The 72,089-nt window shown below is 42.7% G+C and overlaps 1 protein-coding gene across 1 annotated transcript; it reads left to right on the plus strand.

Annotated features, from left to right (window-relative positions):
* The first annotated feature begins 7,783 nt into the window (after window positions 1-7,783).
* THBS2 (thrombospondin 2) lies at window positions 7,784-53,912 on the plus strand. The gene is made up of 22 exons (XM_038770274.1): window positions 7,784-8,072; window positions 9,953-10,027; window positions 11,080-11,636; window positions 14,132-14,216; window positions 26,925-27,121; window positions 31,548-31,688; window positions 32,463-32,559; window positions 35,873-36,043; window positions 36,516-36,692; window positions 37,572-37,745; window positions 37,922-38,049; window positions 38,164-38,316; window positions 39,503-39,721; window positions 40,573-40,680; window positions 41,990-42,149; window positions 43,503-43,621; window positions 45,339-45,573; window positions 47,649-47,876; window positions 49,056-49,327; window positions 51,734-51,831; window positions 52,847-52,986; window positions 53,665-53,912. Exons 2-22 carry the CDS (start codon window positions 9,958-9,960, stop codon window positions 53,670-53,672), a joined length of 3,537 nt encoding a protein of 1,178 aa, XP_038626202.1. The 5' UTR covers window positions 7,784-8,072; window positions 9,953-9,957; the 3' UTR covers window positions 53,673-53,912.
* The last annotated feature ends 18,177 nt before the right edge of the window (window positions 53,913-72,089 follow it).

Below are 72,089 nucleotides of genomic sequence, written 5' to 3' on the forward strand. Positions count from 1 at the left end.
TACTTTCTGAGCGCTTAGTACAGTGCTCTGCACACAGTAAGTGCTCAATAAATATGACTGAATGAATGAATGGATGTCTTCGGAACTCACTGAAAAGAAAAAAAAAAACTCAGTTCTAGATTATTATCTGTGTGTCTATGGCCAGGATCACAGGGAAGATATTACGGCAACACCCTTTCATCACAAATGTTACATTTACTCTTGATTGAAGGTACCAGCAGCCAGTTAATCAGTCATTTGATTTCATTCATCACATAATAAGGAGAAAAGACCTGGCTGCCTAGTCCTTCTCTCATTCTGCTGTCTTGCATCTTTCTGCTTCCTTGTTTATTTTGATTTCTTTCCATTGCTTTGGGTCAGTGACAGCAGTAGTTCTGAAGATGATAGACTGGCAGGGAACATGTCCACCAACTCTGAGTACTTAGTACAATCCCCTACACACAGTCAGCACTCAGTAAATACCATCCTTTGATTGACTGAAAATTACAAAATGCCTTAGACACACGTGTGACAAAGAGTATGTGTGAGATGCTGTAGTTGAGCAAGGTTGAATTTCTGGAAAGGTCAGTCCCTGTTATAAAAGTGCTTGCTTCCTTACAAATGTCTTCAGAGTGGTCAGGTGCTGGAGAAAGTTTCAGTATGTTCCTACAATGATAGGATGATACAAATCCTTGTTTCATAATGTTTCTGCCAGGCTCCATAGGAAGTGTGGCAGAACTACTTAAGCCAAAAGCTGCAGAAGGGGAAACTGATGCAAACTGCAAGCTAATTGAGTTTTCCAGACTGTAATCCAAATAGAAGTTGCCAATAAATATCCAGCTGTACCCAGGCCATTAACATAATTTAATGATAATGATGCACATATCTAAGCATGTGAACACATTCTTACACACATGCCCTCTCGCACACAGATGCAAAGTGAGTGTTGAGAAATCGTGCGGAATGCCTTCAGCGTTCTCCCACTCTGTTTTCATATTCAGATGCCTAATTGCAAAAATATTTTTTAAATGTCAGTCACATGCATTTTTATTTGTTGCAACCTCTCTGCCATGTGTGAGTTCTCCTAGGACACCCTAATAAACAGAATGAATCATCTTCAAGCATTTTTCCCCTAGAAAATGCATATTGAGTAATTCATCTTTGAAACAATTCAAAAGAAGGGAAAAACCCCCAAGAAACAGATTATTCTCTCAAATGTTCTTTCACTTAATCATTTGTGATGCTAACATGAATATGAGAACAGTAAATCTGATTTCATTTGAGAACCCATAAGTCCCCTTCCAGAAGCTGTACATTCTTGTGACCCCAGAATTTCTGTTCACTGAGAACATGTGAAAATAACTCTCACAAAATAGTAGAAAAGCATAGAAAACTCTAAATAGTTGTGATCTCAATTCCTTTCTATCCATTTTTCCCATCCAGTTTTCAGAAATGGAATATGTAAAATCTAGTTAAAACTCAGTCCTCTCTCTGGGGGCCATTTTTCCGCAGATTCAATAACAAATGAGACCACCCATCTCAGCATGGAACTGCGGAAATAACTTTGGCTGGTTCCAGTTTGTGACCCACGGGAACCAAGTGAACTGGAATATCTCCTGTGAGCCACCTCAGGTTCCTGACCGGACATCCCAGCCTCCTGTGGAAATGAGTAGCACATACCAATCAGGGTACATTGCTGCAAGTAGTAGACCTCAGATCATGACTGAGTCATGAGAGCCAGCGGGGCCTAGTGGATACAGCAGATCTGTGAGTCAGAGGACCTGGATTCTCATTCTGGCTCTTTCACTTGCCTGCTGGGTGACCTTGGACAAGTCACTTCACTCCTCTGAGCCTCAGTTTTCTCATCTGTAAAATGAGGATTCATTACCTGTTCTCCCTCCTTCTTAGACTGAGAGCATCATGTGGGACAGTGACTGTGTCTTATCTGATTGTACTGAATTGATCTGAGCACTTGGCATATAGTAAGCATTTAACAAATGCCACAATTATTATAATACAGTATCTTACAATAATACTGTAATAAGCACTGGGGGAGATAAAAGCAAAGCAGGTTGAACAGTCCCTGCCCCACATGGGGCTCACAGTCTTAATCCCCATTTTATATGTGAGGTAACTGAGACACAGAGAAGTGAAGGGACTTTCCCAAGGTCACACAGCAGACAAGTGGTGGAGCTGTGATTAGAACCCATGTCCTTCTAACTTCCAGGCCCATTCTCTATCCACTAGGCCATGCTGCTTGAACTTTCCCTCCAGAGGAGAATGCCATATGGTCGTGTCTTTGTAATGTTTTCTGTTCAGGCCATGTGAGTACATGTTCTGTGCCCCAGAAAGCAGATAGTCCTGTGTCCCCCCTTCTTCTGTTCGCTGGAGCTTCTATGTCCTCCAATTCCATCCCCATTAGAGCTGCCCGACTCTAACCCTCACCCACTGTAATGAGTAGCAGGTGGAGGTGATGGTTTTTCCCCTACAAATGACAGGACTATGGTGGGCACTGTATCCGTCGATCTACATGGGTGTCACAGAATTAAAGGTCATTGAGTGTTTACCGTTCTAGGGATGAATTGTGAGTTTAGGATTAATTGCAAGAGAAGCAGCATGGCTCAGTGGAAAGAGCACGGGCTTTGGAGTCAGAGGTCATGGGTTCAAATTCTGGCTCCATCAACTGTCAGCTGCGTGACTTTGGGCAAGTCACTTAACTTCTCTGTGCCTCAATTCCCTCATCTGTCAAATGGGGATTAAAACTGTGAGGCCCCCGTGGGACAACCTGATCACCTTGTATCCCCCCAGTGCTTAGAACAGTGCTTTGCACATAGTAAGTGCTTAACAAATACCATTATTATTATTATTATTATTTTTATTGAGTGAAAGAAGTCACAAAGTTGAAAGCCTTCCAGAGTTGCACCAGGAAGTTGAGGAGGAGAGGAGTCTAGGTTTAAGATTACTACTCTGTTATTTGTCTTAGAGTCCATCTTGTTTCAGAAGGGGGGTTTCTGCATCTTAGCCAAGTGTCGGGAATTCCCAGCAGATACACCAGCCTGCCTGCCCACCCTAGAAAACACATCCACCTCTGGCACCAACTCAGAAACTGACACCTCTTCTAGTGCTTTCTCCATGCCACCACTCCCAGTGTGGCGTAGGGTAGAGAAGAAGGGGACTACAACTCATGTCAAGTCAGACACCTTTAATCCCACTTATTCCCAGTAGGTCGTAGCAAGGGGCTGCTGGACCAGGCATTGAGCAGGGGCCACTTACTGGGGGAGGTTTTAACAAATCAGTGTATTTACATAAGCCCACCTCCAGCTGACAGAGTCAACTTTACATAATCCATTTATGTAAGAATGAGAATCCAGGCCCTCTGAATCCCAGGCCTGTGCTCTTTCCACTAGGTCAAGCTGTTTCTCATCTGCATAGCCTCAGAAATGGTGGCCAAATGAGTGAGGGAAATGATCCAGGACTACTATATCATCCCAGAAGGAATCCTGATGATGCCGGCAGTGGCCGGCCCCTGTCACTTTAAAGAAAGTGAGATCCCTATGTGGTAGAGGGACTGTGTCTGATCTGATTATCTTGTATTTATCCTGGTGCTTAGTATAGTGTTTGGCACATACTGACTGCTTAACACACACCACAACTAAACATCACTGACAAAGGAGCAAGATGCATGGAGGACTGGTTAGGCTCTCCCTTCCAACCACCTTCAGCACCATCTATGCCAGTTCCCATGAGAAGTTTCCAAAGTACTGGCCCATAGAGAAGCAGCGTGGCTCAGTGGAAAGAGCCTGGGCTTGGGAGTCAGAGGTCATGGGTTCTAATCCCCCCCCCGCCAATTGTCACTGTGTGATTTTGGGCAAGTCACTTCACTTCTCTGTGCCTCAGTTCCCTCATCTGTAAAATTGGGATTAAGACTGTGAGCTCCACGTGGGGCAACCTCATCACCTTGTATCCTCCCTGGCATTTAGAACAGTGTTTTGCACATAGTAAGCACTTAAAAATGCCGTTATTATTATTATTATATCAGGTTGCAGGCATGCTCAGAGGATTCCCAAATGCCTGCAAAATTTAGAAAATCAAATCATCAATGGTACGTATTAATTGCTGACTTCATGCAGAGCACTGTAGTAAGTGCTGGAGAGAATACTATACAATAGAGAAGGTAGACATGATCCCTGCCCACAGGGAGCTTACAGTCTAGAGGATACAGTGATAGCCAAGAAGTGGGTTTTGTAATGATTTTGAAAGAGGGAAAAAATATCTTGTCCAATTCTGAAAGGGTCCGCTTTGGGTTGATTTTCTTCCACCTCAGTAAGGCTCAGTGAATGGGCATCAGCTCTAGACTGGACTTCCTTTATTTTCTTCCTTCATTTGAAATTCATTCATTCATTCAATCATATTTATTGAACGTCTACTGTGTGCAGACTACTGTATGAGGTGCCTGGAAGAGTACAATATCACAATAAAAGCTTAGAATCTGTTGGGGGGAGACTGACATTTATATAAATAAATAAATTACAGATACATACATAGGTGCTGTGGAGCTGCGGGGGGATGAACAAAGGGAGCAAATCAGGGTGATGCAGAAGGGAGTGGGAGAAGAGGAAATGGGGGCTTAGTCAGGGAAGGCCTCCGGGAGGAGGTGTGCCTACAATAAGGCTTTGAAGTCGGGGACAGTAATTGATGGACTTGAGGAGGGAGGACATTCTAGGCCAGAAGCGGGATGTGGGTGAGGGGTTGGTGGTGAGATAGATGGGATCGATGCACAGTGAGAAATTTAGTATTGGAGGAATAACGTGGGTGGCCTGGTTTGTAGTAGGAGAGTAGTGAGGTCAGGTAGGAGGGGGCAAGGTGATTGAGTGCTTTAAAGCCAATCGTGAGGAGTTTTTGTATGATGCAGAGGTGGATGGGCAACTACTGGAGTTTCTTGAGGAGTGGGAAAATGTTCTGAATGTTTTTGTAGAAAAATGAACAGGACAGGAGAATGAAGTATGTACTGGAGTCAGGAGAGACAGGAGGCTGGGAGGCCAGCAGGGAGGCTGATGCAGTAATCCAGGCGGGATCGGATGAGTGATTGTATTAAAGTGGTAGCAGTTTGGATGGAAAGGAAATGGCAGCTTTTAGCAATGCTTTGAGGGTGGGACTGACAGGATTTAGTGATGGATTGAATATGTGGGTTGAATGAGAGGGAGGAGTCAAGGATAATGCCAAAGTTATGGGGTTGTGAGACAGGAGAGCCTGCCTGCAAAACAAGGCAAGCAGCCTGATGCATAGTATTAGAGACTTCAGATGGGTCTGTGACAAAATATAAGATTTACAGAAGAAAGGATCATTTTAGACACAGCTTCCAGCACCATGGAAGATGGTAACTTGAAGGCAGTGCGATCTGAGGGGCACACCATTTGAATCCTAGTCATTTTTTATTCCTCAGCCGGTCAGTAGAGTGTCCCCAAATTCTCTGCTGTGAACTTCTATATGTCCAGTGGAATTAAACCTACAGGATCTTCAGTGCTTAGAACAGTGCCTGGCACATAGTGAGCGCTTAAAAATACCATAATTGTACCATAAACCTATTGTAATGACCTCCTTAGGAAGTAGCATGCTAAGTCTGATGGGAGGATCTGGGAAGTGCTTTGCCTTTGAACCGGACATATGCGAACTCCGTTCATTGAGTCTTCTTGGGTTGTGTGATGTACACAAGCCCCAGGTCGCTACCCCCGGGGATGACTGTGGTCCGGGTCACAGTCCTGGTACAGAGTCTTGAACTGTCAAGAACGGAAAAGACCTATTAGCTCATCCAGCCCAATTACTGCCAACAGAATGCAGCCTTTGCTTTAGAAGACTCTCAGCTACTATCAGGCCTGGGCACACACTCAAAGGAATCACAGGCTGTTGTTTCCCTTCTGTTGTTAGTGACGATATTGCAAGTTCCAGTAACCCCACTCTACAGGGGAGGTGAGAGGGGCTCATTGATTACTCACCAGCCCACTGTGTTTATGAGCAGCCATGATTGCCTAAAGAGAAACAGATGATAGCGACCCCAGCATCATTGCCCTAGAAACTCTAGCTCCAGAGCCTCAGGGTTAGATGGGTTGGTGACCAGTTGCTCTTGCAGAGAGGCATGAACTTGGCTCTCTCTCTGCGTGGGACCATTTCCCCTATTTGTGCCCTGTGGATAACTTGGATTATCTGTGAAGAATAGCAACTGACAGTTTTTAAAAGGTATGATAATAATAATAAATGAGACATCCCCCTTTTCTTTCCCGCTCTCCTCCCACCCACCATTCTCCTTCTTTCCCTTTCCTCTCCTGCTTCCTGGAATGTACAAGGCTCTCCAGGAGGGAAACATTGATTGAAACATTCCTCTCTTCCAGCCTCCACCATTCCTAACTCATGACTTCTTCTTGAGAGTTAGGATAGGTTGAAAAAGCAGTTTCTGCCTCTGGAGCTCCTGTCTAGCTTCCGACCTTCGACTGATCTAGCTAATGAGTGCCAGGTTTATCCTGCTGCTTCCCACTGCCAGAGAAACCATTTCATTTCAAGTGATCCACATCAGAGATATCTTGCTTTTTCTCATTAAAGCCCCAAAGTCACACTTTATACATATATCTAATACATAGACGTGTACATGTCTAATCCTGTATTGAAATGCTCAGGATTCTACAACAACCCACATAACTAGTTAGACACTCATAAATCAAACTAATTAGTTGGAATATAGACAGCTCTGTATGGAGGATTGTCAAGCTAGAAATTATGACCTCAGAAAATAAGGAAAAAAGTATTCAACTTTTTCCATATGGGCTAGCAATGATCTTCTTGAAAAGACAAGGACATCACATTCCCTCTATATCAAATACTTCATCTCTGTTACTAGGATTACTGCCCAAACAGAAAAATTGGAGTTTCCAAGTTTGATGAGTTATTTTGTCAGGTTAATGCACACAACCCTCAGCCTGTATAGTTCAGCATTAAATGCTGAACCCTTTCAAACAGTGTAGTTACACAAAACTCTGTGTGTGTGTGTGTGTGAGTGAATGCTGGGGAATCTTGCTAGTTCTTAATGCCTCTTGATAGTCTGTAAAGTATGATATCATTTCAATGGACATATGCTGAATCTATTGCAGTTATAATATCATCTCCCATGGAATTTATTGAAGGCTTACCGTGTACAGAGCACTATATTAAGCACTTAATATACTCGGTCTTCTTTGAAATAGGCATTTCTGAGGAATCTAGATTGCTGGCTGAGGTAGGCTTAGTATGTAGAGGCAAAGGTTAAGTGAGAAAATAAAGAAGATTTAAAGCAAATTTTTCACTCTATGCTGCATTGTTTGGTCATGCTTAAATGCTATCCTGAAATAGAAACTCTGCTTTAGGATTATTTGATCAAACTCCAGTCACATACAGTTTCAATAGTCATTCTTAATTCTTCAGCTGATGTTTGGTTAGTTTTGTTTTAGACTTCTGACTGTGTCCCTTAATGTGACCCTTCTTAACCACATACAAAGGTCTCAGCAAAATAAAATTACAAATATTTTAAGCATTACAGTCCTCTCCTGAAGACAGGGAGGAGTTCTAGGCAGCCAGGCAGTTCTTTTCACTTTATTTATAGCATTTTATTTCCTGAGAGACGACAGAAAAAATAAGTCACTGACTTTCCCTTTCTTTTGCCCGACTCCTCCCTCATCCTAAGTCTGGGATTGCCTATTGTGGAAAAACCAGAGGGGGTGGGGGACCACCAGAGGGGCTGGACTTGGGATGCTTACCAGGTATCCACGAGCAAATTGTCAGATCAGAAGCGGGGAATTATGTCATTTCGTCAAAGGAATGAATTCAAAAGGACTTCTTTGGGGGACTGATTGACAGCAGAACTTGGGAAAGAGCGTATATAAAGGAAAGAGCTGCTGCTGCTGCCTCAAAGCCAGGAAGAGAACCTCATTCACAGGAGACAGAGTCTGCCCACTGGAGACGACTTCGTGCCGGTGCTTTACTTTCAAGAAATTCAACTCATCTTTTGGGGGATTTGACTGGGAACATTAAAATCACAGATCATCAGGAGAGACTTTGATTTTTCTCAGGTAAGGGGAAGGCTCATTTGTTTTAACAACCCCTCTGATTTCATTTATTTCATTTCTAAAGGATATTCCTAGTACATTAGGATAAACAGGAATATCATCCAGAAATGTCACCTAGCTAAAATCTAATATGCAGCTAGAAATAATGGTGTATATTGATTACCCTGGATTTCATTGAAAATGATTTTAAAATCCTGGGGATATTCAAGAACCCTGGATTTATTGGGGGGAAATGATCTTCATGTGCACACAACTAAATCATTTAAAAATGGATAGTAAAATGACCTGTCAGAATATGTATGAAAGATAACTTTAATACCAGGGCAAGGTACTCCCCTACCTGGGACAAGAGAGATATGTCTCTCAAGTGAAATAAGTGGGGAGAATTCCAGATGTTTTCCAGCTTTCTGATTTTGGAAAAAACTTGGAAAATATTTTACCAGAATGGCTTCAAAGGCAATACTTTCCAAAATATTGGAAAAGAAGTTTATGGAAATTTATTGGGAAATTTGGGTGTCCTGATGATCATACCAATATGATCAAATGATGGTAAGAAGATTTTATACTTCATTCATTCATTCAGTCATTTATTGAGTGCTTACTGTGTGTACAGCACTTAATGACTTATTACAGGACAAGTAAAGTTCTCTGTAGTCATTACTTAAGTAAGTTTCCTAAAGGAATAGAATAAAATTCTCAGGCAATAATCAATGCTTACATCATTGTGACCCAAAGACATCACATCTAAAAATTCCTAGATTAGGCATTCATTCAATCGTATTTATTGAGCGCTTACTGTGTGCAGAGCATTGTACTAAGTGCTTGAGCACTGTACTAAGTGCTTGTACTAAGACATGCAGTGTGCAGACCTATGTAATTGGAGGATTAACTAGGCTACTATGAAGTGGAATGAAAAATATTCTACCTTCCTCTCTCATAACTCTGGTTGGAGCTTTCAGGTCTTTTCTGTTCTGTAACACCCCCATGAGGCTGTATGGTATTATTTCCTGAATAAAAGTTGAAAGATAAATCACTCCACCTCTCTGGACTTTAGCTCTTCCTGCCATTAAGCAGGGGAGAGCTGAACGTCTAAACTGGAGCTTCCTCTGCTTAAACTGAGTGCTTGCAGTCCTGAACAGGGCCAGTGCTAAACTGACTTATTTGCCTCGAGTTATCATGGTCTTTCCAGAGGCAGGAATCAGTAAAATCCTCAGATGCAAGGGAGAGCTAAGAGGAGTTCTTCTTATTGCAACTCTGATCTTGGGCAGGATTTAACTAACATTATTTTAGAAAGATTAATGTCCATCACAAGCTGGAGAAAGAGTTCCCTTGGTCATTAGTAAGAAAGTAGATTTCATAAGCCTATTTTCATTTGAGAAGCTTGAAGGAAAGAGTTACCTCCAGGTAAAATGTTTGTGATGCTTTCCTTGAGTGAACATTTTATAAGTGATTATTTTTAGTCATCTCTTTGTTATATGTGGTAAAAATGTAATAATAATGATGGTATTTAAGCGCTTATTATGTGCAAAGCTAAGCAATGAATTGTCAAATAGAAAAAATCTATATACTGATATCTTTATGCCATCCATCACAAACACATACTAACATTTTCTTTATGGAGTGGCTATTAAGTTTGCAATTAACATGATTTATTGTATGGCACCATCTACATCTTGAATAAATGTTTGTTTAGAGTTCAACCTGGCACCTTCTGAAAACAATTTTTCCCATCATTTCACTTCATGCAAACATATGTACATTTACACTTGCATTGTTTACATATATGGAATATAAATATAATCTGTAAACTAGGTGAGAAAAAAGGTCACTGAAAATTCAAAAGGATGTTTTTTTTTCTCACTTACCTGATGGTTTATTTGTAGGAGTTATGCTACAGAGAAGCAGAATTTTGTGGCTTTCTGTCCTACTAGCTTTGTGGACTTCCTTACAGACTCAAGGTAAGTAGTTCAGTTTTAAAAATATTCCAGAATGCAGAGGGAAGCTTAAATCTTTAAAATATTTGATAGCTAAAGACTTGACAATAGGCAAGGTACTTGTCAGAGTAGCTATTAATGATGGTATTTTTTAAATGTTCACTGTGTCCTAAGTATTGTATTAAGAACTGGAGTAGATACAACATAATCTGGTCAGACATAGTCCCTGTGCCTCATGGGGCTAACATTCTACAGGAAAGGGAGAACAGGTATTTTTAATCCCTGCATTACACAGGAGGAAACTGAGGCACAGAAAAGTTAAGTCATTTGCCCCAGGTCACACAGCTCGCAAGTGGTGGATCAGATTTCCTGACTTTCAGACCTGTGTACTTTCCACCAGTCCGGGCGGCTTCTTGTTGTGTTAAAAACGTAGATGTTGCTATTAAGAAATGATGGTAAGAGGATTTTATCCTTCATTTATTCATTCAATCATTTATTGAGTGCTTACTGTGTGCAGAGCACTGTGCTAAACACTTGGGAAAGTACAATACAACAGTAAACGGTGACATTCCCTGCAAATATAGATGGCGCCTCATGGAAAAAAGTAAAATATGTGCATACACATCCCTCTACTAGATATGGACCCTGAATTAATCAGTCCCCAAGATCATGGAAATGCTTAGAATAATAAAGAGAAAATGTATTGTTATAAAATATTCAAGTGATTTTGATTAACTGTATTTCAGAATAACTGGGGTACATTCTGAAAGGTTAGTCAACACTGAAGCCCATAGAGCCCCAAATGTCACTATTTGGAAACTCTATCATAGATGGGTCATAGATGCTTACCAGTTGGCCAAATGTTGGGAACTGGCAGCTTGTTGAGGAGCAAGAGGCAGAGTCATTGTCAAGAGAAACCATCATTAAGATTTTGGAGAAACAACATCTACACTCTCACTTCAGCCTGTCCCAGCAGCCTAATTAGTTGGAAAGTCTGCATGCTTTGTGCATGCTTTGTGTCCTCTTTGTGCTTGACTTATTGTCTATCGCCTTGTTGGCATTGTGAACTTTTCCAGATGTTGACAAGGAAGATGACACTTCCTTCGATCTATTTGAAATCAGTAACATAAACCGGAAGACAGTCGGGGTCAAGCTGTTCCGAGGGCCAGTGACCAACTTCCCCACCTATCGCTTTATCCGTTTCGACCACATCCCCCCGGTCAAAGCAGAGATCCTGAAGAAGATGATTAAGATGTTGCGACAAAATGATGGCTTCATCCTCACGGCCACTCTGCGGCAGGACAGGCAATCCAGGGGCACCATCCTGGCTCTGGAGGGCCCCGGAGTGTCCGAGAGGCAGTTTGAGATAGTGTCTAATGGCCGGGCCAACACGCTGGACTTCATTTATTGGGTGGATGGGGCCCAGAATGTGATTTCCTTGGAGGATGTTGACCTCGCCGATTCTCAGTGGAAGAACATCACAGTACAAGTGACAGGGGAGAGCTTTAGCCTGCACGTGGGCTGTGACCTCATTGACAGCTTCATTCTGGAGGAGCCATTCTATGAGCAGCTGAAAGCTGAGAATAGTAGAATGTATGTGGCGAAAGGGTCCATCCGAGAGAATCATTTCAGGGTATGTACTGTGGGAGAACTAATAATTATAATAATTATGGTATTTGTTAAGCACTTACCTTGTGCCAGGCACTGTCCTAAGCACTGAGGCACTCTCTTAAAGGGTCAGAGTTCCACATCCTCAAGGATAGCATATTGATGAATCATTTTGTTGTCATTCCGGATATTGCACGAAACTTCCTATCTCATCCTCTGTGAATGTCAGGAATGGAGAAGAATCCTTCTGAGAGCCAGTGGTATGGAAAAAAAAAAGACTGTCAACCATCTGAGCCTTCCCTTCTAACCCCGAGCAGTCTCTCTGGGACCTCCTGTCACAACACATACAGCTCCTATCCCACACATGGGTCTTATAGTATTGAAAACTGATCCATAGAACAGATACAAATTGGTAGGAGAGTGCAAAGTAGTAGTTGTAGTAGTAATATTATTTATTGAGCAGCCACTGGGTGCAGTGCACTGTACAAAGCTCTTAGGAAGTATAACAGAAGCATGAGACATGTTTCTTGCCCACAAGGACATTACATTCTCATAAAGGAGACAGACATAAACATATTTGCAAATGGAGTGCACTTACTGCCAGAACAGCAGCAGCACAGGATGGTACTGGCTCGTCAATGAATAGCAGAAAATACCTATGGGTCATAATACATGCCAAGCAGGATGGGAGTTAACAATATATAGCAATTAGTAAAATAGCCACCTTGATACCAGGATGTATTCATAGGAATGAGGCATGGAATAATTGGAAAGTAATCCTTTTCTACTCGGTACTTGTCTAAATTGATTACAATAGGTTCACTCTCCATCATATGTGATCCTTGGTTATCATTTCATACTTAGCTATGACATTAGGCCTCTAATACTCTGTGTGAAGGCAAATATGGAGTAGAATATGACAACATGTTTCTTAAGTGGAAAGAACAAATCAATCAATCAATGGTACGTATTGAATGCTTACTGTGTGTAGAGAACTGTACTGAGAACTTGGGAGAGTACAATGGAACAGAGTTGGTAGAGGTGGGAAGTATTTCAAAATTTATTTCTGGGAGGGAAGACAGTTTCAAAGAATGGAAATATGTAGCTGTTTTTCTTATTCAAAAATGAAGCCACCAATGATGGAGCCTGTCTATGAGTGTGTGTTTAGTTGTTCTTGCTGTTCTTCTAGAGCAAAAGTTCCCTTTGGGCAGGGAACGTGAATATCAACTCTGTTATATTGTACTCTTCAAGTGTACAAGTTCACAGTAAGTGCTAAATAAATACGATTGATTGCCTGGACCTGTTTTCACTTTTGTCTCCTAGCATTTCCGCCCTTAGGAAGCTTCTGCTCACAGAGAGCTGCTCCTCTTTTGACTGTAGATTGCTTGATTACACTTCATGGCTTCTATCACACAGAGTGAATTTCAGGAATGTTATGGAAAATGAAAAAACCTTTTCAAACTCCTGTCAAACTTATACGACTAAACACTTGAAATGAACCATTTTTCTTCATTTGATTCTCTGACAGTTTTCCTAAAATTTTCATGGTATTAGCATCTCATGGCAGCTAATTTTGTCCTGCTTAGAATCAGTTTCTAGTAAATAATGAATTTTAAATAGTTGCAATTGATTCCTTTGTCATGCTAATGAAGGACTGATAACAGGGACAACATTCTTATAACCAGCCAATTCTCTTACCATTATGGTAATTGAGTACCCTTATTCTTTCATCCTGTTCTACCCAAATTGATAAATGGTAAATGCAAAATATAGAACTGACTAAACAGCAAAGGATGTTGTCAGTCCAGGAAAGATATGAGTCTCTCTAGAGCTATCTCCCCTCAAACTCCTCTTTAACAAGTTTCTGTACCTCTGCAAGCCAATGGTTTCCAGTGCCATGAGCCATGAATAGCATTTTGTGAGCCAACAGTCTCTACTTTTAACAGACTGGAAGAGAATAGACTTGGACACTGAGGAAACCCAAAGAACAAACATTAGTGACATTTTCCCCAGAATGGTGGTCAAACCTTACCTTTACAGTCTGAGCTGTCTTTGAAATAAAGGTACTACTAATGCTGAATCACAGATGAAGTTTCATCTTCTGAATGCTGAATTTAATTATTTTTATTGTTTTAATAATAATAACTTTGGCATTTGTTAAGCACTTACTATGTGCCAAACTCTGTACTAAGTGCTAGGATAGATACAAGATAATCAGGTCAGATACAGTCTCTGTCCCACAGAGCGCTCAAAGTCTAAATGGGAGAAGAACATGTATTTAATGTCCATTTTACAGATGAGGAAACTGAGGTATGGGACAGTCAACTGACTTGCCCAAGTTCATAGAGCAGGCAAGTGGCACAGCTGGGATTACAGTCCAGCTCCTCTGACTCTCAGGCCTCTGATCTTTCCACTAGAACGTGCTGCATTTCTGAAGCATCATTAATTACTCCAGGAGCATCAAATTCAATGTTTGTGCACATTCACTTACTTTCAATTATTTTGCTTTCTGTTTTGCAGGGCTTACTTCAGAATGTTCGCTTAAATTTTGAAACTTCTTTGGAAGACATTCTAAACAAGAAAGGATGTCAGCGAAGTCAGACAGGTAGGAATCTTTTCCTCAGTATGAATGTCTACTACAATTTGGGGTCCTTAATACCTACCATTTTTTATCTTTGGCAGACTTCCTAGTTGCACAGGTCACTGAGAAAAGTGTGTGAAAGGCAATGAGAGTTGGTGGTTGAGTTGAAACACTTTGAATCACTTTGAGGCCACTGAGGAATCCAAACAGTGCTGGGAAACTAAATCAATGTGGGGCCTGAAAGTGGGGCATATTGGCTTTGGCCATGGCTGCAACCATCTTGGAACTGCCATTGGAGATGTCGGTTGGTGCCAGCTCTCTTGGCAGTTCACTTCTTCCCCTGTCAGCCCGTTGTTGGGTAGGGACTGTCTCTATCTGTTGCCAAATTTTACTTTCCAAGTGCTTAGTACAGTGATCTGCACACAGTAAGCGCCCAATAAATACGACTGAATGAATGAATGAATGAGGAAATGTAGCCTGCTGGAAAGGTCTTAGCTTGGGAACAAAGGGAACTGAATTCTACTTCCAGTTCTACCACTTGACTAGTCACTGAACTTCTAAGAACCTCAGTTCCCTCATCCATAAAATGGGGATTCAATACTTGTTTTTCCTCCCACATGGGACTAGGACTGTATCTGATCCTATAAGGGCTTGGCATGTAGTAAGCCCTTAAAAATACCACAATTATTATTATTATTATTCCCTTCTAAATCTCGGAGAGGTTTGAACCTGACAAAGGAAACAGAAAGGTAGGCCCAGTTTACTAACAGGGTCATTTTTCTTCCCCTCCAAATCTAAATTTCCATCCACTTTCTTCCCCGTTTCCCCACTCTGTGAGCAATAAATAGGGCCAAAGAGACCAGAAGAGGGAGGAGGACAAATGAAAAGTAATTTCACCTCTGGGAAATTGAACCCAGAACTATTGAAGTTTCTACCATGTGTGCTTGGCAAACATTCAGGGCTCTAGATGATGATGATGATGAGAAAGGACTTAAGCAAAGAGCTGAACCTTGTTTTCTTTCATGCTTTTAATATGAAGAATATTTAAGAATTGCATCACTAGCTATGAATCTGACTTGGAGGTCTGCATCCAAGAGCCGTCTCTTCTGAATGCATGATTCAGAACAGTGCTTGGCACATAGTAAGTGTTTAACAAATACCATCATTATTATTATCACTATTATTATGATTAAACAAAGTGCTTGATTCAGTTATAGAGGATTTGCTAATCAGTAGTTAGAAAACATCCTTCCCCAGAAATGATGTTTCAGGATGCTATCAGGACAAAGTTCCCGAGTCAAATTCACCAAGGATTGGTGGAACTCCATTATATTAAGGTCACCTCTGGGGCTCCATCTGTGAACCACAGCTGGTAATACCTATGTTGCTTAGATGAAGTAGAGAAGAAAGGTGCTACCCAATTGTTGTCCAAACCATAACTTATAGTCTGATAGAGTTTGATGAGAGACAGCATGGAGTAATGGCTAGAGCATGGGCCTGGGAATTAGAAGGACCTGAGTTCCAATCCTGGCTCTGACACTTGTCTGCTGTATGACTTTGGGCAAGTCACTTCACTTCTCTGTGCCTCAGTTACCTCATCTGTAAAATGGGGAGTAAGGCCCATGTGGGACAGGGACTGTGTCCAACATAATTAGCTTGTATCTACCCCAGTGCTTAGAACAGTGCTTGACACAGAGTAAGTGCTTAACAAATATTATTATTATTTTTACAAAAGCTCACAACCCCCCGCTCAACACAATGGAGTCTAAGCTTTACTTTGACATTCAACCATACAGTTCCCCAGACTCAAATGCTGCACTAATGTTCTTTTGTATCCCCAACTTTTTCTCAACCATTTGCTCCATTCAAGCAAAACTGTGCCCTGAAAAAACCGACTACCATGATGTCTGGAAATCTCTGCTCTGCCCCATCTTCTTTAATCGCATACCTCATCGTGTTGACTTTCGCAAAGTCCATGAAGGGTCTAACATCTGGGAAACCCTGCAAACAAATTTGGCTTCTCTGATTTTCTTAATGATTTCAACCAAGATTATATTCCTGATGGTCTCAGTGAGGTCAATTTTAATTCCCTTTGTCTTCCAAGGGAAAACAGATGTGCAGCTTGAATATAATTCCCTTCATTTCCTGAATCTTTACCTTCTGTATGTCCCCAGTATACCATTTTTTGGCTCCCAAAGCAGATTACTCTTGTTGAATCTGGGAATGCATCCCTACTTTTTCAGACTCCATACAGTAGTGGTATCTTTCTGATCTCCAAGTTATAGTTCTGGGAAAGCATTTCCAAATATTTCTAGGTCCTGCCAGCACTAGATGTGATCCTGTGAGGATTCTCTGGATCAGGAGGCTGTGTTCTAACCACCCATGAGACATGGGTGTTTTTAGGTAAAGACTTTCCCAAAAATGCTGGGCAAAGTTTTGACCATCTTAATTTCAGCCTTGTGGGGGAGGAGTCATATGGGCTGGCCTAAAAATTTGATAATAATAGCGATGGTAATAATAATAGCAATAATAGTATTTGTTTAGACCATACTACCTGCAAAGCACTGTTTTGAATGCTGGTGTAGATACCAGAGCTGAGTTATCTTATGTGAAGCAGCGTGGCTCAGTGGAAAGAGCCTGGACTTGGGAATCAGAGGTCATGGGTTCTCATCCCAGCTCCGCTACTTACCAGCTGTGTGACTTTGGGCAAGTCACTTAACTTCTCTGTGCCTCAGTTCCCTCATCTGTAAAATGTGGATGAAGACTGTGAGCCCCACCATATGGGACAACCTGATCACCTTGTATCCCCCCCAGTGCTTAGAACAGTGCTTTGCACATAATAAGTGCTTAACAAATGCCATTATTATTATTATTTTAAAAAGATCTTTAAGTGAAGCTTAGGCTTTTTGATGCATTTTGCTCTTCTTGTAGGTCTTACTGTTTCAAATCAGCCTCATATATAGCTGGTATCCCCTGTTTCTTTGAGGATATTGCACTGTAAGGCCATTTTGCAGTTGCCACCAGCCATTGCTTATTTTCTGCCTGGAGGTGTGACAATGGAACCACTGTGACATCAGCTTCTTCAGGAAGCATGTGCGTAGTGGGTGGGCCGGGGCTTTGGAGGGCCTCCTGTGCCTTCAATAACCTCCACTCAGAAACCTGGGCCACTAATCAGTAATAGAAATCCCCAGTGGATCTGCCCATTCAAAACATGATTCAAGAAGAACATGGTGGTTTTTTTCTTTGATTACTCAGACGTCCCCTGGAGTTCCTCAGGCCATCCCCCTTCCCCAGTTATTCTGTGCCACTGGGAAAGCGGTCTTCTCTGGGTGATCTGAGACCACTCCAGCCGTCCCAGAGATCATCACTTGTCATCAGTCTGAGTAGGAAGTAACCCCTGGAATCAGAAGCTCCTCCCCAAGTCCTAATCCCCTATCTCTGGTCTGCAACAGCCTGAGTGAGAAGTCAGTAAGTCAGTCAGTCACTTGTATTTATTGAGTGCTTACTGTGTGCAGAACACTGTACCAAGCACTTGGGAGCATACATTATAATGAAGGCCTGGGATGCCTTGGTTAGTTAAGGCAGGCACTGAATAGGTTGTATGCCCTAAGAACATTGCTTGGCACATATTGCTTAGCAAATACCATTATTATTACTATTATTATTATTATGACCTGGCTGAACATTCTGCCAAAGATTAAGGGTGACATCATCACTCAGTGTTTGCTCCTGCTTCAGTTGGGTAATGCTATTTTTAAGAGGTACGATCCATCGAAATCCCAACCTCACATCCATCCACACTAGCTTAATTGGCCCATAACTCTGTTTTCACTTATCTGCTGTGTGACCTTGGACATTTCACTTCACTTCCCTGAACCTCAGTTACTTCTTCTGTAAAATGGAGATTGAGACTTTGAGCCTCACTTGGTATAGGGGACTGTGTCCAACCTGATTTCCTTGTATCCACCCCAGAGCTTAGTACAATCAATCAATCAATCAATCAATCATATTTTTGAGCACTTACTGTGTGCAGGGCACTGTTCTCAGCTCTTGGGAGGGTACAATATAGCAGACTTGGTAGAGGCATTTCCTGCCCACAGTGAGTTTACAATCTCTCTTCGAGTTGGCTGTACTTGGGCCTTTCTTTCTCTTGCCTGGATATGGAGGCTGTGCTCCAACTCCTTCACAGCTTGGGGAGGCTCCTGGAAAGTCCAGGGCCAGGGCTTAAAATCAGACCAGGTCCCAGAAGGAAATAGTAGGGTAGAACCAGGAGCTACTAAGGGGGAATCTTTCCATCACCTGCCAGAAATAATTGTAGGCTCTGAGCCCCTGAGAATAATAATAACAATAATTATGGTATTTGTTAAGCACTGATTATGCACAAGGCACTGTACTAAGCACTGGGCAGCATGGCTCAATGGAAAGAGTATGGGCTTGGGAGTCTCAGGTCATGGGTTCAAATCCTGCCCCCGCCAATTGTCAGCTGTGTGACTTTGGGCAAGTCACTTCACTTCTCTGTGCCTCAGTTCCCTCATCTGTAAAGTGGGGATTAAGACTGTGAGCCCCCCATGGAACAACCTGATCACCTTGTATCCTCTTCAGCACTTAGAACAGTGCTTTGCACATAGTAAGCACTTAACAAATGCCATTATTATTATTATTATTATCATTACAAGCAAATCGGGTTCAACATGGTCCCTGTCCCATGTGGGTCTCATGGTCTCAAATCCCCATTTTACAGATGAGGTAACTGAAGCACGGAGAAGTGAAGTGACTTGCCCCAAGGTTACACAGCAGACAAACAGCAGAGCCAGGGTTAGAACCCCTGACCTCCTAGGCCCATGCTCTAGCCACTAAGCCATACTGCTTTCCTGCAATAGCGGGCCCCCGGTCTGAGGAGAGGTACAGCTTCTCCAGGGCTGACCCTGAGAGGACACCTGGTCATGCCCTGCTGGCCATGTACTGTCTGAATGCTGCTCCTATAGAATACCTTCATTTGTTCACTGGATCGCTGGTATTCATTTAGAGTTTACTTTGTGTAGAATATTTACTAAGTGCCTGAAAGAGTACAATGTAGTTGGTAGACTACCTGCCCTCAAGGAGCTTTCAGTCTATCCAGGGTGAGGGGCTTTAAAATGAAGTACAGATAAGAGAAACAACTGCATAGAAGGATATATACCTACGTGATGTGGGGGTGGGGATCGGGGGAATACCTAAATCCTTACGGGGTGGGAGTGAGTTCAGGGGTGAGACAATAGGGGGTTTGTCCTAACAGTGTCACCTCCTGGAAGCTCTTTTACCAGGAAGGAAAATGAAGCCTAGCTTGACAGCTAACATTTCTTGACAGTTAACATCCCTTAATCGTTGTAGAATGCATCAGTCCTATGGAAAGCTGTAAAGGAAAATAGGAGACACAGTATCTTCCCTTTCAGAGTTTCCAGCCTAAGTAAATCAGTCATAGTTGCAAAGACAGTTGGCAGCAGGAGTCTATCCGAGCCCTTTCTATCGAGCCTTTATGTCTCTCTTCCACCACGAGATGCTTGGTGCTGATTGCTGACATCAGTAGAAAAATGATGAAAGCACAAAGATAGATTTTTTTTCCCATTTGTTTTGTTTGTAGTGGACAAGATTTGTACAGTCCTGCCAAAGCTGGAGTATATTGGAGCATGTCGTACATAGCAAATAAAATTGCAAATGTATTGTTAGTTAAATCATTATCTCATCTCCTGGCACTTGAAAATTGATACCTCCTATGTCCAGAAAAGAGGATAGGTCAAGAAAGCATAAAGTTTGGCCTGTCCTGTTTCACAGTGATGGCTACCAATAAACCCTGGCCATTTGCCAGTACACTGTGCACTCCATTTGATCTTGCCCTCTGGCTATGGCCAAAGCCATGTTCTGGCACAGAACTGGGTTGAAGATCTCTCGAGATTCATCCTTATCAATCTATCAAAGGAATCAATACTCATCTCCTGAATGGTTTATGAGCTCTTTGTCTTTAGGTAGACAAGTGAAATTAGATGGAGAATGGGTTCACCAGAATTTGAAGAAGATCCCATCCATAGGGCAGATCTCCAATGAGCAAGAGTGAATGCCAGCTGTGACTGGAGCCATTGGATAAGGACATTTCCTGGGGGAGTCAGGAGGGATTTGCTTGGATCCCTAGATATCAGAGCACACTGGCACACCCAATAGAAAGGTTTCATTTGCCTAAACTAAGAGGTCACTTGCCTTTAGTTATTTATATATGGAATTGATTTAAAATCTGAGTTGAGAAAACATGGCTCTAGGGCATATGAGAAGCAGCATGACATAGTGGATGGGGCCCAGGCCTGGGAATCAGTAGGTCATGGGTTCTAATCCTGCCTCCACCACTTGTCTGTTCTGTGATCTTGGGCAAGTCTCTTCACTTCTCTGGGCCTCAGTTTCCTCATCTTTACAATGGGGATTGGGACTGTGAGCCCTTCGTGGGACAGGGGCCGGGTCCAACCCGATTTGCTTGTAATAATAATAATAATAATAATAATGGCATTTATTAAGTGCTTACTATGTGCAAAGCACTGTTCTAAGCACTGGGGAGGTTACAAGGTAATCAGATTGTCCCACGGGGGGCTCACAGTCTTAATCCCCATTTTACAGATGAGGTAACTGAGGTACAGAGAAGTTAAGTGACTTGCTCAGAGTCACACAGCTGACAAGTGGCAGAGCCAGGATTTGAACGCATGACCTCTGACTCCAAAGCCCGTGCTCTTTCCACTGAGCCACGCTGCTTCTCTGCTTTTGCTTGTATCCACGTCAGAGCTTAGTACAGTGCCTGGCACATAGTGTTTAACAAATATCACAGTTATTATTATTATATGGCAAACACACCAATGAAATGAGAGACATACTACCTATACCTATCCTGGTTAAGAATGTTAATCCTTGGAACAAACTTTCATGTAATTATCACTTGTAGGCTATTCTGGAGCCATGTAATTCCTTATTTAGAAGCATCTGAGAATCATATTTTGAAAGAAATACCTTTGATACAATAATCAGAAAAAAAGATAATTTGAGAGATGACTTGATAACCATCTCCAGTCATAGACTTTTGCAAGAATTGGGTCAGTTCAGTCCAGGACTCTGTTTCTGATTGAGGTTATCAGAATACTTGAATTGAACCCACCGTGGGAGGGTTGTCCTCTGGAACATACATCCTCATAATGATAATAATAATACTACTAATAATTTTGGTATTTGTTAAGCACTTACTATGTGCCAAGCACTGTTCTAAGCACTGGGGGAGATACAAGATATTCAGGTTGTCCCACATGGGGCTCACAGTCTTAATTCCCATTTTCCAGATGAGATAACTGAGGCACAGAGAAGTTAAGTGACTTGCCCAAAGTCACACAGCTGATAAGTGGCAGAGCCAGGACTAGAACCACAACTTCTGACTCCCTAACCCTCACTCTTTCCACTGAACCACACTGCTTCTCTAACCATCCTCATGGTTATGGATGGACCATCCAACACTCCTGTCTGTTCCCTCTACCTCACTTCCATCTTCCTAATTCTATGTACTTACCATTCACAAAGTGAAGTACATCCTTTCATTTGTTTGCTAAAACCAAAGTTGCAAAAAGGGGATAATAACTGTCTTCCTACCTACCACACAGTGTTGTTGAGGGGGTACAAATGAGATGAGTAATGTGAGAGCACTTTGGTAATAAAAACACTATAAAATGTACAATGTTGTTCGACACAATAAATATTTAGTAATCACCATCCTCAGCCTTCAATGGAAGCCACCAGCAGTTTTCTGTCTCCAAGTAAGGAAGATAATAAAGATATTTAAATTTCAGTAGAGAGTTCAGATAAGAAAGCACTTTTTTTTTTAGGGGTTAGTAGGGACTAGAGTACGTAAGAGAAGTGTGATGCAGTGGAAAGAGCATACGCCTGAAAGACAGGAGACTTGAGTTCTAATTCTGGATCTGCCACCTGCCTTTTTTCCGATCTGATTCTCTTGTATTTGCTCCAGAGCCTGGTGCATAATACACATTTAACAAATACCACAGTTAATGCTATTAAGAGTCAACTTTGGTTTTAGCCATCCTTGGAGGGCTCCCAGGACTCTATAGTTATGCATTTCCTCAAATGGTTTATATGCCAATATCCTTTCTAGCTCTAGAGATGAGGTTATGGGAATTGGTAGACTTATTGAGGGCTGGGACCATACTGGATACTACTTAGGTACTCTCCCAAGTGCAGTACACTTACCAAGTGCAGTGCTCTTCACACAATAGTTGCTCAGTAAATACCATCAATCAGTCAATCAATCAATCAATCGTATTTATTGAGCACTTACTGTGTGCAGAGCACTGTACTAAGCACTGTACTAAGCACTTGGGAAGTACAAGTTGGCAACATATAGAGAAAGTCCCTACCCAACTGTAGGCTCACAGTCTAGAAGGGGGAGACAGAGAACAAAACCAAACATATTAACAAAATAAAATAAATAGAATAGATATGTACAAGTAAAATAAATAAATAAATAGAGTAATATATATGTACAAACATATATACAGATATACAGGTGCTGTGGGGAAGGGAAGGAGGTAAGATGGGGGAGATGGAGAGGGGAACGAGGGGGAAAGGAAAGAGGGGGCTCAGTCTGGGAAGGCCTCCTGGAGGAGGTGAGCTCTCAGTAGGGCCTTGAAGGGAGGAAGAGAGCTAGCTTGGCGGATGTGCGGAGGGAGGGCATTCCAGGCCCCGGGGATGACGTGGGGCAGGGGTCAATGGCGGGACAGGTGAGAACGAGGCACGGTGAGGAGATTAGCAGCAGAGGAGTGGAGGGTGCGGGCTGGGCTGTAGAAGGAGAAAAGGGAGGTGAGGTAGGAGGGGCTGAGGTGGTGGACAGCCTTGAAGCCGAAGGTGAGGAGTTTCTGCCTGATGCGCAGATTGATTGGTAGCCACTGGAGATTTTTGAGGAGGGGAGTAACATGCCCAGAGTGTTTCTGGACAAAGACAATCCGGGCAGCGGCATGAAGTATGGATTGAAGTGGGGAGAGACATGAGGATGGGAGGTCAGAGAGGAGTCTGATGCAGTAGTCCAGACGGGATAGGATGAGAGCTTGAACGAGCAGGGTAGTGGTTTGGATGTAGAGGAAAGGGCGGATCTTGGCAATGTTGCGGAGGTGAGACTGGCAGGTTTTGGTGATGGCTTGGATGTGAGGGGTGAACGAGAGAGCGGAGTCGAGGATGACACCAAGGTTGTGGGCTTGTGAGATGGGAAGGTTGGTAGTGCCGTCAACAGTGATATCATGGGAAGCAGCATGGTGTAGTAGATAGAACACGGGCCTGGGTGTCAGAAGATCATGGGTTCTAATCCTGCCTTCTGCCACTTATGTGCTGTGTGACCTTGGGCAAATCAACTTCACTTCTCTCTGCCTCAGTTACCTCATCTGTAAAATGGGGATTGAGTCTGTGAGCCCCTCATGGGAAAGGGATTGTGTCGAACTCAATGTGCTTATATCCACCCCAGTGCTTAGTACAGTGTCTGGCATATAGTAAGTGCTTAACAAATGCCACTATTATTATTATTACTAGTAATTTACTGCCCGGAAATAGTAATATGTTAAGTAGGATCTAAGGAAACTAGTACTTGCCTGCGAGCGTGGGTTTTGAAATCTGGTGTCTTAAGGATATCAAGCAGTGTCTTGCGGAGTTTATTGTAATCTGCCCCTTCTTTGACTCACTTTTATTTGGTGAGAGAAACCAAACTGTAACATGTGCCAAGAGCTGGGATGGGAGAGGGACAATGTCAGTGAGACTGGGAGGGTCAGTCAGGTGATGCAATTTTTGTGGTGCCAAACATTGCTAGGCAAATATTCCATATTTGGGCAAACTGAGCAGGTTATCAACAAGGATGCTGACATTCCCCCAGAGAATTAGACATGACTTTGATATAAGCACAACTCCCGTTTCAGAGCAGAAAAATTCCTGTGGCTTTGTATTGTGCTTCTGGAAGTTTAGAGTGTAGGACCTGTAATCTTGGGCATGAAAATCCAAGCCCAGAAGGAGGTGCATCTGTGAGCCACTAGAACTCAGGCTAAATTCTCTGAAACATTAATTTTTATCCCACCATAGCTTATAATACAGAATGTGTGTTCTACTCTATAAAATGCTATGTAGAATTTGGCAGAAGCATAAAAGAAGCTGAAGTCCGTCAAACCACATCTGCATTTTGTTTCCTCTTGTGCATCCTTCCATCCAGAGAAATCAGTGCCTTTAATTGAAGTCATCCTTCTGCAGAATGACCAGATCAGTGATAGTAGGGGATAGCTGCTTGTTATCTATGCTTTTGAATTGATTAGGTTGAAGCAGGGGTAATGTATCTACAGAAGCGATAACAACTGTGGTCATAATAGTAGCGGTAGTTGGAGTAGAAGCAGCTGGACCAAGTGGGATCAGCAACGTGCCTGGGAGTCAGAAGACCTGGGTTTTAGTCCTGGCTCTTACATTTGTCTGCTGTGTGACCTTGGGCAAACCACTTAACTTCTTTGTGCCTCAGTTCCCTTATCTGCAAAATGGGGATTCAATATCTGTCCTCACTCCTACTTAGACTTTGAGCCCCATGTGGGACCTGATTATCTTGTATTTATTTTAGGGCTCAGTATACATCACCGTTTATGGTTGTATTGTACTTTTCCAAGCACTTAGTACAATGCTCTGCAAACAGTAAGCGCTCAATAAATGCGAATGAATGAAAACAGAGTTTGACATGCAGTAAGTGCTTAAAAAATACTATTATTATTATTGCTATTATCATTACTATCATTGTTATTATTATTATTATTATCATTATTATTATTATTATCATTGTTATCAGAGAAGCAGCGTGGCTCAGTGGAAAGAGCACAGGCTTGGGAGTCAGAGGTTATGGGTTCTAATCCCGACTTCACCACTTGTCAGCTGTGTGACTTTGGGCAAGTCACTTCACTTCTCTGTACCTCAGTTACTTCATCTGTAAAATGGGGATTAAGACTGTAAGCCCCATGTGGGACAAACTCATTTCCTTGTATCCCCCCCAGTGCTCAGAACAGTGCTTGGCACATAGTAAGTGCTTAAGAAATGCCATTATTATTATTATTATTACTACTATTAATAATAATGATAATAACAATAATAATACTCCCACAGAGGAACTAGTGACACATTGGTCAGTTGCAAAAACTGGATTATTATTGAATATTGTCCATGAAAATTCAAAATGTGCTTAGTGGCTGCTGAACAAACTTGAGGCCAAAGAGGAACCCGGAAAGATCCATGTCCCTGTAACAAAACAGCATGGATTCCATTCTGGTTTTGAGGCTTAGCAGACCGAAGCGCCTACAATTTCCAGTTTGCAAGTTACCTGTCTCTGCCATGGCAACACAGTGGTACCTCTCTGAAGGATCAGGCTGCTTGGAGAAGTCAAGGCACACTGGAAACTTGTCCCAACTTTTGGAGCTGTCTCTATCCTCATGCAACCCCAGAAGCCCCTGGATGCCCTGAAGGCCCCTTTGGTTAGGGCAGTGATCCTACATTCCTAATTTCCCTGTCCCCTTCTGGGGCATAGCTGAGAGTCCCCAGCTGGATGGAGGGAAATGAACAATTAGAACTGATTGAAACACCAAGAGGGCTTTGCCCCTGCACAAATGAAAATGGAAAACAAGTGCTAATAGAGTCTGCCTTTTATTCATTGTTCTAAAATACGAGGAATTCAGAAGAGACTATTAAATAGCAAATATAGCCCTAGGAAAATCGCTGGATTGACTCAATCAATCAATCAACTGAATTTATTGAGAAACTACTGGGGGCAGTGCACTGTACTAGGCACTTGGGTGTTCAGTGAGGAATTCAAAATGGACCTATAGGTCTTTATGGGAAAAGCCCACTTCAGGGGAACGTGGCCTAGTGGAAAGAGCATGGGCCTGAGAATCAAAGGACCTGGGTTCTAATCGTCGCTCTGCCAATTGTTCTGCCAACTGCTAGCTGTGTGATCTTGGACAAGTCACTTAACATCTCTATGCCTCTATTTACTCAACTGTAAAATGGGTATTCAATACTGTTCTCCCACCCACTTAAGTTCAGACACCGCAGATAGGCTGCCAATGTAGATTCTTCATGTGGATATTCTAGGGCTCTGCACACAGTAGATGCTCCGTAGATATTACTGATTGACTGAGTTTTCCAGTCCCAACCTGCTGTTTTCAGGCTCAGGATCCCCACCAGGCACAGAACAGTCCTCTGCCCAGTAAGACCCTTAAGCGAACTTGAATGATTTGGTGACGTATATACTGTTTAAATGACTTGCATTCAGAGCAAAAAGGGCAGGGGTGGAACTTCAGAAGTTTTCAGGATTGGCAGCTTTACTAGAAAGTCAAGAAATTTTGCCACCTAACCTATGATGCTAAATATTTTCATCTGCATAAATGCTAGCTCAACTTTGCCTGCGTGCTATGTTTTTGGACTCCAAGTACAGTGCCGTGGAATACAGCTGGGCTCTTTATTTTGAAAGCAGAATTGTAATTGGAACCAGCTGACGTTCAACCCCTGCTTTTCTGTCCTTGGGTATAATTTTACATCAAGCCCTTCTGAAAACAGAGACAGTTAAACCCCATCTAGAGGTGCTAACATATAATTCCAGAAGGAAGCTATAATCAGGGATGAAATGTTGCCTTAATGACTGTTCTTTGTTCCCTGTAGCTGAAGTGAACACCATCAACGAGAGTACTGAAGTCCTCCACCTGACTCCTGAAGTCATCACGGAGTTCGTTGACCAAAAACCAGAGAAAAAGGTTGAGTTTTGTGACCATTCCTGTGAGGAGCTGGGTAACATGTTTACGGAACTCAGAGGCCTCCGCATTGTAGTGAGCAATCTTGGCGAAAACCTGCAGAAAGTGGTAGGTGGAGAGATACGGGCTAAGTTCGGCATCCTTCCAGGGAGAGGAGAACCTCAGCTCCATGCCATATTTTTCATTCATTCATTCATTCATTCATTCATTCATTCAATTGTCTTTATTGAGCGCTGTGTGCAAACCACTCTACTATGTGCTTAGTGCTAAGGAGAGCACACTATAACAGTAAATAGACACGTTCCCTGCCTACAGCAAGCTTACAGTTGAGAGGGGGATAAAGACATTAATATAAATAAAAAATGAATTATTTCGACATATTTTCCCTGAGAATCCCTCACTGAACTCTGCGTGAGGCTTGATTATGGCCAAGCTTTGTCTGGGTGTGGGATAGTCAGCATCTGAGAAGCAACGTGGCTTAGTGGAAAGAGCCACGGGTTTGGGAGTCAGAGGTCATGGGTTCTAATCCCGGCTCCGCCACTTGTCAGCTGTGTGACTTTGGGCAAGTCACTTAGCTTCTCTGTGCCTCAGTTATCTCATCTGTAAAATGGGGATTAAGACTGTGAACCCTACATGGGGCAACCTGATTACCTTGTATCAACCCCAGAGCTTAGAACAGTGCTTGGCACATAGTAAACACTTAAAAAATTCCACCACCACCATCATCATCATCACGAAGCATAGACTCCTTACTTAGTGCTGCAACTCAACCCTCTATCCACACCAGGACTATGTTGATTGGTTTATTATGATATTATTTAATTGCTTACTATGTGTAAAGCAGTGTTCTAAGTACTGGAGCAAAGCATGTTAATCAGGCTAGACATTGTTCCTGTCTAATATGGGGTTCACAGAAGGAGCAGTGGTATGTGATGATAATAGTGATGATAGTAATAATAATAATGGTATTTGTTAAGCACTTACTATGTGCTGGGCATTGTACTACGTACTGGGGTACATACAACAGATTGGTTTGGACACAGTCCCTGTCCCAAGTGATGCTCACTGTCTCAATCCCCATTTTACAGATGAGGTAACTGAGGCACAGAAAAGTGAAGTGACTTTCCCAAGGTCACATAGCGGACAAGTAGTGTAGCTGAGATTAGAACTCCCAGATCAGTGCTCTGTCTACTCCCTGAGTGAGGTCAGGCTTGGTGTGAAAATTGCTTGGTATGAAGTAGAAAAGAGCAGCTTCCCCAGGATTGGTCGGGGATTTGAGGCGACACAGCTGCCCACCCTGGGGGCAGAAAGTTCTGTGGAAGTTCAGATAAGGCCCCTACCCACTGGAAACTGTGACCAATTCCCTCACAGCCTAGTAACTGTAAGCTCCTTGAGGGAAAGCACTGGGACATTTACATTTATTGAATTCTCCCAAGTGCTTAGTACAGGGCGCCACACCCAGCAAACACTCAGTGTATACTTCTGATGATGATGCGTGACTCCTGAATTTCTTCCCTTCAAACCCCCCAATGCATCTCTTGGTCAGTAATGAGTCCCAACTATTTTCCCATTTGATATTTGCCCTTTTCCTTAACAATAGGTTAATCTCATTGCAGAGAAGTAGCATGGCATAGTGGATAGAGCATGGGCTTGAGAGTCAGCGGTCTTGGGTTCTAATCTCGCCTCCGCCACTTTTCAGCTGTGAGACTTTGGGCAAGTCACTTAACTTCTCTGTGCCTCAGTTACCTCATCTGTAAAATGGGGATGAAGACTGGGAGCCCCACATGGGACAACCTGAGAATCTTGTATCTACCCCAGTGCTTAGAATGGTGCTTGGCACATAGTGAGTGCTTAACAAATACCATCATTATTATTTTTATTATTCTCTGTACCTCAGTTACCTCATTTGTTAAATGGAAATTGAGACTGTGAACCCCACATTGGACAGGGACTGTGTCCAACCCGATTTGCTTGTATCTACCCCAACACTCAGTACAGTGCCTGGAACACAATACACACTTAACAAATACCATAATTATAAATTATTATAATTAAATGCCAAACTTCTGAGCTGCCAATCAGTGAATCATTTCTTTTGAGAGTGCAAAGCACTGAAATGAGCGCTTGGGAGAGTATAATATAACAGTATTGGTAGACACTTTCTCTGTCCACAAGAGGTTTTCAGTCTCAAGTGGGGGACAGATAGTGATATAAGTAAATACATAAATAATGGATATGTACCTAAATGCTGTGGGACCCAGGGAGGGGTGAATAAAGGGTGGAAATCCAAGTGCAAGGGTGATGCAGAAAGGAGTAGAAGAAGAAGAAGTGCTGTGGGCTGTAGTGAAGGTGAATAAAGGCCACAAAATGCAAAGGTGATGCAGAAGGGAGAGGGAATAGAGGCAATGAGGGCTTATTTGGGGAAGGCCTCTCGGAGGAGAGAATAATAATGATAATAATTGCATGTTTTAAGCACCTACTATGTGCAAAGCACTGGTCTAAGCACTGGGGAGGTTACAAGGTGATCAGGTGGTCCCACGGGCGGCTCACAGTCTTCATCTGCATTTTACAGGTGAGGGAACGGAGGCACAGAGAAGTTAAATGACTCGCCCAAAGTCACACAGCTGACAATTGGCGGAGTCGGGATTTGAACCCATGACCTCTGACTCCAGAGCCCGTGCTCTTTTCCACTGATCCACGCTGCTTCTCTCAACTGTGAAGTGAGATATGATAGTGAAGTGAGCATGCTGGCTTGTGATAGGAAATCAGCAGGGTAAGATAGGAGGGGGCAAGGTGAATGAGAGCTTCAAAGCAGGTAGTAAGGAGTTTCGGTTTGATACAGAAGTTGGTGGGCAACCACTGGAAGTTCTTGAGAAGTGGAAAAATGTGGACTGGATGGTTTTCTAGAAGCAGCAAGGCCTAGTGGATAGAGCATGAGCCTGGGAGTCGGAAGAATCTGGGTTCTAATCCCCGCTCTGCCACTTGTCAGCTGTGTGGCCTTGGGCAAGTCACTTGTCTAGGCCACAGTTACCTCATCTGTAAAATGGGGATTAAGACTATGAGCCCCATGTGGGACGTGGACTGTCTCCAACGTGATTACCTTATACCTACCCAAATAACATAGTAAGGGCTTAACAAATATCATAAAAAAATGACCCAGGTAACCAAAATGAAGTACAGATTGGAATGGGGAAAGACAGAAGGTAAGGAGTGTAGTGAGGAGGCTCTCCATGGTTTCTCATTTGTTAAGGACTTCCAGGTTTCCACTCACCTCTGCATCAAACAGAAACTCCTTACCATTGACCTTAAAGCACTCAATCATGTTGCCCCTTCTATCTTACCTTTGCTACTAAAATCCAGCATGCTCACTGATGTAGTAGCCAAGGCGGGGTAGCATAAGTGCTTGGATCAATGTGGTAACAGCATAGACAGAGATAAAAAGGGAGAATCTTTGAGATATCATGGAGGTGGAACCGACATGATTTGGTGACATACTGAATATGTGAGTTGAATGAGAGAGATGATTTGAGGATAATGTCAAAAGTTTTTTAAAGCATTAGACAGGATGGATGCCAAAGATGGTAACAGTCCCACTGAATTCTATTGCAGCTGTCGGAAATAAGATACAGGGTTGGGTGACTGAGTCATCTGTGTCAGGAATGACATGGATGTACTATTTCAATGTTGGGGAAGGAGCATGGCCTACTGGAAAGAGCACGGGCATGGAAGTCAGAAGACATAGGTTCTAATCCTAAACTCCAGTTGCTTGCTGTGTGACATTGGGGAAGTCACTTAACTTCTCTGTGCCTGTATAATGAGCAGTAAATCCTCATCTCACCTATTTAGACTGTGAGCCTCACGTGGGGCAGGAACTTTGTTCATTCTGATTAACTTTTATATACCCCAACACTTAGAATAGTGCTTGACATGTAGTAAATGTTTAACAGTAATAATAATTACGGTATTTGTTAAGCTCCTATTATGTGCCAGGCACTGTACTAAGCGCTGGGGTGGATACAAGCAAATTGGGTTGGGCAGAGTCCCTTGTCCCACTTAGAGCTCACAGTCTCAAACCTAATTTGGCAGATGAGGTAACTGAGGCACAGAGAAGTCAGGTGACTTGTCCAAGGTCACACAGCAGTTCAGTGGCAGAGCCGAGATTAGAACTCTTGACCTTCTGACTCCCAGGCTGGTGTTCTATCCACTACACCCTGCTGCTTCTCATAATAGTAATAGTAACAATAATAATAACAATAATAATGCTGTTCTGTAGTTTCAGTCCTTCACGATACTTCCAGGAAAATGATCTATACAACACCATTTTTTGAATGGGAAAGCATTTAGGGATGATTTCACCTGGATTTATCACAATCAGTCATATAGCTCTGTGATGTTCCATCACAAGGGCTAGTAGCTTGTGGCTGGAATACATGCCCAATCTGACAGCAGTACAGCATAAATGTAAATCATGTCATCCGTTCGACATCAAATCTACAGCATTTGACCTCCATTTTGATATATTTTCACCTTTCAGTCGGAGGATAATCGGATTCTCTGGGAATACATTGGCTCTGTCCCAAAATTCAAGAACCAGACATTCTGCTGGCAAGACGGCCGGGCTTTCGAGGACAATGAACAGTGGGTTGTAGACAGCTGTACCAAGTGCACATGCCAGGTGAGCCCTAGAAGTAGCTTTCTCATTTGGTAAAAGCCCAGGGAAAGAGACAAAACCTTGTGCTGTTCTGTCCTTAATCCACTTCTAAAACACATTCATCTCTTTGTCAGATTGCAGGACTGTTTAGCAAAGACTGAACTTTCAAACTCCATGGACCTTATAATCTAGGAGACATTTGTTTAGAATACTTGAGCCCCAGGTTTATTAAAGTGCTGTGTGGCTCATAAAGCCCCTCCTAAATTTCCTCACCCAAACTTTCTGAATGTTTTCTGGCTCTTTGCCTTCATGCCTTCAGGCCAGTTTCCTGTCTTGATACCTGCCTATCTTCCTGATTAATGCCCACTGCTCTGCTCATCTCTTTTGATTCAAAGGAAAAATAGGGCAAAATAATCCAGTGGATACAAACACCTCTCTTCTCCTTTCTCCCAACCAACATCAGAGAAGGGCCACTCAACGCATTCAGTTTCCTTCTGTTTTCTCCACGCCATCAGTGATAAATGGGTATCATTTTTATTCATTCATATTTCTTGTGTGCTTACTGTATGCAGAGCACTGTACTAAGCCCATTGGAGAGTACAATACAACAATAGACAGACACATTCCCTGCCCACAACAAGCTTAGAGTCTAGAGGGTGAGCTTGCAGTCCAGAGCAATGATAGGTGCAGATTTTGGATCCTTCAGGAGGCTTTGAAACAAAGTAATCCTTGTGTCTGTAGATTTTAAAAGTAAAACTTTCAGGTTGAAGTAAATGGGGTGATTTTCTTTGTCTGCAGTATTCCAAAATTGTCTGCCACAAAATCACCTGCCCAGCAGTCGCTTGTGCCAATCCATTCTTCGCTGAAGATGAATGCTGTCCTACATGCGTCCACTGTGAGTATTTAATTGAGCAAAGAGGATCCCGTTCCTTTTGTATATTTCGTTTTGTTTGTGCTGTTTTCTTTTGGTGGAGGAGCAGAGACATGGATGAAAAGAGTAGAAGAAACCATCTGAGCCAGAGAAAAGATTGGCCTCATTAAGTACCAACATAGCGAGCAATGATAAATTGCTCAGACATCCTCAAAGACAGTTTGCTGCATAAGACTCCCATTGTTCCATAAACAAAATACAGTAACAAAATAGACATCATAATGATTAAAAATACACTTTGGATGCTAAGAAAATGTGTAACATGGCTAAGTATGTCTTGAAAATCATCAGAACTGCCATGTCAATCAATCAATCATATTTATTGAGCACTTACTATGTGCAGAGCACTGTGCTAAGCACTTGGGAGAGTATATTTATATATATAGCATTCCTTTATGCATATACATTCCTTTATACATATTTATACATATAGCTCTATACCTTTCCCCCAGGAAGCATTTATATACATCCCTTTAAACACTGTTACTTACCTGTAATTAATTTTAGTGTCTTATTCCCCCACCAGATTGTGGGGGGATTGTAAGACACTAGAGAAGCAGCGTGGCTTTGAGGAAAGAGTACAGGCTTGGGAGTTAGAGGTTGTGAGTTCTAATCCCAGCTCTGTAACAATCTTCCAGAATATTAATTCAAAGCTGGCATTTTAATAGCGCACACCTTATAATTCCTAATTTTTGATTCAGTATTCCAGTGATCAGATTTGACAGCTGAAGGAGTAAAGACTACCCCTTTTGATCTCCTGGGAGAGGGTCTGAAGTTAGAGAGAAAAGTCCCATTTCACAGAAAGCACATTAAAGTGATTGGAAATCTTACTCTATTTGGAACTATTTTCCCTATTCCTTTAGCTGAAATCTTGTTCTAGGCTACATTCATGACATGATAGATCCTTCAAAACCTATATTTGGAGGCATATCAAATTTTGGTGGTGTCCTGTAACAAAAAAATCATCTTACTGAAAGTATAGCAAGGGATTTTGAGGGATTCTGGGATTATAACGGGCATTTTCTTCAGTTATACTCATGCTGTAATTGTGGTCAAAATGACAACAGTTCCATGACAATTTCCCTACAGTCCCAAATTTTACCAGATGTAAGACTGCAAAGTCAAGTTGAAATAGGACTCAACTAAATCGCATCTCATCCAATTGAAAGCTCTTGCTAAACTCTTGAAAATAGTTAATACAAAGGAATGTCTGTGTTGGATTTTAAGAATAAGAAAGAGAAATGGAAATTTTCATTCTATATAAGACAGAATGCAGGCCTTGGAAGGCTCTACTCTGCTCCAAAATTCTAATTGCTCCCTCTTTGAACCATGACGCAGGCTTTGCTCTCTCTTATGGGTACATGACAAAGACGCACCTTGTTAAGATATGAAGGACCACAGAAGGATTGATCCCTGGAAGATTTCCCTTGATTATATTCCACTAGTAGAAAGAATTATTTATGGGGAGTATATGGATCGCTTCCTCTGAATTGTTGCCCCGCACAGGATCTCACTGGTGAATATGTCTGCCAAGCTGCCTGTTAAGATCTGATTCACATTCACTCATTCAATCGTATTTATTGAGCACTTACTGTGTGCAGAGCACTGTATTAAGTGCTTGGAGAGTGCCATTCAGCACTAGAGAGACAATCCCTTCCCACACTGGGTTTATAGACTAGAAGGGGGGAGACAGACATTAAAACAAGTAAACAGGCATCAGTATAAATAAATAAAATTATGGATGTATACACATCAAAATAAGTAAACAGGCAGAGGGTGGGACGGGTGTGGGAGGAAGAAAATGGCGGCTGCTGCCTTTTCTAAGAAGGAATTTTATGTTTCATATTTTAAAATGTCCTAGAATCCCCGAAGAAAGCCAGATCAGGTTTTGGTTTTAAAATGTGTGGTGAAATTTTGGCAGTCCTGATGGTTAGGGATGGTGGCAGTGGGGGGATTAGAGGGGGTGTGAGCAAGGTGGAGGCCTCCTTAGCTCAGTTTGGCTCCAGGTCAGGGTGCTTTGGGAGAAAGTCAAGTCTGCTTGCATCCCTGGCTCCACCCCCACATTGGCAAAAGCGTTGTTTGAAAAAAACTTGGTAAAACCTTTGCTTTACCACCCTCATGCCCCCCAGTCTTTTAATGCTATTGATGCCTGTCTACTTGTTTTGTTTTGTTGTCTTTTTCCCCCTTCTAGACTGTAAGCCTGTTGTTGGGTAGGGATTGTCTCTATCTGTTGCTGAACTGTACTTTCCAAGTGCTTAGTTCAGTGCTCTGCACACAGGAAGGGCTCAATAAATATGATTGAATGAATGAAAATAGCAGGGTTCCTGGCCATAAAGGCACTGTTAATCCATTTAACCTTTCATAATAGTGTTGTACTTTTATCTACCCCACTGTAGGGTAATTCCTGTGATGGGAAATGGCTTGTTTCATCCAGGAATAAAGACAATATAATAATAATATCATTATATATTATATAATAAATATTATATAATAATAATAAGTATAATTATTATAGTACTTGTTAAGCATTTACTATGTGTGACACACTGTTCTAAGCACTGGGGTCAGGTGGGACACTGTCCCTGTCCCACAGAGAGCTCACACTCTTAATCCCGTTTTACAGATGAGATAACTGAGGCCCAGAGAAGTGAAGTGACTTGCCCAAGGTCACACAGCAGATATGTGGCAGACCTGGGATTAGAACCCAGGACCTTGGTCTAGAACCCATGGCAATATCTGAATAGTCTATTCAGGAGTCTAACCTAAAATGGTTCAAGAATTTAACAAATGTTCATTCATTCATTCAATCATATTTATTGAGCACTTACTGTGTGTACAGCACTGTACTAAGCACTTGGAAAGTACAATTCTGCAATATATAGAGATAGTCCTTACCCAACAAATGGGCTCACAGTCTAGAAGGGGGAGACAGACAGCAAATGTCTAACCGTCATTAGTATACCCCTTTCTCCTTAATGTGAAGGTTGCATTAGTGTTAAAGTTTATGTTACAGAAAACTCATGCTATAGTACTGACATATTCCAATGTGCTCTCCCCCCCCACCCCCAATTCCCTTTACAAACCTGACACAATGAGCTCAAACATGGCAGCATTGTTGGAAGAATATACTTTCCCATTCCCAGATCAGGTTGTAGGCCAAATCAGAATTGAAAATAATGTCCATTTCACCCACTGTGCTTTCATTATAAACCTCAAACTCTCTAGGGACAAAGGATTTCTCTGGGCCTAAGTTGTTTTTGCTCACTCCGCCCCACAGCCAAAGACGGTGAAGAAGGTTGGTCCCCTTGGTCAGAATGGACAGAATGCTCTGTCACATGTGGTTCAGGAACCCAGCAGAGAGGAAGGTCATGTGATGTCACCAGCAATGCCTGTATCGGCCCGTCAATCCAGACAAGGATGTGCAGCCTTGGAAAATGTGACAATCGCAGTGAGTATTGTTGTTTTGTTTCTTTGAACCTCTTTTCAATTTAACCCTATCCCTTGAAAGATTGTCCAAAGGAGGGTTTTTTGTCACAGTGCCCCAAGTCATTTTTATTTATTCATTCTTTCAATTGCATTTATCAAGCAGTTATAGTGTGCAAAGTACTGTACTAAGAGCTTGAGAGAGTACAATATAGCAATATATGGACAGATTTTACACCCACCGTGAGCTTACAGTCTAGAGGGGTAGAATGTTATTAATACATTCTGCTATTCATTAGTACTCAGAGGCTTTGACATCCAATTCTGATCGTCTTGACTCCTTAGATAATGGTTTTCTCTTCAGTTCCAGATTTCAGACATGAAGCGATTGACCATGACTCTTATCTGTGGTTCCAATAATGAATCCTGCTGATGTTTTAGGGTGGCAAAACAATAGGAGATTTAACCTTCTTGTTTTATCTTTCTTCATTTTTCAGTTCGGCAAAATGGTGGCTGGAGCCACTGGTCTCCTTGGTCTTCGTGTTCTGTTACCTGCGGGATTGGCAATATCACACGCATCCGTCTCTGCAATTCCCCAATCCCTCAGTTGGGTGGAAAAAACTGTAAAGGAAATGGGCGGGAAACCAAGGCGTGCGAAGGACCCCCCTGTCCCAGTAAGTTGAAATTTGACCTCAGAAAGGGTTGTATCTTATGTAGCCCCTGCCAGGCACATTGCATTTCCACTGTGATGGCCCTGCTTGGGAAGGATCCCATTCTTTCTGGAACACCGGAATGTATTTCTGGCAATGGTCCAGCATTAAAAAAACTACAGCAAAAGCCAAGATAATTCGATGGAGAAATCAAAACATTGTAACTTGTAGCTTGGCTTGGCTTACTTGGGGAATTCGGAGTTCGCTTGTGATGCTGATCATTCGTGCCAAGTCGAAATGGCAGAGCAAGCTACTGGTGGTGATTCACATTTGCTCAAACAATAGATAGTTCAAAGCTATCCATGTGGTTTGGAAAAATTTTATTTTTTTCCCAGCAAAAGCTGAAGATCAAAGATTTGGTATCCAAAATTAATCTGATTATTCAGAAGTTCTCTGTATTAAGGATCAGGATCAGTAGCACTAGTATTTAATGAACACCTTGGGGAAATAAACTACGTGATTCTTGCCTTGCAATACTTAACCATATAATGGTACATGATAAAGCCAGTTTCTTATGGATTTAAGATTGGGCCTCTTTTTTAAAAATCCCACAATGAAGCGAAATAAAATAAAATTAATTTCCTGGAAAGCATTGAAATCCAAATATTATTTTGTTGCTCCCTCGCCCTTCTTTTTAGTGATAATTAAGAGATATCAGTAGTTCAATCAATCTAATTTATCGAGCACTTGCTGTTTGCAGAGCATTGTGCTAAGAGCTTGGGAGAATTCCATTGTCCTCTGTCCACAGTGAGCGTGGAAAGATACGGTTATGGTAATACATAATGCTGTCCTTCTTGCTGCTATAATTTGCACAGTGCTAATCTCCACTTTTGTATGTTGTAGTTAATGGTCGTTGGAGCCCGTGGTCTCCCTGGTCTACCTGTTCAGTTACCTGTGCTGGAGGTATCCGTGAGAGGTCTCGCCTCTGCAATAATCCTGAGCCACAGTACAGTGGAAAGGACTGTGTAGGAGATGTCAAGGAACATCAGATGTGCAACAAACAGGACTGTCCAATTGGTATGTCTGTAATGACTATTTCTAACCTGCTTGCCATTTTCACTGCCTCACTAGGTGCTAACCCCAGACATTGTGCCAAGAGAGCACATTGAACAAGCTGGGTTAGTGTCCTTCTTGAGTAAAGATTCTTTTTCTCATCATGGTGAATTCACACAAACCGTATCCTGTTTTGGTAGATGGCTGCTTGTCAAACCCTTGCTTCCCCGGAGCAGAATGCAGCAGTTTTCCTGACGGATCCTGGTCCTGCGGCCCATGCCCTGTTGGCTATCTTGGGAATGGCACTGTCTGTGAGGATCTTGACGAGGTACGTTCTGTCCTGATCTGAGCTACCTTATGGCGTTGTTTTCAGGATTCCTTCCAGAAGTCGGTTGATGACCTAGATAACAGCGAAGTAATCCTCTTGTTTGGTTCCCTGCAGTGCACCGTTGTCACAGATATTTGCTTCAAGTCAAACAACGTTCATCGTTGTGTGAACACCAACCCTGGATTCCATTGCCTGCCATGTCCCCCACGCTACAAAGGAAGCCAGCCTGTCGGAGTTGGACTAGAGGCAGCCAGAGTAGAAAAACAAGTGAGTTCTCCCGAGAAGGGTCAGCTATGCACCTATAACAGTGGAGTGTCCACAACTTATCAGATGGCGGGGAGAGGAGGCTATCTGACTTATTTTGGTAGCTAACCTAATCGACCCTCAGGAATGATTGAAGTCAAGGACAAAGAGTAAAGTACTCTTGCAGAAAGCAGCTACAAGAATCTTGCCTCTTACTTTTGGAAACAGGGCTAGTGTGACCAGCTTGGTTGATTTAAAGTGGAATTGTCAAGTGAGGTATCTTAGGGAGGTGAGATGCTTGCAGGCCATTGGAAATAAGTGGGGCATAGAGAGTGGAATTTTTTGTGGGGTGACTGAAATTCAGTCAATCAACTGTATTTATTGAGTGCTTACTGTTTGCAAAGCACTGTACTAAGAGCTTGAGTGTCCAGCATAATAGAGTTGGTAAACATGTTCCCTGAACTTAGTGAACTTACAGTCTAGAAGAAGGGCAGGCTTCAGGGTGTTCCAATGTTCATTCTTCTATAGGGGGCATCTCTACTTGTGTTTTACTCTGCCCTGGCATATCTAGGAAAATTAATAGTTCAATTCTGGATTTGTCAACAATTTCTACCAGAAAATAATAATGATAATAACAATGTTGGTATTTGTTAAGCACTTACTATGTGCCAGGCACTGTTCTAAGTGCTGGGGGGATACAGGGTAATCAAGGTTGTCGCATGTGGGGCTCACAGTCATAATTCCCATTTTGCAGATGAGGGAACTGAGGCACAGAGAAGTTAAGTGACTTGCCCAAAGTCACACAGCTGGCAAGTGGCAGAGCCGGGATTAGAACCCACAACCTCTGACTCCCAAGCCCGGGCTCTTTCCACTGAGCCACACTGCACTAGGATAACCATCTTACCAACCCATACTTTTCTTCTCTTTCTCAAACAAAAGGGTTTTCTGCCATTTCCCTTTGAAGTTAGAGCGGAATGGTTTAACTTGTTCAAGGGAATTGTACCTGAATTGATTAAAAACAACAACAAAAATCCCCATCTTTTAGCCAGGTAAAAGCCTTATTAGATGGCAGCAGTTTATATCAGAATCCTCCCCTGATTCACTGTTTAGTAATAATAATAATAATGTTTGGTGTTAAACGCTTACTATGTGCCAGTTTAGTTGTATAAAGTCATTTAATCATAGTCTTCTCAATTCACTGACCTTGTAGGTGTGTGAACCTGAGAATCCTTGCAAGGACAAGACTCACAACTGCCACAAGCATGCCGAATGCATATACCTGGGGCACTTCAGTGACCCCATGTACAAGTGTGAATGCAAGACTGGATATGCAGGGGATGGGCTCATCTGTGGGGAAGATTCAGATCTGGACGGTTGGCCCAATAATAACCTGGTCTGTGCTACCAATGCCACTTATCACTGCATTAAGGTGAGCCAGGAGTGATTCAATAATATTGTGGCTGGCCTGGGTAGTTTGGGTTAGGTTTTGATTATTAAATTTGCTCCCCAGTACACATTTATGGTAACTCAAAGTTTGTGCTTACCCACTGCCCTTCTTCAATTCAAACCCATTCACCAACACCACTCCCTCTAAACACAATCAACTCACAGAGCGCCAGATCCAGGCAAGGTAGAAATGATCATATTTTATGTTTTCAGTTGAAAATACCTCCCTGGCAAGGTTCCCTAGCTTGAAACGATTATCCATGTCCTTCATGAGGGGTTTTCCATAGTGTGACCACCTCACTTTCCATTATGGAAGCAAAAACCCATCAAAAAGAGGAAAACATGTGTTTCTCAATAACCCACAAAGGTAAATGTTTAACGGTGTGATGTTACCCAGAATGGAAATTGAATATATTCTGGGGGTCTGAATTACGATTAGCACTTCAAGTCGCACATGTTGATCCTCACAAGTGAAATTTTAGGTGTCAGGTTGACTTTTCTAGCTAAGGAGAGGTAGGGATGATTTATGCAAGTAACAATATTAATGTGTAGCTCCTTTATGTACTGATCATTGCAAACACGTGAAGAACTGATCAAAAAGGTTCTACCTAAAGTATGGGACACTAAATAATGAATGCATGTGTAATTCCTTAATGATCTTCGTGAGGACATTAGGAGAAATCACATATCCACAGTGCCTCTTCTAATTGTCTGGGAAGTGTTCATTAAAACACGTTTTGTCATGCCACTGGATGAACCTGGGTTTTAAACCAAAAGCTTCTCTACAAACCTCTTGCTCCTACCCAAATTTCACAACTTGTTCCAATTGCACAGGATAATTGTCCACATCTACCTAATTCTGGACAAGAAGATTTTGACAAAGATGGAATTGGTGACGCGTGTGATGAAGATGATGACAATGATGATGTAGATGATGAGAAGGTATGCTAGTTTGTTTAGTAACTCAAAAGTTTCTACCAATCACTTGATTAACAATTCCCTTTCCTAATCTTAAAATGTCATTTGGTAAACTATATTGCCACTAAATGGTCAATCCTTCTGCATGAGTGTGAATGAAAAATTTACAAAACATGAGCTCTGGCATTGTGAAGCGGGTTGCTGGATTAGTAGTTAGAGCACTGGACTGAATTGGGAGAGCTGGCTTGAATTCCAAGTTCTGCTATTCTGTTCTGGGGATATGATTGTTAAATGTGTTATAGATCTTACAATCTTCACCTTCTCACAGTGCACTGGATAATTATTATTGTTACTGACTAACTGTTTTCTGTGTTTAAAAATAACTGGGAACAAAAACTTTTGGATTGTTGGGAATCAAGATCACTGTTTGTAAAAACACTAAGTAATATTTGTCTTTCTCTTGACACTGACTCTTAGTGCCAGTGACCCTCACTGAGAAGCTTTGCTTAGGTGCAAAGTAAAAACAAATGTTATCTCTGAAATAATATTACCGTGGTGTCTGTAGCATGCAATTTGAGCATCATTGCCTACATCTGACATTTTTATGAAACTTTACTTTTGTAAGTCTCTGACTAAGCTTCAAAAACAAGTTCAGAATCTGAAACTCCCACCACAAACCTGTGGAAGACTCACATCTCTCCACAGCTCTACGGCCACAGCAGAATTTCCAGATACTCACATCTGGCTATATTTCAAGACTAGATCATTTTGGCAACCCTTGGTTATTGATGAGACAGAGACAGATAAATACCATAGAATGTTTTGTTTTGTTGTCTGTCTCCCCCTTCCAGACTGTGAGCCCATTGTTGGGTAGGGACCGTCTCTATATGTTGCCGACGTGTACTTCCCAAGCACTTAGTACAGTGCTCTGCACACAGTAAGCACTCAATTAATACGATTGAATGAATGAATGAATGAATGAATAATAATAGCTATAGTGCTTGTTAAGCGCTATGTGCCAAGCACTGTTCTAAGCTCAGGAGTAGATACAAGGTTATTAGGTTGGACACAGTCCCTGTCCCACATGGGGCTCACAGTCTTCATCCCCATTTTACAGATGAGGTAACTGAGGCACAGGGAAGTGAAGTGACTTGCCCAAGGTCACACAGCAGGCATGTGGTGGAGCTGGTACTAGAACTCAGGTCCTTCTGTCTCTTTAATATTAATTTCACTCATGATATTTTTTTCAAGTTTCTTCCCTGGCCAATTCAACTAAATCATTGCAACCGGGATGAATGGGTCTTTGCTTAATTGCTTTCCTTTGATTTTCTAGGATAATTGCCCTCTGTTGTTCAATCCACGCCAGTTTGATTATGACAAGGATGAGGTCGGAGATCGTTGTGATAACTGCCCCTATGTGCACAATCCTGCTCAGATTGACACAGACAATAACGGGGAAGGCGATGCCTGTGCTGTGGATATCGATGGGGATGGTAAGTCCATACTCCTTGTAAAATTCCTACATGTTTGGTTCAGGAGCAGAAGCAGAAATTTTGTTCTGTGGTGTATGGAAATCCTTTACTGCATTCATTGCAGATGTATGAACAACTGATGGAGGATTTCTCAGAAACTCCAAGCCCTAAACATGCTCGCTAGTTTTGGTACTTTTGTTGACTCCTAGGTAACACAGACAGTACTGCCTGTATTGACGTTTTGGTTTGATTTGCTTTCCCTGCTAATTCACTGGACAAGTCCCTTGAATCCCTCAGCCCCGGATGATTCCCCTGTTCTCTTACTGTATGTAAACAGCTGATCCTCTTTACAGGAAAAGCCAGAGTCACACCAATCCCTCCTAAATTCCCATTCTCTGCCCTCAACTCTGTACTAACAGCTGACTAGACCCCATTGAAACAGTCCAGTGAGCTTCTGCTTCTATCCCACAGAGAAAAACTGGCTACAGGAAAGAAGACAGAGGTTAGGGAGAAAGGGCTATTTTTCAGTACTGAGAAATATAAGTTACGAGGTTCCCCAGGCATTTGCTCTAGGGCTGGTTTTGTTTAACCCTCTTAGTAAATATTCTGGAAGGGGTAGTGTACAGCTACATTTCTGAGCCAGCAGGGGACACTGAGTTTTTCCAGTTGGTGAAAATGGTTTTGTTCTCCACATTTTAGAGGGGACAGAAAGGTTACCCAAATAGCCAGGGGAGTAGAGAAACAAACTTACGGTAAGTGGAAAGGGTTAGGACTGCACAGTCAGGAAAGTCTCCAGCTGAGAGAGGAGTTGATTGAAGAATACAAAGTAATGAAGGCTATGGTTAGGGCAAATATAGAACTGTTGCTCACCAAATTCCATACCACTGGGTCAAGGGGGCACCCATTAGAGTTTGAGTGTGGTTAAGTTCAAAACAAACAATAGGAAACTTCATCCAGATGCTCAGACTTGGTAAGTGAAGCAGATGAGCACCTTAAGGGAGTTGTGTAAGTTGAGAAGTGAAGGTGATACAGAAGAGAGCCGTTGAAGGACTTCCACAGTTAGGGGGTTGGAAGCAGAGGATGAGCCAGTGAAGGAGACTGATAAGAAGTGTCTGGAGAGGTAGAGGAATAGATTACCAAGGTTGTAGAAATTTATTCTGAATGATCACATATAGTATGAGTTGATTCTATTTTTTAATAATGACAATTCTTTAAAAAAGTTAATTTTATTTATGATTTCTGAATGTTGTAGACTTTTGGGGGACAAAGGCAAATCAAATCGAAAGTTTCTAAATGAAATTTGAAATTGTATTGCTTAGCCTTCTAAAGTCAGATGTTGGTGTATAAATGCTTCCATTTCTTTCCAACCTACAGATATTTTCAATGAGCGAGACAACTGTCCCTACGTCTATAACACTGACCAGCGGGACACTGATGGTGATGGAGTAGGGGATCACTGTGACAACTGCCCCTTAGTGCATAATCCTGATCAGGTAAAGGATCAGCCCATGGGAGAGTGAAGTGTGCCTTGCCTCTAGACATGTGAAATTAATCATTCAAATGTTTGAATTCATTCTGACAGCAAAAGTGCTATGTTGTCTCTTTGATAGTGTTCCTACCCCCAAATTCCTCTACCTCCCTCACTTCCCCTCTTTCCCCTTCCCCACTGACAAAATTTGGTCAAGTTTTCAATGGACGAAACAGAAGGGAGTGAATTGACTCATCCCTCGTGCTAATGGAAAGTGCTTTTCCCGATCTTTGCCCTTGCACTAAATGAAATAATAATTAATAATAATTCTGGCATTTGTCAAGTGCTTTGTATATATCAAGAACTGGACTTAGTGCTGGGGTATGTACAAGACAATGAGGTCAGACAAAGTCCCTGTCCCCCATAGGGCTGACAGTCTAAGTGGCCACCTGCTATTCCCCTCAATTTTGACATTGGAGTCATTGGGCTTTCACAAGTTACATTGCTAAGACAGTCTCCTAGCAAGGCTGCAAGAGGACAAAAGAAAATGAGTATTTAGTTCTAAATTCCCCTAAAATTGCACAAGCACTTTGTAAAGAGAGCATGTTTGTGCTTTTCTTCTTTTTTATCATTCAGGCAGCCTGTGTGGCATTCAAATTCTGTCAAAAAGAAAAATATCTCAATTGGCCGTACATGAGAGAACGTTGGATGACAAATTCTAAATTTGACTGCAAATCAAAGTAAACATAATTTGAAAGTGTTGGTTTTGCAAGAATACGTTGAAAGTTGTCCTTAGTTTGTGGGAATGATTGGAATACACATTGTATGAGTTATATTCAGTCTCCCACAGATGTAGTAATACTGTCTGGGCAGAACAATTGAATTCTTCAGTGATGATATGTGTGTATGTCTTTTTCAGACCATGACTGTGGGGAAAATTGCTGCATCTATTGAATATTCCTCTATCACCACCTTAAATAAATTGACTTCAAATTGGCCCTTTATTTCTGGTTTTGATAGAAGAGCTCTTCTGAGTCCTTCTTACTCTTTAATTGAATAGTTGGAACTGGTTTTCATTTTAAATTTTATTTACTGTCTAGTCAATTTCTTCTGGTGGTGAATGTGTAAATCAAATCGCTTGGTAGCACATTTTTCAGTGGGTCCTAAACTTTCTTCTTTGGCTTACCAATGTCTAAGTTAACTGTATGAAGGTAATGCAGTGTGGCTCAGTGGAAAGAACAAGGGCTTGGGAGCCAGGGGTAGTGGGTTCTAATCCCGGCTCCACCACTTGTCTGCTATGTGAACTTGGGCAAGTCACTTCACTTCTCTGGGCCTCAGTTCCCTCATCTATAAAATGGGGATTAAGACTGTGAGCCCCACATTGGACAACCTGATTCCCTTGTATCTGTCCTAGCACTTAGAACAGTGCTTGGCACATAGTAAACACATTACAAATACCAACATTATTATTATTATTACTATTATTATAATGGTGTTTCAATCAGTAAGTTAGAACCAAATGCCTTTCTATGAGCCCGATAAAAATTTCTGTCTTTCATCGGCAAGGTACATTGATTTCCAAAATGCTATAATACTTTCTATGGGTTCTCTGAGGCTCAAAGCCTGTTTTCATCGTGTTAGCTGCGCATGATCCCTGACAATCATTTTTGGGAGCCTATTTCCCTGGTGCTGAATTCAAGCTTATAGCCATGTACCAATTCCTGTTACTTATTGTTTGTTAGAGTGATGTGGATAATGACCTCGTTGGAGACCAGTGTGATAACAATGAGGACATAGATGAAGATGGTCATCAAAACAACCAAGACAATTGCCCCTACATCTCCAATGCCAATCAGGCAGACCACGACAGTGATGGGAAAGGAGATGCCTGTGATTCTGATGATGACAATGATGGCATTCCAGATGACAGGGACAACTGTCGTCTGGTGTTCAATCCCGACCAGGAAGATTTAGATGGTAATCACCTAGCATAAGGGGAGGGATCTGTTTTAAGTTCTTCGGTGGACTGAAAAACTGCTAGATAATAGTGATGATGGGAGGCTCTTTCGAGGGAGAATTCCTGCATCAGCATAGTGAAATCACCCATTGAAGCCTGCAGAATGGAAAAATGAAAAGATTTCGGGATATATCGTGCTGAAATTCCTAACGTGCTAACCTTGTTGGATGGGAAAGGGCTCTGGAAAGCCACCTAGAAACTGGAGTTGCCCGTCCAAGGTGGTGGAGCAAAATAAATGTTGGGTTTAGTTTGTGAAATGTTTGGGAATCTTGCAGGATGAATTGGTTATTGATTAGTGCTTTTTATTGACTAGGGGCTCTTAGACTGTGAGCTGCATGAATGACAGGGACCATGACTATAATGTTAGTTATTGTGGATTCGTTAAGCTCTTACTATGTGTCAAGCACCATATTAAGAGTTGGGCAAGGTACAAGAAAATCAGGTCCCACCTGGGGCTCATGGCCTAAGTAGGCGAGAGAACAAGTGTTGAATCCCCATTTTGCAGGTGAGGGAACTGAGGCAAAGAGATGTTAAGTGACCTGCCCAAGATCATGCAGCAGGTACGTGGAAGAGCAAGGATTAGAGCCCAGGCCCTCTGACTCGCAGGCCTGTGCTCTTGCCACTAAGCCATACTCTTTCTCATGTCTTCACACTGTCTAATTCCCAGCTATGTACTCTCTCCTAGCTTAGTACAGTGCTTTGCACACAGTAAGCACCCAATAAATACATAAATAGAGAATTGGTGTGGCCTAGTGGCAAGAGCACGGGCTTGGGAGTCGGAGGGCATAGGTTCTTATCCTGGCTCTGCCACTTGTCTGCTGTGTGACCTTGGGCAAATCATTTAACCTTTCTGTGCCTGTTACCTCATCTGTAAAATGGGGATTAAAACTGTGAGCCCCATGTGGGACAACCTGATTACCTTGTATCTACCCCAGTGCATAGAACAGTGCTAGACACATAGTAAGGGCTTAACAAATACCATCATCATTATTATTATTCATAATAAATACAATTGAATTGTGCTTAGTACAATGCTCTGCACACAGCAAAGGCTTAAAAAATACCATTACTACTAGGGTGCTTGGGTGCTCTTCTGAACCATCCACTTCCTTTAGAGTCATGAAAATAATAAATTCAAATCTCGGGTTATGTTGGTTAGAAGCCAAAGTTGAGTTTTCAAGGTTCATTCCCTTTCTCCCTAGATCTGCAGATTCTCCTATTCTCAAATACTGACTTTTATGCTATGATAGCTCCCAGATCTGACTCAATTTGGCACAAGACAAATTATAAAATTAAATGTGCTGAAAACTAGACAATTAGATGTCAATTTCAGTTCTATCAGGAAATTGTAGGATTATGAGAGATGGTACTAAACTGGGATGGATTTCAGAATGGGTCACCCTCAGTTCATGAGGGGCTGTTGGTCTTCCCTTGGGGATGGATATATTACTTGTGGGGATTTGGAGGCTGGTTATGAGAAGCGGCATGGCTTCATGGATAAAACACGGGCCAGAGAGTTAGACGGACCTGTGTTCTTATCCTGGTTTTGCCACATGACCTTCTCTGTGCCCCAGATACCTCATATCTGCAAGAAATGGGGATTGAGTGTGAGTCAGATGAGGGGCAGGGACCGTGTCAACCTGATTTACTTGTATCTACCCCAGTGCTTAGAACAGTGCTTGGCACATAGTAAGCACTTAATACTTAATAAGTACTATAATCACCATCATCATCATCAGGGTGGAATCCAGGTGTACCTGGTCTTTGTGGCACTGTGTTAGGGGAAATGGTGGGGAAAGTCTTCCATCCCAACCCTAAAATGGACATGGAAATGGACCTTCTCCAAGCTGTCTTTGGCCCCAACCCCTCTCTTCCTCCCTCCCTCCAGACAGACTGGGCTACCTGAGCCCCAAGCTGAACTGGTGTGAAAGTGGGGAAGAACTCCACAACATTTTACTTCTCATTTTCAGAAGGAATTTCTCCACAAGGTTTTAGCCAGAGAATGATACCTCACTTCTCTTTTCTCTATGCACAGGTGACGGACGAGGTGATATTTGTAAAGATGATTTTGACAATGACAGCATCCCAGATATTGATGACGTATGTCCTGAAAACAATGCCATTAGTGAGACTGACTTCAGAAAGTTCCAGATGGTCCATCTCGATCCCAAGGGCACTACTCAAATCGACCCCAACTGGGTTATTCGCCACCAGGGCAAGGAACTGGTGCAGACTGCCAACTCTGATCCGGGCATTGCTGTGGGTGAGTTTTCAAAGGGGAAAGGTGATGGCTCAATGAATGAAGTGGTGAACTCTGTTAATAAAAATACTAATAATATGATAATAACAATAATTGCTATATTTGTTAAATGCTTACTATGTGCCAAGCACTTTACTAAGCACTGGGGTAGATACAAAATGATCAGGTTGATGAGGTTCCTGTCCCCCATGGGGCTCACAGTATAAGGGGGAGCGAGAACAGGTGTTGGCTCCCTATTTTAATGATGAGGAAACTAAGTCACAAAAAAGGTAAGTGACTTGCCCAAGATCATACCGTAGGCAAGTAGTAGAGCCAGGATTAGAACCCAAGTCCTCTGATTCCCGGGCCTGTGCTCTTTCCCCTGGGCCATGCTGCCTCTCAGGCTTCAATTTTGTCTGGAAAAAGGGCATACATATTAAAGTCTTCTTTCACTTAAGTGCTGTCTTTGGACTAGATTCTTTGATGAGTGGGGAAAGGTACTAGGGCATTGATTCAAACAAGGTCTATAGTCCATCTGGGGCTCTGTTTAAAGGTGATGTGTGGCAGACAAACACTCCAGGGAAGAGAAAATGGGGCAAATTCAGTGGAGAACAACACTCACAAAAAATAATAACAAAAAAAGGTGCAAGTTCTTCACTCCTGGAGAGAGACGGCAGTTCTCAGAATCCTCTCCCTTACCGCAGGACTGTCTTTCACCTGAACTCCCTTCCCCTGCCCCCACAGACTGTAATCTCATTGTGGGCAGGGAATTTGTCTATTGCTATGTTGTACTCTCCCAAGTGCTAGTGCGGTGCTCTGCATACAGGAAACACTCAATAAATATGATTCAATGAATAAGTGAACAGTCACAACTTTCCCAACATGCCAAGAGGTGTTACAGGGACTTCAAACCCCCTCTGCAGTAGGATTAGGCTTCAAGCTTCCATTGGTGGGAAGGATGGAAGGGAGGAAGTATCGTGACCTTGGGCATAGTGTTAATATCCTAGAAGTCTCAGGGTAAGAGACCTTTAGAGCACGTGGTTGCCTTCAGCTTTGGGAAACTCTTCTGTCCCTAGAGATCCCTTCCAGCCTCTGACACTAAAAGCAATCAGGTAACAGCATGGCCCGGGCAAAGGGAGGGCATTATATTTTTTCTGTTGGAAATTGTCTGACTCGGTGACTAAATCCTTCTCATTTTTTTAGGTTTCGACGAGTTTGGCTCTGTCGACTTCAGCGGCACGTTCTACGTCAATACAGATCGTGACGATGACTATGCTGGGTTTGTGTTCGGATACCAGTCCAGCAGCCGGTTTTATGTGGTGATGTGGAAGCAGGTCACCCAGACTTACTGGGAGGACAAACCCACCAGGGCTTATGGCTACTCTGGTGTATCCCTCAAAGTGGTGAACTCCACAACTGGAACCGGAGAACATTTGAGGAATGCTCTATGGCACACGGGAAATACAGATGGACAGGTAAAGCATGGGCACTGATGGGGATTTGACCAGGGGGAAAATTACGTCCCAGAGCTCACTTCAGGTCCCTTGTTGATTCTGTCCATAATGCAGTGAGTCTTGCAAAAGCAAAACTCAAGCTCATCCTTTATATAGCAAGCTCACTGTGGGCAGGGAATATGCCTGTTTATTGTTATATTCACTTCCAAGCACTTAGTACAGTAAGCGCTCAATAAATATGATTGAATATAAAGGGGTGTAAATGGAATCAAGTATGAAGCATGTCCATGCATCTGTGGCCAAGATGTAAAGGACTTTTATACCATAAATGCCTTGAAACTTTCATTAATCGATATTGTGAATGTAAAATACTTTGTGTTTAGCCCTTGATAGCTAACTGAAATTTGTGAAGGGGCCTTCCCAGCCAAAGACTCCGCCCGCTTAATTGGCCAGTTGCTTCCTTTTATTTTTTCATGATGTTATACTGACTTAGAAACCTGGCTGCTTAAGCCTTTCTTTTGCCATCAGTTTCTGACCCTCGCCCCCTCCCATCAAGCCAACCCCTTGCTACACTATCCAAATGCAGAGGACATATTAATTAAAGGATTGGCTGTTACTTTGCAAGCACAGAGCCATTTAGTAATGCTGAACAATAAGGATTCATTTGTTTATCTGCATTATTGTTAGTCTTCCCATTTCCTTAAGTAAATAGAATGTAGTCATTAATCCCCCGGAGACAGAGTGTGTTCTATAAAGTATTCTTTGGGGACTTCAATATCCATGAGACTATTCTTAGTGTTGTCCCTCTTTAACTCTGCAGGCCGCCTCTCTCCTATTTTCCTTACCCACTCCCCATTGTGAACATACACTGTATGTCCATATCTCAACTCCTTTACCTCGGCTGATATTGAACCACCACTAGGCCTGAGCCCTGGATTAAATCCACAGTGTGCTTCCTCACCCTCTGTGCTTGTGCTCCAATGGTCTTTTGGCAGAAATCCAGTCACTGGGCCAATTTTGGCCTCTTCAAATCCATCCCTGCTTGCTGTAACTGTACAATCTTCTCTTCTGCTCAACCGCTTTACTTCTCTTCCCACAACGATTCCTGTATCTATTACCAATCACAGTTATTCCAGACTTTTTACTCCTTCCTGAAACTTCAAGTGGCCCTGCTTTCTCGCTGTCTTGATTCTGATGACCTTATCTCCTGTTTTGATAAAAATTGAAACCATCAGCTGTGAGCTCCCTAAAATCTTCTCTTCGGCTCCCCAGTGCCCTCCCACTTCCACATCCATTCTCCCATTCTTCTCAGATATCTCTCAAGAGAAAATCTTCCATCTGGCTTTCGAACCCTAACCCCACTTGTACCTTCGACTCTGTCTTCTCTCCCCTAGTGAAAAGACTTCCGTCCACTCTTCAGCCCCTCCTGACCACCATCTTCAGCAGTTCATTCTCTGATGATTCCTTCCCCTCTATCTTCAATCATGCTCCCACCTCCTCTATCTTAAAAGAAACCTTCTTTGGATCCTCTATACCCCATAAATTACACTTCATCTCCCTATTTCCATTTTGGTCCAAACTCCTCTAATGGATTTTACCTACTGCCTTCATTTCCTCTCCTCCAGATCCTTTCTTGACACTTTACAATCCAATTTTTTTCCTTCCACTATCCTGAGACTACTCTCTCTCTCTTTTTCTCAGGCCACTAATGATCTCCTTCTTAATAAATCAAACAGATCCTATCCTAATACTTCTCTAGTTCTTGGTTGCTTTTTAACGGTGTAAACAACTCCCTTCTCCTGGAAACCCTATATAGACTCAGTTTTCTGGACACAAGTCTCTCCTGATTTTCTTCTTTACCTCTCTGGCCATGCCTTCTCAATCTCTTTCACCCTCTGCCTCCCACACCCTGTTGGGGGCTGGGGGTGGGGGGTGGGTCCCTCCAGGGTTCTGATGTCATCTATCCTTCTGAAGCCCTTTCACTCACATCCTTACCCCTTCCTGGAAAACCCTCCCACTTCCAACCCATTAAATTACAGTTCTCCCCTTCTTCAAACCTCTTGTAAAATTGCAATCCTTTCAAGGAACCTTCTGCAATTAATCTTTAACATCCCCAGATTTTGTCCTCCCCACCCCCTACTGTTCCTTCAATGTTTCTGTGTTCCCTAAACCCCTGTATACACACCCTTCCCTAGTTCCTAGTATACTTACCTTACATATTTCACAGCTTAAAAGCAAGCACTAACTCAGGTACAGATTCCATTTTCCTTCTTTCTCCTGCCTGGAATTCCTTTTGATGTATGTCTCCCCTGTTAGACTAAAAATTCTTACAGGGAAGGGATCATGTATACTAATTGTATCATACTCACCAAGCATTTAGTATAGTGCTCTGCACACAGTAAATACTATCGTTTGACTGATTTCTAGGTGAGAACCTTGTGGCATGACCCAAAAAATGTAGGCTGGAAGGATTACACAGCCTACAGGTGGCATCTAACCCACAGACCCAAAACAGGCTACATAAGGTAAGGGCCTATGGAGTCTTCATTTCCATTGTTACTTTTTGCCAGTTGGGAGGATGATGGACCAAAGAATCATGATTAATTCTAATGAACAACACAGAGAGCAGCACTTGTAACTTAATTAGAAATTCCTCAAGGGAAGTCTTCAACCACTTTTTAATATCCCAGTGTTTGATATTGTTCATTAGTCCTGTGAAATGATCTTTCTGAAAATGCACAAAATCTGTTTGATAGATCCATCCTAGAACATGCTGTAAAAATAAAAGCAAGAAAAACAAGAATACAGAATCAAATGAATTTTGAAACAGACAACATTGTCTCAACTTCCCTTAAAGAAGTCCCTCAAGCAGTCCCAAAGTGATGCCAGCCAGTTATCTGGTTATTTTCTTGAACAGCAAGACTGGCATCTTTGTAATTATGACTTTACTCATTGGAAAGGGAGGGAAGACCAGTATATACCACCAGTAAGGAGGAGATTAGGATCATTTCTGTGATGCAACAATATGATGTAATATCTCAATATTTAGTGCTATATTTGGAAACAACCTTCACAGAAAGATCTGCAGAATTTTGATGCTGACATTTTAAACCAATTTAAGTTGCAAAGTGATTTGGAGTGCTTAATTGTCAATCTTACTAGTGACACCAACAACATACCTGTCTTTTGCCTACTGGTTAATCTCACTAACAGTGATAATTGTAAATATTTCTGAGACATCTGCATTTGATTTTGATTTTCATTCTTTCTCCGTGCCAAATGGATGTGAAATTATTGTCACTGCTTAGTTCCGCTCAAGGGAAATGGATAAGAAGGATAAATGGTGTTTTACCAGATTAACTCTGTGTGAAATACTCACGTCTAATAAGTAAAGTTAATGTTTTGGGAAAGTCATATTACAGCCAATCAAACTATATCAACAAATGGATGTTGGGAACCTCTTCTGCAGGTTCAGAATATTACAGTCAGTTTGTGATAAATATGCTTTACAAGCTGATGTGGACTGCTTTTCTTTAATAGAGTATTAGTGCATGAAGGGAAACAGGTCATGGCAGACTCTGGACCAGTTTATGACCAGACTTATGCTGGTGGACGATTAGGTCTCTTTGTCTTCTCTCAAGAAATGGTCTTCTTCTCTGACCTCAAATATGAATGCCGAGGTGAGTTTTGATGAATTACAACCATGAAAGACTTTAGCACGATAAAGTAAATGAAACTTTTATGAACCAAGGTGATCTCATAGAATGCAATATGCACTCTATTATGTGGGAATGTAGCGAGTCAGAGGGGTGAAAATCTGGAATTTAACAGTATCTAAGTTGTCGTTTGGACCTGAGGGCTCTCTATCAGAGTGAAAAGAATGAGGGTACTCACACAGAGATTAAAAAAGACTCTGACCATAGGGACCAGTTTACCAAAGGACGTCCTGACTCTTTATAAAGGGAGAGAATAGCAGTACCTCAGGAATTGCCTACCCCCTGCCCCCACCTGAATCCAGTCAATAATGCCTAAAAATCCCCATACCCTCTAGATACCCCATTGTCAATACAGGTTGATTCATCTATCAACAGTGAAGATAGAAACAACCTTCCTACAGACACACTAAGTCGATAAGTCCATCGTGTCGAACAGGATGGTTTCAAAACTGACATTATTTCATCATGATGGTGAAAATTTCAGGAAAAGAATGCCAAATGTAGGTTTTTCCCCTAAATACTTATTAAAAATAAAACTTCAGAATAGAAGTAGGGGTTAAGTGGTAAAATCATAAAGTCCATCTCTTAGTTATCCTGCTGACATTTAGGTGGCACTAACTTATCTTCTTTGTCTTTTTCTAGATGTCTGAACTGTGGTTGCCGCATTGTCAGCAAAGTCCTGTTCAGGCTGTGCTTATTGGATGCCTCGGCACTCCCTGGTATTTCCAGCCTTTCTCTGTGCCCTTCTGCTCCTTTTCTTAGTTTGTCTTTTCCTCTGAGTGAATTTCCCCTCTCTCCTCCCTGGAGCCATTCAGTCAGACCCAATGCCTTTTGAGAACTCATACCTATGGATCCAAACTGTTGAGTGTCCGACCTTCTCTAGAAGGAAAAGGAGATGGAACCCTGAGAACTGACTTTAGGTCAGAGCAAGGTTGAGGTCATTGCTTCTGTTTTCTTTTCCACAAGAATGACGTTTACATAGAAATTGTAATTAAAATATTTATAGAGCGCAGAGCTAAAAGAATTCACTGCAGTTCATTCATTGTCTTAACAAAGCAGGAGAAAGTGTGAAACCACTTTAATCATTTAGCATTGCACTCTTTTTGGATTCACTAACCCCCTCAGACATCTAACTATTTTGTGAGCTGATGAAGAAAAGGTTCAAAACCAACAATGGATTATTTGATAGAGGAAAGACCAAAGGAGAAAATGGCTTGATTCCAAGAGGTGAAAGATGTTTCTAAAATCATCCATTTCTCATCAAGACCAGAGGGCTGATGTGGCTTGGTTAAATGTATGTAATTTGGTGCCTGACCCAAAATTATGACCAGCTAATGGGATTTACCCAGGTCAGAATTCAGTTCAAAATTTGGCAAAGGTGCCAAAGCAGAGGGACTCAGTTTAAAGATGTTATTCTTCCCATCATAATGATTTAAAGACTAGTTTTGTATTCCATGACAGCCTGAGATGGAATTTTACCTGTTCCACTTTCCCATCTCTGCTGCTGAAATTAGAAAAGAAAAAAGCACTTTGACATCTAGGTCAAAGGAAAGATGGCAGTGTTTCTGCTACTCAATTTGGTAACACATTGAATTAAGGTTCCAGTTATAAATGATTTGTTAATATTTATTAGAAGATTATAAAATGCAGCTAGAGTTAACTTATTTTAAGCATGTCATAAGTGCAGCTGGAGAAAATAAGGTATAACAAGCATATAATAACATGTAGATACTGTTCAAACAGTGTATATGCCTGTTGAAAAACATGGTTTTATACTACTAGTACTATTATTTTGTTTAAAAGCATGCTATAAGATATCATATGAATAAATAAATGATTGCTATTTTTATAAATGGAACCTTAATATATACTGTTACCTATAATTGTAATGCCATATTTTATATCACTTCCTGTCTGCTGTATATAGATAGAAGGATTTTTGTTGTTTTATTGCTGAAAGATACCAGTGTTTAACCAAATCAGGTACATCAGTTAATCAGTTATACAATACTATACAATTGCTTGATGTTTGCTTTTGCTTTAAGTTGCATGAACCCTGTCCAGAGGGAATGCTTTCTGGGTGGATTCCGCAGGGAGAGTTTCCAAAGGGAGACATGGGCTGCTTTGGTGTGTCCTTCCCTCAATTCCTCTTTTCCTTCCTCCCTCCCTCTCTACCTCCCTCTCCCGCTCCTTTCCTCTCCCTCTCCCAAATTCCTCCTTCCACCCTCTTCTTTTTGAAGGCGATGCCAGCTCTATCTATGAGAAAGAATCCACCACTTCTGATTCTGTTGCACAATTCTTATAAACAAAACTCATTTTATACTCCTCCTTTGGATTCTGTAGCAGTTCAGACTTTTGGTGCCTTTAAGCCTTGTAACCTTCAAGTCCAGTTAAAAATGGGGCTGGAGGGCTGGGTCAGGAGGCTTCATTAAATGTAACTATTGTAATGGAGTTTTTGTTACTGTGTCAAAACAGGACATCAGTGTGGGAACGATGATGTTAATATTTAGACTGTATCATATTTTCCTGTGTAAATTATTTATGATGTCTTTCCTTCAAACCTTTTCCATCGGATGCAAATTGATGAAACTTCATTTATTTTGCCAAAAATTGTAAATAATTATTTATTTGTTTACTTGGATGAAGTTTCATTATCGACCAGCTTTCATTTAGCTAGAGCCTCATTTTTATACTTTAAAGATTAATAATGGGAAATAAATTGTAAAGAAGGTTTTATATTAAAAAGAAATTTCTCTTTACCCTTTTTCATAATGAAAAGTGTTTCCTTTGGGGGAAGAAAAAGACAAATCATTAAGCAGAATAGATTTCACTTTTAACTCTCTGTTGCTAAACAAGCTGGTTGCTTGGTTACAACTGGTTTCATTACCTCTCCCAGGGGGTTGAACTGCAGGTTTGTCAGGCCCAGAGGGGAAACCTAAACTCCAGAAAAGATTCTTAACATCCCACTGAACCACCCAAAACTGTTCATGATACAATTGTATAGAAATTCACCCCTGCTGGTTCCTGTCATTGTCAAACAAGGGAACACATTTCTGCAGTGGATATTGGCAAGTGTCCCTGACATGATTCAGAAAAATTTTAACACTAGGGAGAGCCCTCAAAAATACCAGATGTACTCGACTTGACCCGTCCCTTACCAGACTCAAGGAAAGCAAAATAGTTGACAAAAACAGAAATGAAAATTTTCCATTTTGTCTAACCTCAAAAACACAAAAGGACAATAGCAACATGGAGACCAAGCCATGACTATATCCAGCAAGCAAAAACCACTTCTCCAGTGCTCTATGCTAAAATCATATATCCCTACTGAAATGATTTCTCCCCCAAGAGGCCTTGCCTAACTAACCCCGTGTCCCCACCCAATTTGACCTCTCTTCAGAGTCACCTACGCACTTGGGTCTGTACTCCTTAACTAAGATAATACATCATCTCCAGCAACTTAGCACTTCCGTACATACCCTGATACTCTGACATTTCTCCTGTGTGTTATTTATGTTAAGGTCTGCTTCCCCATCTAGATGTAAGCTCTTTGTGGGTAGAGACTGTGTATTCCAACTCTATTGTATTGTTTTCTCCCAAGTGCTTTGCCCAGAGTAGGTGCTCAGTAAATACCATTGATTGATTGATTGTGTGATTCACAGACAAAACAAAATGATCAGTAGCAGACAGAAAAAGCAGCTGAAAAGGGAGGCAGAATAAAAAGAGAAGGAGGGCAGGGAATGTGTCTGCTAATTCTGCTGTACTGTCCCAACCACTTGGTTCAGTGCTCTGTACATAGTAAACACTCAGTAAATATCACAGATTGATATTTTGAAGGATGAAAAAGCAATATATTTTACACATATTTCCCGTAGGTCAGATAAACAATGAGACAAGCACAAACGAGTCATCATTCTCTAGTTGCTCAAAGCTAAAGAGAAGGCTTGTAAATTACTATGGTGAAAGAGATTGTGCCTCACAGAGGAACACAGTACTAAGTACCAATAGTAATGCATACTAAGCATCTACTGTGTGCAAATCCCTGTACTAAGCCCTGGGAAAAAAAACCCAGATTGAATTTAAACATGGTATCTGGTTCTCGCAGGGCTCAAAATCCAAGAATAAGGGGCAAAGCACTGATGACAGGTACACAAGGGAAGATGAAACAGCAAAACTCAGTAAAACAGCACAACAGGGCGAAGCCAAGAATCAACGCCTTTAGGAATTGTGATTTCATGCTCCTCGCACTGTCGGAACTGATGAGATTCCTTAAAATCACTGGAGCCACTACAATAGCCACTCCAAACCCTGTGTTTTAAAAGTACTGAAGGCCTCATGTTGGAGAGAGCACAGAGGGGCCCACTATGGAGGGGATCGCTGCTGCTGTGTCTTCCAGAGGGCTAGGCTATCGTTCCGGAATTGGGATATGGATAGGAAAAATCTAGAACTCTGAGATGAAGAGCACAAGCCTTGCGAGACTTTAAGAAACCAAAAAGAGGAGATGTTGGATTGGACTCTAGGGAGCCAATGGAGATTGTGTAATGTGATTTTGTCCACTGATTAGGGGTGTGGGCTCCACAAGCTGCTCTACAAGGGTCAACTAGATCTTGGCTGCTACTGGTGCTAACATTTTCGGCTTCATGACAATCCCATTCCAAAGGGTTTGGTAACTCCTATCTTATGTCCCAATTCAGAGCTGTTGGCTCCAAAACACAAACTTAGATCTGTGACAAAAAGGCAACGGGCCTGTGATATAGCTTCCTCATGAAAACTTCTGGATTGGTCCAAGGATCCACGTGATTGAGAGCTGGAGCTTGGAGGTGCTAGCCAGCCTACCTGCTATCCTCCCTAAGGTGTTTGAGACTAAATTAACTGGGAAAGACCCTTGGATAGGAAAAATGGAAAAACCTGACACTCCCTCTGTCAGTCAGGTTGTCATTCAGGGCTTCTGTCAGCTGGGATTCCTGGAAGAGGGTTTGATCAATCTGTAGTAGTTATTGGGTATGTATCTGTGCAGGGCACATATTAAGTGGTCGGGATAGTACAATAAAGTTACTAGATACGATCCCTGTCCCCTAGGATTTTATAATCCTCTATGTAGTTTTTTGAAAAATGTAGGCATCATGCATCTAGCTCTGAACTTTCAGGTAGTCAGTCCTGACAGAAACATTAGAGTCTACTGAAAATGATCTCTCCCAGCACACTGCTTTGTCTGAATCTGACCAGCGCAGGAGAAATTTCTCTTGAGCTCTAGAGACACAGGGACAGAAGAGGTCACAACATAGTTATGATTTCTGTGACAAATCTCCTCTTCAGTCTGGGGAATCCCTAGGAGAACATTTACATTCAGCAAACTCTTTGGATCCAGGGATGGCACTATCTACGGAAAAGGGATCTAGATAGGGAAACCAAAAAAGGACATTAGAACCTCTTCTTCATGGATAAAGGTTCCAGTCTAGTCCTCTGTAGGAATCTCTGAATGAATGATTGAACCCCAGATCTCTGGTAGTCACGAGAGAATCCCTCCCCTTTTGTCTCAGGTCTAACCCCACATCCGATGACTTTATGACTTGAGCAAAATAGTTCCAATTGTTTTCCCAGGTTCCACTTGACCTTTTGAAGACTTTCCTGGACTACAGAATTGAGGAGGAAAAGCAGAAAATCTGTCCTGAGAGTTTTGCTCTCTACTACCTGTGACTAACTGGTGGCTTCTCACCTCCCTGAGACTTCCCCTTATATGAATCCTAAAAATCTGGATCCGGCTAGAGAGATCTGGGGATTTTGATAATGATCTAAAAACAGTGTCAGCATTGAGAGGCCAGCCAGACACCCTGGACCGCAAGGAACTTCAGGGCCAGTTGCTGGATCCCTGGGGAATAATCAGTATTCCCAGGTGGAAAGGGAAGGATGCCAGGGGAGGGTCTGTGGAGATTCAGATAATCCTCTCAAATGCCCATTCTGGGACATTTGAAACATTCATTCATTCATTCAGTCATATTTATTGAGCACTTACTGTGTGCAGAGCACTAGCATGGCCTAATAGATAGAGCATAGATAGAGCACGGGCCTGAGAGTCAGAAGGATCTGGATTCTAATCCTGGCTCTGGGCTGTATCTGCTTTATGACCTTAGGCAAGTCACTTAGCTTCTCTATGCCTCAGTTCCCTCATCTGTAAAATGGGGATTAAGATTGTGACCCCCATATGGGACAGGGACTGTGTCCCACCCTATTTGCTTGTATCCACCCCAGCACTTAGACGAGAGCTTGACAAGGTGCTTAACAAATATTGTTATTCTTATCAGCATTAGTAACTTGGGCTGTGGCCAGTGCTATCCCAGAGTGGGAAGTATGATGGCATCAAGACACAATTAGCCCATTCACCTCCATGTGGGGCTGTTGTGGGTTTCAAACATTTCTGGGTCACCTTAGTGAATGGAATATGAATTGCCCTGGAGAGTCAGGTAAAAGAGTTTAAATCTCCCCATGCACATAGTAAAGGCATTTGGCATTTTGAAACACCCCTGTATCTAACCATTCTAGGAGAATGAAAAAATACAGCGAAAACAGGTGGTTAACTCATCAAACATCCAATGCTTCTGTAGTCCAGAAATCAGAACCAAGAGTGCACAAATCCCAGAGGAAAGTTTGACCACCGAACTCCCCAGCCCCATTAAAATAAAGTCTGATTATTTTGGCAGAAGGCATTTACTTCCCTAAATCACAACCAGAAGCAGGATTTTATTTTTCTGTAGGAAATCTCTCTGTCCATTACAGTCCTCCTAAGGTGTGAATAGGGTCCATTTTGCCTGGTGGTGACTTTCTTAATAGTTGCCTTGTCTTTACATGTTGGTAAATGTTATTGTTTTGTTGAGGCTCATGGTGGAAAATATCTGCAGCAGAATTTGGAAAAATGACTTTGGAAAAAGATCACCAGAGCGATATTCACTATTCGTAAATGCTGTGATAGCGTATATGAAGCCGAACTATTGTTTAATGTTGTGGTGAAGCCCTTGGATTGGCGACAATCCCTCTAGCATGGTACCTCTTCTGTTCTTCAAAGCTGCACCCCATGGCATGGTCTAACTTAATTTGCCTGTCACAGAGTAGTTACTCTAACTCTCACTTTTGTCTGGATCATGAGTTCCTGGGAGATGTGATGGATGGGGTACTTGTTTTGTTGTAGCTAGTACATTGGCTTTTAGTCAGTTTCATCAATTAGCCGTTATTACATTTATCACTGCTAACAGTTTTTAAATACTCTTTGCTCCTTCTCCCTGCAATAGAGTTGGTTCATTCATTCATTCAATCATATTTATTGAGCACTTACTGTGTGCAGAGCACTGTTCTAAGCGCTTGGGAAGTACAAGTCGGCAACAACAAGTCAGTGACAGTTGGCTCTGTCTGGGATTAGGGCCGAGGATGGGAGGGGTTGGTATCTCGGATAGGGAAAGGGGATTCCCTTTGGTGGAAAGATACCTACCCTCTGATTAGCCCTCCAGCTCCCAACTCCCTTGTCTACACAGTTCTCCAGCTCCTCAAAGGAGGAATGAGATAGTTGGGGAGGAAACCAAAGAGCAAGGAGCCTGAAGATGTGGGATAGAGATACATGGCCTCTGGTTACACCCTAAAATCATCCTTTGGCTAGCCAAAGGTTACTCAAATATTCTTGAAGGTCACACAATGCAATGCACCTAATAGTCGCTCTATCCAAGCACCAGTTCTTGCTCTGTCCTCTGTGGCCAATCCCACATTATCAAGGAATCTTACTCACTTCAGAGCAAGTGGATCCAGAGGTCTAGAGAACAGGGTCAAAAAGAGTCAAAGGAAACCAAAATCCTTTGAAAAATTGTCAAAAATCAGGACTGAGAGGCTCCCAAACTCTAAAACGGAGAGAAAATAGAAATGTAAACACCCTCCTTGGTAAAAAGCTCCCAAAGAATCTCCCTATGAAGGAAGGATAGGTTCAGGTTTAGGCTCTGACAATGCAAAATACTTGTAGACAGGGGTCTCTTGGTCTGAATTTCAGAAAGATCTTATTGACACCCGCCAAGTTCTTTCCCAAGGAAAGAGCTGTTTTCTCCCAAAATGACTGCTAAATCCTACCCCCTGCTGTGAAACTAGGCCCAGGCTATACTTTTTTTTTTGTTAGTGGCATTTCTTAAATATTTACTGTGTGTCAGACACTGTACCAATTATTGGGGTAGAAGGTTGGACACAGTCCATGTTTCTCATGGGGCTTGTAGTCTTAATCTCCATTTTACACATGAGGTAAAATCAAAGGGCAGACAAGTGGAGGAGTAGGGATTAGAACCCAGGTCCTCTGACTCTCAGACCCGTGCTCAACAGAACTCTTCATAGTCCCACCTAAACCTTGTCCACCTCCTGACTTTCCCATCACTGTAGACAGCACCACCATCCTCCCTTTCTCACAAACCCAGAACCTTAGTGTATCCTTGATTTATCTCTCATTCAAACCACATATTCAATCTGTCACCAAATCACGTTGGTTCGACCTTCCTGACATTGCTGAAATCCGTCCTTTCTTCTCCATCCAAACTGCTACCTTGTTAATGGGGTCACTTATCCTATCCTGCTCTGACTTCTGCATCAATCTCCTTGCTGACCCTCCTGTCTCCTATCTCTCCCCACTTCATTCCAAGTGCTTAGTACAGTGTTCTGCACACAGTAATCGCTCAATAAATAGGATTGAATGTATGAATTTCATACTTCACTCTGTAGGTTCTAATTACAGCTCCACCACTTGTCTACTATGTGATCTTGGGCAAGTCACTTAATTTCTCTGTGCCTCAGCTACTTTGTCAATAAAATGTAGATGAAGACTGCGAGCCCCAGGTGGGACAGGAACTGTATCCAACCCAATCTTGTAACTACCCCAGTACATAGTACAGTGCATGGCATATAACAAGTGCTTAACAATACCATGAAATCTTGATAAGGGACATATGAAGCACTTTTGAAAGCAGGGTGAATAGTTGCCATTTGTGGGGAGGGGAAAGGAGGGGGCAAGAACCTCCCCCCAAAGGATGGGGTTTGAGATACAGGTGGAGGCTTTAGGGCATGTCTACCTGGAAGCAGCCACAAAATGTGCTCAGGAAGATTACAAGTATATCAACTATTGCTCCTTATTTGGGGCGATATTCTCTCCCATTGAAGCTTTTCAATATTTTCACAGCTGATGCTGTCGTCATCTTGGCTATTAGGTGGCCAAACAACAGCCACAGTTATGATGCCTAGATTGATTCTGGACTGGGCCTTTTTCGTTCAACTTCACAGACTGCATCAGCCCTGAATAATAATGGTGACCTAACTCCTCCCAGCCTTCTGTGGAAAGATACCTACCCTCAGTTTAGCACTGGTGGTGGAAGGATACTTAACTTCTGATTAGCACCAATGAAAGTCAATCAATCAATCAATCAATCACATTTATTGACTGCTTACTGTGTGCAGAGCACTGTACTAAGCACTTGGGAAGTTCAAGTTGGCAACATATAGAGACAGTCCCTACGAACAGTGGGCTCATAGTCTAGATGGGGGAGACAGAGAACAAAACCAAACATATTAACAAAATAAAATAGATAGAATCAATATGTACAGGTAAAATAAATAAATAGAGTAATAAATATGTACAAACATATATACAGGTGCTGTGGGGAAGGGAAGGAGGTAAGACAGGGGGATGGAGGGGGGGCGAGAGGGAGAGGAAGGAGGGGGCTCAGTCTGGGAAGGCCTCCTGGAGGAGGTGAGCTCTCAGCAGGGCCTTGAAGGGAGGAAGAGAGCTAGCTTGGCGGATGGGCAGAGGGAGGGCATTCCAGGCCCGGGGGATGACGTGGGCTGGGGGTCGACGGCGGGACAGGCGAGAAAGAGGCACGGTGAGGAGATTAGCAGCAGAAGAGAAGAGGGTGTGGGCTGGGCTGTAGAAGGAGAGAAGGGAGGTGAGGTAGGAGGGGGTGAAGTGATGGACAGCCTTGAAGCCGAGGGTGAGGAGTTTTTGCCTGATGTGCAGATTGATTGGTAGCCACTGGAGATTTTTGAGGAGGGGAGTAACATGCCCAGAGCGTTTCTGGACAAAGACAATCTGGGCAGCAGTATGAAGTATGGATTGAAGTGGGGAGAGACACGAGGATGGGAGATCAGAGAGAAGGCGGATGCGGTAGTCCAGATGGGATAGGATGAGAGCTTGAATGAACAGGGTAGCGGTTTGGATGGAGAGGAAAGGGCAGATCTTGGCAATGTTGCGGAGCTGAGACCAGCAGGTTTTGGTGACGGCTTGGATGTGAGGGGTGAATGAGAGAGCGGAGTCGAGGATGACACCAAGGTTGAGGGCTTGTGAGACGGGAAGGATGGTAGTGCCGTCAACAGTGATGGGAAAGTCAGGGAGAGGGCAGGGTTTGGGAGGGAAGACAAGGAGTTCAGTCTTGGACATGTTGAGTTTTAGGTGGCGGGCAGACATCCAGATGGAGATGTCCCGAAGGCAGGAGGAGATGCGAGCCTTGAGGGAGGGGGAGAGAGCAGGGGCAGAGATGTAGATTTGGGTGTCATCAGCATAGAGATGGTAGTTGAAGCCGTGGGAGCGAATGAGGTCACCAAGGGAGTGAGTGTAGATCGAGAACAGAAGGGGACCAAGAACAGAACCTTGGGGACCCCCCACAGTAAGGGGATGGGAGGGGGAGGAGGAGCCTGCAAAAGAGACTGAGTATGAATGACCGGAGAGATAAGAGGAGAACCAGGAGAGGACAGAGTCTGTGAAGCCCAGGTTGGATAGCATGTTGAGGAGAAGGGGGTGGTCCACAGTGTCAAAGGCAGCTGAGAGGTCAAGGAGGATTAGGATAGAGTATGAGCCTTGGATTTGGCAAGCAGGAGATCATTGGTGACCTTTGAGAGGGCAGTTTCCCTGGAATGTAGGGGATGGAAGCCAGACTGGAGGGGGTCGAGGAGAGAGTTGGTGTTGAGGAATTCGAGGCAGCTCATGTAGACAAATCGTTCAAGGAGTTTGGAAAGGAATAGTAGGAGGGATATGGGGCGATAACTAGAAGGTGAGGTGGGGTCAAGAGAGGGTTTTTTTAGGATGGGAGAGACATGGGCATGTTTGAAGGCAGAGGGGAAGGAACCAGTGGAGAGTGAGCGGTTGAAGATGGAAGTCAAAAAACGTCCTCCTGACTTTAGCTTCTTGAGGATTAGGCAACATATTTATTGCATCAGGTCATGTGCTGACGAACAGAACTTCACGAACCAGAGCAGTAAACCAACAAAAAACCTTTCAAAGGAGTTGACATGCCACAAGGAAGGCATCTTGCTTAGATTCCCTGTTAGCCTCAGACTCAGGGGTTGGTCTCACCCAAGCAGCCATGTACCATTTGAGGGAATTGGTGCGCTCCTCTAGCTGCTGCTGTTCCCACCCCAACCCACAAAATACATCTTCCATTTCAAATGCCATTTCCTCCTCGACGAGAAAAACAGACCTCTGAGTTTCTGCCCAACCAAGCTGAGGTCTAACCTGACACTATGTGGACATACCCAACTATGGAAAACATAAATGCCGCCTTCAGATCAAATGACTCAATTATAATGGAGGGGGTCCTCCTTGTTCTGCATTCTGCAGGGGCTTGGGGACTGTTTCCCTTTTATGGCTCTCATGAAATACTACTAATGGAAAATAAACAAAGAGAGCTGGGCAATTTGCAAACCAGCAGAAAATGCATCAAATCCAGTTGTTCATTTTTTTATTATAACCAACTGTACAAATACTTTTGTTCCAAAGGCAAAGAGAATACCACTGTGGGATTATCAAGCAGACTGATTGGTTGTGCAGTTAAAAACTCAACGAAGTGAGATCTTCCTTAGACACTAAGAAGCACACCTGTTAAAGGCACAACTCAATAGGTACTTGGGGTTACATTTGAAAGCTTCGCCATAAGAATGTAAGCCCCACAAAGACACAATCCTGTGTCCTCGATCCCAGCCTGTCTTACTCCACTGAATGCCTGTGGCCCCTCACCCACTGGACAGCCATGCTTCCCCTCGGTAACCCACACTGGACTTCTTTATGTCATCCCGGCTCTTGATCCCATCCTACCTTGCTCCACAGATACAGGGAGAGCATTAGTACAGCAACCCATTGTCGTCACAAAATGCAGACGGTTGGGAAAGTGGTGATAGCTGCTGCTGTGGTGGTCATTCATTCATTTATTCAAGCATTTATTGAGCGCTTACTTGTGCAGAGCACTGTACTAAACGCTTGGGAAGTACAAGTCGGCAACATATAGAGACGGTCCCTACCCGACAATGGGCTCATAGTCTAGAAGGGGGAGACAGACAACGAAGCAAAACATGTAGACAGGTGAAACTGTGGATGTGGCTGTCAGGTTCGGAACCGTGAATAACCCAAACTTCTGCTCCTCTAGCCACAGTACTCTATGTTACCCGTGCCCTCCTCAGGCTCAGTGTCCATGGCAGAGAGGTGAGCCCTGGGGTGCTTCTACCCTGCCTCATGGCATCCCCGGCCTGCCCTGGCGGTTCTCCCTGGCCCCCGTTCCTTCTCTTCCTCTGCTTGAAACCGCAGTCTGGGTTGAGCTCTGCGGGGTGAGGAAGGAGATTCAAGCTGTGTTGTCATCTCCACGGTCTGAGGTAGGCCTGGTAGCACAGAGGGGACTCCCAGCTGCAACAGATATGGAGCTAATGAGGCCTCTACCCTCCTCCTGTTCCCGCTTGCCTGCAACATATTTCAAGGACTGGAGCCGCTGCAGCTTCAGAGTGCCTCTCTGGTATTCAGTAGGTACCTCCCTGTCCACACAGCAATACCTCCCGTCCCACCCCACTCCCTACCAGAGCAGTGTGGCCTAATGGTTAGAGCACGGGCCTGAGCGCCAGAAGGACCTGGATTCTAATTCTGGTTCAAATGCTTTTCTGTTGTATGACCCTGAGCAAGTCACTTAACCTCCCTGGGCCTCCTTTATCTCAGCTGTAAAATAGGGATTAAGACTGAGATCCCCATGTGGGACAGAGACTATGACCAACCTGATTCCCTTTTATCTACCTCAGTGCTTAGAACAGTGCTTGCACATATTTAGCACTTAACAAATACCACGTTTATTATTATTCTTATTACCAGTCCCAGAGCCTGGCTCATCTGTCAGACCAGCTTGAGTGGCCCAGGACTGCTGTCTTTCCCCCACTGCCCACCAAAGCTGAGATGCCATGGTACGTCCCTCAGTCCCAGCCCTGGTTATCAGCCTGCAGTGACTTCTGGGGCCACTGTTGCTCAGGAAACTTCCAACCCTCATCCTATTGCAGCTTGGGATTGACCCTAGATCAATCAATATTTTTCCCCGATGCCTTGATAATTTGGGGGTGTCCCATACCCCCTGAGGCAACATGGCTTCAAGATGGCAGAATGGGCCATGAGATGGAGATCAATGGACCACTGAAGGAGGGACTAAGAGAGATGAATCAGTACCATTGGGAAGCTCACATCCTCCAGGAGACCTTCCCAGACTCAGCCCCCCATTCCTCTGCTCCCCCTTCCCTCCACAACCCCTGCCAACTCACCCCCTCTGCTCTACCCCTTCCCCGCCCCACAGCACTTCTGTATATATGTACATATTTCTAATTATAATTCTATTTATTTTTATTAATGATGTATATATATCTATAAGTATTTTTATTTATAGTAATGCTACTAATGCCTGTTTACTTGTTTTAATGTCTGTCTCCCATCTTCTTGACCCGCTATGGGCAGGGATTGTCTCTATCTGTTGCTGAATTGTACTTCCCAAATGCTTAGTACAGTGCTCTGCGTACAGTAAGTGCTCAATAAATATCATTGAATGAATGATTGAAACCAGGGGTTACCAACTCCTTGCTCGACCCCAAGGAGAAACCCCTAATTGGCCAAGTCACTTCACTTCTCTGGGCCTCAGTTAGGGTGCTCAGCTAGGTCTAGTTCTCAGTGCTTAGTTCAGTGCTTGGCCCACGGTTAGAACTTAAAATTCCACAATCATCAGAAGTAGCGTGGCTCAGTGGAAAGAGCATGGGCTATGGAGTCAGAGGTCACGGGTTCAAATTCCAGCTCCGCCAACTGTCAGCTGTGTGATTTTGGGCAGGTCACTTCACTTCTCTGGGCCTCAGTTCCCTCATCTGTAAAATGGGGATTAAGACTGTGAGCCCCATGTGGAAGAGCTCACCTCCTCCAGGAGGCCTTCCCAGACTGAGCCGTCTCCTCAGTCTCCTCTCCCCCTCCTCCCCCTCCCCATCCCCAAGCCTTACCTCCTTCCCCTCCCCACAGCACCCGTATATATTTGTACATATTTGTTACTCCATTTATTTTACTTGTACATGTTATTTATCTATTTATTTTATTTTGCTAATATGTTTTGTTCTGTCATCTGTCTCCCCCTTCTAGACTGTGAGCCCGCTGTTGGGTAGGGGCCGTCTCTATATGCTGCCAACTTGTACTTCCCAAGCGCTTAGTACAGTGCTCTGCACACAGTAAGCGCTCAATAAATACGATTGAATGAATGAATGAATGAATGACTAATGAGGGTTCACTCCCATGGAAGCATCTTTGGGAGGGCCAGTGGGAGCTGTCCGTGTCACTCAGGGGTGGGTTTATGTAAATGAACAGATATCTTAAAACCGCACCCATTTAAGCAGTAGTTGGCCCAGTGGCTACTTGCTGAGACCTCCTGGGAGGGAGTGGGATTAGAGGTGCCTGACTTGGAGCAACTGTTGTCTCACTTCGCTGGGAGTGGGAGGACCTTACTATTGCTTTGTTTTTTCCTTTTTTGCATTTTCCCTTGATTTTTACATCATCTTAGGGTTTTCGTGGTTTGATTTCCCTTTGTGTGTCTGGTCCCCTTCATCTACTGCCCATTCATAAATTGTGAGCTTCTTGAGGGACAGGGATCATTTTTAACTCCTACCCATGTGCAGTGCTTTACATACAGTAAGCACTTGTCAATCAATCCATCAATTAATGGTATTTAGTGAGCACTTACTTTGCACGGAGCACTGCATTAAGCTTTTGTGAGAATACAATACAATAGAGTTAGTGGACACAGTCCCTGGTCAAGAAATACTATGACTACTTTTACTAGAATGCGAGTCTACATTTTGTAAATATGTAATAATAATGATAATGCTATATATAAAACATGTGGGAAGCAACGTGACCTAGTGGAAAGAGCACAGGCCTGGGAGTCAGAGGACTTGAGTTCAAATCCCAGATCTGCTACTCATCTGCTGTGTGACCTTGGGTAAGTCACTTAACTTCTCTGTGCCTCAGTTTCCTCATTCTAATCCCTCTACTTAGACTGAGAGCCCCATCTTAAATCTACCCCAGCACTTATTAAAGAGCTTGGCACTAAGTGCTTAGCAATCACCGTTATTATTATTACTATTAATAATAATATTTTTAAGTATTTGTTAAACACTATGTGTCATGCACTGTTCTAAGCATTGAGGTAGGTACAAGTTAATTAGGTCAGACGTAGTCCATGTCCCACATTGGGTTCACATTCTAAGTATTAATAATAAAAATATTCATATAAAGAGACCAAGAATGAGGCAGTTTATGCATTTATTATATTAAAGTCTCTTAATTTTATGGAAGATTTTGTTTCTTCGATCATTGATTTGAGATGTTTCTTACATTTTATGTATGAGTTGGGATTACAGAATTCCATAGGATAACTGATCATCTGATTCAGTGTATTAATCCTGTTTATTGTGACATGGTTGTACTATGTACTGCCAACATAGCAGATAAATATGTACGTATATAGATAGCCCCTCTAGTCTCTAAATTCATTATGGGCAGGGAATGTCTCAAACAATTCAGATGTATTGTAATAATAATTGTGGTATTCGTTAAGCGCTTACTAAGGCACTTTACTAAGCACTGGGGAGGATAAAAGAAATTGGGTTGGACATGGTCTCTGTTCCATGTGGGGCTCACAGTCTCCGTCCCTGGTGGGGCTCACAGTCTCAATCCTCATTTTACAGATGAGGTAACTGAGGACAAGAGAAGTGAAGTGACTTGCCCAAAGTCACACAGCAGACAAGGTGGATCTGGGATTAGAACCCATGAATTTATGAATCCCAGGCCTGTGCTCTAGCCAATATTCTTCCAAACACTTAATAGAGAGCTCTGCACATAATTAGTGCTTAATAAATATCATTTATTTGTTGATTAATTGATTGTATTGGTATTTAGCTCCATGTTGCCAGTGAAGATCTTTGATCATAGTTAGGATTCCCTGATATAGACTAATTTGCTGCTTCAGATTTCTTCAGACTTCTCACCAATACCTGGCTAGCTAGGTAAAAGGGTGGGCAAAGATTGGCTTGTCTTCTGTGCTCCATACCCCAATTGCATGACCATTAACTTATATATATATATATATATATACATATATGTGTGTGTGTGTGTGTGTGTGTGTGTGTGTATAAATATATATATATATATATATATATTTTAGTATTTGTTAACCAATTACTTATGTGCCAGGCACTAAGTGCTGTAGATACAAGCTAATCGGGTTGGAAACAGTCCCAGTCCCACATGGGGCTCACAGTCTTAATCTCCATTTTAAAGATGGGGGAACTGAGGCCCAGAGAAGTCAAGTGACTTGACCAAGATCACACAGCAGACAAGTGGCGGAGCCAGGATTAGAACCCATGACCTTCTGAGTCTGGTTGATGGGGCATGACTGATGGAATGAAGGTGGGGTGAGGGTATTGAGTTTGGTGGATAGGGAGGAATCGAGGGCAGGGCAAGGAGTTTTGGAAGGGAGTCCAAGTGAAGCATGGTGACCAGGGATAAATAATAATAATAACTGTGGTATTTGTTAAGTGCTTAACTATGTGCCAGACACTGTACTAAGCACTTGGGTAGATACAACTAAATTGGCTTGGACACAGTCCTGGTCCCATGTGGGCCTTACACTCTCTAATCCTCCTTTGACAGGTGAGAGAACTGAGGCCCAGATAAGTGAAGTGACTTGTCCAAAGCCACGCAGCAGACAAGTGGCAGAGCCAGGATTAGAACCCATGAGGGGGTCTAGTGATTGGCCATCTCTGTGGGGGGGGAAGGAGAGTTTTATATAGAGGAAGTATGTCACTTGGTTCATAATCAATCAATCAATCAATCAATCGTATTTATTGAGCACTTACTGTGTGCAGAGCACTGTACTAAGCGCTTGAGAAGTACAAGTTGGCAACATATAGAGACAGTCCCTACCCAACAGTGGGCTCACAGTCTAAAAGGGGGAGACAGAGAACAAAACCAAACATACTAACAAAATAAAATAAATAGAATAGATATGTACAAATAAAATGAATAAATAAATAGAGTAATACATATGTACAAACATATATACATATATACAGGTGCTGTGGGGAAGGGAAGGAGGTAAGATGGGAGGGATGGAGAGGGGGACGAGGGGGAGAGGAAGGAAGGGGCTCAGTCTGGGAAGGCCTCCTGGAGGAGGCGAGCTCTCAGTAGGGCCTTGAAGGGAGGAGGAGAGCTAGCTGGGCGGATGTTTGTTATTGTTCTCATGCTGTTGAGTCATGTCCGACACATAGTGACTCCATGGACACATCCTTCCCAGAATGTCCCATTTCCATCTGCAATTGTTCTGGTAGTATATCCATAGAATGTACTTGGTTCATTCATTCAATCAATCATATTTATTGAGCGTTTACTGTGTGCCAAGCACTGTACTAAGTGTTTGGGAAGTACAAGTTGGCAACATATAGAGACAGTCCCTACCCAACAGCAGGCTCACAGTCTAGAACGGGGAGACAGACAACAAAACATATTAACAAAATAAAATAAATATAATAATTATATACAAATAAAATGAATAGAGTAATAAATACGTACAAACATATATACATATATACAGGTGTTGTGGGGAGGGGAAGGAGGTAAGATTGTGGGGGATGGAGAGGGGGATGAGGGGGAGAGGAAGGAAGGGGCTCAGTCTGGGAAGGCCCCCTGGTGGAGGTGAGCTCTCAGTAGGGCTTTGAAGGGAGGAAGAGAGCTAGCTTGGCGGATGGGCAGAGGGAGGGCATTCCAGGCCCGGGGGATGACGTGGGCCGGGGGTTGATGGCGGGACAGGTGAGAACGAGGCACAGTGAGGAGATTAGCGGCAGAGGATCGGAGGGTGCAGGCTGGGCTGTAGAAGGAGAGAAGGAAGGTGAGGTAGGAGGGGGCAAGGTGATGGAGAGCCTTGAGGCCGAGGGTGAGGAGTTTTTGGTAAAAATATGGAAGTGGTTTACCATTGCCTTCTTCTGTGCAGTAAACAAGTCTCCACCCTCGACTCTCTCCCATATTGCTGCTGCCTGGCACAGGTGAGTTTTGACTCATAACAGATTGCCTTCTACTTGCTAGCCACTGGCCCATCTAGGAATGGAATGGATTGGTCTCTGCTTGACTTGCCCATCCTTAGTCAAGACTGGTAGAGGACTGGAAACTCTCCAGGTGTGACACTGAGAGGTAATAGCTACTGTTGGAGAATGGTAATTCAGAGTTGGTCAGGTTAGAAGGGGCACAATGATGGGAATGATAATATGAGGGTTTTGAACTGTATTCTAAACACAGTAACTCATCAATAAATGCCACTGATCATTCCATAGAAATTCCAGGCATGTTGGAGCAGAGCAAGGGACATGAGACTGACTCCACTCACCATCAGCTCCGTCCAGTCTCCTGCACCTCGCCTCATCTAGTCACTGGACAGAGAAACTAATTTTCCAAATTTAATCTGTGATCCAATAAGCCAGACAAGAAAAAATCCTGCCATTCTTCCTTCTGAAGGTGAGTTGGCATTTTCAGTCCATTATATACCATTTAGCTATTTATTAATAATAAAAATTAATAGTAATGATAGGAGGGAAAACAAGTTATGAAACCCCATTTTAGGGGTGAGGGAACTGAGGCAAAGCAGCTAGGCCTAGTGGGTAGAGCATAGGCCTGAGAGTCAGAAAGACCTGGATTCTAATTCCGGCTCTGCCACTCGTCTGCTGTGTGACCTTGGGTAAGTCAT

The sequence above is a fragment of the Tachyglossus aculeatus genome, chromosome 2, assembly GCF_015852505.1.
Source record: "Tachyglossus aculeatus isolate mTacAcu1 chromosome 2, mTacAcu1.pri, whole genome shotgun sequence".
Classification (NCBI taxonomy): Eukaryota; Metazoa; Chordata; class Mammalia; order Monotremata; family Tachyglossidae; genus Tachyglossus; species Tachyglossus aculeatus.

Bases quoted from the DNA above. Each gene is read 5' to 3' on its own strand.
- THBS2 (XM_038770274.1), top strand. From the start codon at position 9,958: ATGCTACAGAGAAGCAGAATTTTGTGGCTTTCTGTCCTACTAGCTTTG. The intron at 14,217-26,924 runs GTAGGAATCTTT...TGTTCCCTGTAG, and splicing joins ATGTCAGCGAAGTCAGACAG to CTGAAGTGAACACCATCAAC. The intron at 42,150-43,502 runs GTAAGTCCATAC...TCCAACCTACAG, and splicing joins TGTGGATATCGATGGGGATG to ATATTTTCAATGAGCGAGAC.